This window comes from Zalophus californianus, chromosome 10 (assembly GCF_009762305.2).
Source record: "Zalophus californianus isolate mZalCal1 chromosome 10, mZalCal1.pri.v2, whole genome shotgun sequence".
NCBI classification, from domain to species: Eukaryota; Metazoa; Chordata; class Mammalia; order Carnivora; family Otariidae; genus Zalophus; species Zalophus californianus.
Window position 1 is genome coordinate 75,735,662 of NC_045604.1, and position 72,089 is coordinate 75,807,750.

General features: G+C 41.2%; 1 long non-coding RNA gene across 1 annotated transcript; it reads right to left on the bottom strand.

The window, feature by feature from the left end:
• Nucleotides 1-13,441: 13,441 nt before the first annotated feature.
• On the bottom strand, nt 13,442-47,440 carry LOC113931847. The gene is made up of 3 exons (XR_003522890.1): nt 47,328-47,440; nt 29,364-29,386; nt 13,442-13,755 (listed from the first exon to the last, which is right to left on the bottom strand). It is a non-coding gene; the product is annotated as an uncharacterized LOC113931847 (long non-coding RNA).
• Between the last annotated feature and the right edge of the window lie 24,649 nt (nt 47,441-72,089).

Genomic DNA, 72,089 nt, shown 5'->3' on the forward strand with positions numbered 1-72,089 from the left:
CCCTTCCCTCTAGAAATATAGACACTAAGTATTTAATAAAGGAGGCCAGAGAAATACTTCAGGATGGCAGTATGATAAAAACAAAAGACGTGGGCACTCGGAATGTCTGGAATCCTTCAAAAACGGGGAAGTGATAGGAACAGCACAGCCTGACTGTGGCAGAGTCTTTAGAAAGAAATGGGAATGAATAGGCCAGGTCTCAGAGAACCCTGATTGTCAGGGGAAGAGATTTGTAATTTTTTTAATTATTTTTTATTTTTAAAAGATTTTATTTATTCATTTCAGACAGAGAGATAGAGAGTGAGCACGAGCGGGGGGAGAGGCAGAGGGAGAGGGAGAAGCAGACTCCCCGCTGAGCAGATGTGGGATTTGATCCCAGGACCCGGAGATCATGACCTGAGCTGAAGGCAGACGTTTAACCGACTAAGCCACCCAGGGGCCCCAATTTGTATTTTATCACGGTAGAAATAGGAACAATGAAGTATGGGAGCAGAGGATGGGGTTTCCAAACACAAAAAAGCAGTGGTAGGAAGAATGCATCGAAAGGAAACATATACATTCCTTCCCGATTTCAGAAATTGTTTAAGATTGCTCACATGGGCTGGTAAAAGCCATAAGCCAGCAGGAATCGAGAGCATGGTGTGTGTGTGTGTGTGTGTGTGTGTGTGTGTGTGTGTGTACATAGACAAACATAGAGGTCAGAGAATGTGTGTCTATACACACACACACAAAGATACTATATAGCATATTATGAAATTGTCTTGATAATTGGTTGTTTCCATAGAGATCAAGAGGGCCTCACATTTCTTCCTCAATTAAGTTTTGTTTTTTTCAGTGAGTATTTAAAAATGATCAAAAGTGGGATGCTTTTCTTACTTCGATGTTGTGAGTGTCTGGAATAAGGCAAAAACTCATCTAAAGGAGACAGAGATGATCTATTAAACACACACAGAAGATACTAGTTGATAAAAATGTGTCTCTGTATGAAAACCAGCCTCGGAATATCCCCCTTTGAGGACTTCTGGTCCCCTTGAATCTGCTCTTGAATCTGCTTTGATTGCGGAATGATAAGAGAAATAATAATGAAGCATCTTCGTTACCATAGCCACCCCGCAGAGGCAAACTAACCCAGAAGTCCAGTAGCCTGATGACAAAAAGCACTTCTCACTCATGTTCTAGGTCCCACGTGGTCCGTGGGGAGCTTCCCTCTCCAGAAAGAAGGCTCACGGAGGCTCTACCATCTAGTGATGCCACCATATCACTGACGCTCCCAAGGCTGCCACAGCAGGAGAGGACAGAGCTTTAAGACCACACACCCACTCCTACCTGCCCCTACCGGCCTCTGCCTGGAAATGACCCACATCACCTGTGCTGGTAGCCCATTGGCCATAATGAGTGACGCGACCCCAGTCTACCTGCAGAGGCAGCTGGGAAACACAGAGGAGAGTGTGGGATAGACGTGGTGGTGATGGCTGTCTCTGCCAATCGGATACCACTATTCCTACTACTATTGAGAGAGTTAATATTAATTGAGTGCTTACTATGTGCCAGGCACTGTGCTTTACACATGCTATTTAATCTTCTTAAAACTCTTGAGCGCCAAGCAACTCTTTCCACTTAGCTGGCACCCCCAGTTAGATAATGGATCCCGCAAAGAAATGAGTAGGCTGGGATTGGGTCCCACAGTGTCTCGCTCCCAGGACAAGCATCTTGCAGCTCCACAACCCTGTCCCTACCTTCCTGCAGACCAATTTCCTGATGAAATAGTAGACAGCTGCAAACTTTGTACAAGACCCCAAGGTACAGTGCTCCATCCACTGCCACCCTCTCTTGGGAAGGAAGGAATCAGACTGTCCCCGCTGGCTGAGTCTTCTCCTCCACCTGGACATCCAGACCCTCAAGACGACAGCACTCGTGAACTCGGTGCCTTCAGCGCTCCACTGGGGTAACATGCATTATTTAGTAGCAGAGTATGAAAGCAGTGAAATGACCCTTGTAAACACAGTTAAAACGTTTTCCTTTCAAAAGGCCCTGCTTCTCTTTGTGGCGGTGGGATTTCAGCAGGCAGAAGTAGCTTTCTCTTTTTTTCCTTTGGTTCCAGATAAATCCTAATTTTGTTTGGCATGTGGTAAATATTTAGTTTTACTCTTCCAAGGCTAAGAGACATTTATACAAGCTTTTGGGATATTTGGAAATTGTCTTGATAACTGGCTATGTTTCCATAGAGATCAGGAGGGCTTCACGTTTCCTCTTCAATTAAGTTTTGTTTTGTTTTCAGTGAGTATTTAAAAATGATCAAAAGTGGGATGCATTTTTAACTTTGATGTTGTGAGTGTCTGGAATAAAGCAAAAACTCATCTAAAGGAGAGATTGTCAGGATGGTAGCATTCTTAGAATGCCACCTCTTCCCTCATTTACTGTTCATCCTAAAAATAACAACATTCGTTAAACAAATACAGCAAACAGTCGTGGAGGGCAGAGTGAGAACCTAAGTTATCCATCCGTTTTTGCTCCCCCCCAAAGATTGCTTGGGATGTGGGGGGAGGGGACAGATTGGAACAAGGGGCATTTTTCTTCTGTTTCGAAAACTTCGTGTGAACATCAACAAGGCTCAAATTAATATAAGAAAGTTTCTAGAATTGTACAGAAGCCAGAGGAACCATCAGATTACCTTCCATGCAGAAAGCATGCATATTATTTCAGGAAACCTTCAAGGCAGTGAGAGATCACAGGAAAAGGTACAGGTGCCGGGCTCAGACCGACATGAGTCTGTGAGGCTCTCCTGCTTACTTGCTGTGGGTCTTTGGACATGCCGGCTTCCCTCTCTGTGCCTCAGCTGCCTTCTCCAAACAATGAAGAGCTGGTGATCATCGAAGTCTCTCTCCTCCCTTTCTTCTTTCATTTATTTTCTCAACATGGGTCCTGTCTTGTTCCCGGTCCAGGCAATAACCATGAGAAGTAATCACAGAGGTTACATGGAGAGGAGTAAGCCCATGAACAAATGAACAATAAAGGAGATAATTCTGGATACTGACGGGTACTATGAAAAACCTAAAATAGGTTAACAGGATACTGGTGGGGGCAGGAGTTCCTGTGGATCTGACGGCTTGGAAAGGCCTCTAGGAAGATGCGATACGTCAGCCAAGATCTGGGAGGTGAGAGGGGCCAGAGGCGCAAGGATACGTAGGGAGGACCCGTGTGTGGCAAGAGAAGCACCAAGGGTCCTTGAGGTGGGCACCAGCTTGCCAGGCTGCTCGGCGGTGGCCATCTCTGATGTTCTCTCTTCTTCCTGCTCTCCAACGGGCATCTCACTTCAAGGTATCTGCAGCCCATGCAATTGTGGACTCTCTAGGGACAGTCCCCTCACCCCGGACACACCTCGGCACGCTCAGGGACAGTCCCCTCACCCCGGACACACCTCGGCATGCTCAGGGACAGTCCCCTCACCCCGGACACACCTCGGCACGCTCAGGGACAGTCCCCTCACCCCGGACACACCTCGGCACGCTCAGCTCTGTCCACTGTTGGAGCCCCGGGAGCAATCTGTGAGGGATGAGCGTGTTGTTTGGCTTCTCACTCGTTGGGAAGGTAGGGAACTCTCCTCAGGGGGGCAGGAATTTCTTTCCGCCAGCTCTTTGGGATGGGGCAGCCCTTACCTACCCCATGTGCTGTGGGCAATTTGTATCTAGGGCACCGGGAACAATGAATACTTGTTTCTCCAAAATGTTACTCCCTCGGGATATCAATGAAGGGGGCAGGAATCTGTGATACTTTAGTCTGAGCTCCTGAGCTGTATTTTGCTTTGCAGGCACCTGCAGCTTAGTGACCAGGTCACTGAACTTGGAAGTCCTGAGTTCAAACCCCAGGTCCAGTCACTGCCATCTGGGTGGCCCTGAGCAAGTCAATCAACTTCTCTGTGCCTCAGTTTCCTGCTCAAAATAGCGATAATCGATAAATAGTATCTATATCCTATACTCAATTTTTCAACCCTGTGAGACAGGAGACAGTAAGAGTAAAGTGCTTATCAGCACAGCGCTTGGCATATAGTAAGGACTCAGTAAATGGTAGCTATTGTTATCATTGTATTCATCCTAAGCAGTGTGGGTCCAAACTTTAATCTTTCCTTCCTTTCTTTTCCCCAGATTCCTTGGTAACTAACCACACTCTGTTATTAAAATGTCTTTGGCCATCACTCATTCCCGGGCCCTGTGTCCGACGTGGCGAATGCAGAAGCAATGGGGTCATGAAGTAAGATGCTTAGGTGTACAGCCTCTCTAGTTCCTATCTGAGGGTCCTTGAATCTTTCACTTAGAGGATTCTCTGAGCCTTAGTTCCTTCGTATACAAAGTGGGAGAGTGAAATCCGTGCCAAAGAATTTATGTGAAGCTTAATCCATGCATTTATTAATTCAGTCATATCCTCAGCACCTAGCACGTGCCTTACTCACAGCATTCAATAAACTATGAGTAGACCAACACCACCACCACCACCACAAACGAGCTCGTGATGTCTCGTAGTCTGGACATGGAATCTAGGAGTGGGGGTCAGGGGAAAAAAAGCTACTTTCTTTGTCCATGAACATGACATCCACCACTGCACACAGTGTTTCTATAAATTGGAAAAGTTGACATTGTTCCTCTTTTTTTGACCCTCGAAAGCACGTTATTTCTCCACGTCCATCCCTTCATTTATTGGACAAATATTTACTGAAGGCTGATCAGGTGCCAAACACTACTGAGATTGCAACAGTAAATGAAGAGAGATAGGAACCTTCAGTCCAGGGGAGGACCAAGATGTGAACCAAAGGGCAATATATCAATAAATACAAGGTGTGGGGTGAGTTTTTAAAGAAAGGTTTTGATCTATATTTCCTTAATGACTAATGATGTTGAGCATCTTTTCATGTGCTTACTGACCACTGGTCTATCTTCTTTGGAGAAATGTCTATCCAGGTCCTTTGCCCACTTTAAAATTAGGTTGTTCGTCTTTTTGTTGTTGAGTTTTAAGAGTTCTTTATATATTTGGGATACCGGATTTTTACCAGTTACAGGATTTGCAAATATTTTCTCCAATTCTGTGGACTGTCTTCCTACTCTCTTGATGGCGTCATTCGAAAGGAATGAATACTGATCCATGCTATAACATGGTCTTATAAAACCATATGCTAAGTGAAAGAAGCCAGACATAAAATCATATTATATGATTCCATCTCTATGGAAATATACGGGACAGGGAAATGCATAGGGAAAGCAGATTAGAGACTGGCAGGGACTGGAGGAGCGGACATGGAACATGGAATGACTCCTTCATGGACATGAGGCGTCCTTTTGGGGGCCTTAGATTCTGAAACTAGACAGGGGTGATGCTTGCACAGCATTACGAAGGTACTCCATGCCACTGAATGCTCACTTTAAAATGGTCAGAGGGGTAAATTTTATGTGATGCATATTTCACCGCAATAAAAATAGGATACCCAAGTCAAGCTGATTAAAAGGAGACCCAATTTACTGTGGTGTATGGAGGAGGGTGTCTTGGAGCAACACAACTTGAGCTGGTAGCTCACTGTAACCTTCCTAAGGGGTCTTGGAGGAAGAGCAAGAAGGCTTGGTGGAGATGGTTGCTGGTGGAGAAAGGAGGTTCTGTGTGGAAGGGACGTCATATGGGAAGACTCCACTCCCTGCCCTGCTTTGCCCTACACTGCAACGCACTGCTTGCAAGGCTCTAACCTTCTTGCTGGTGCAGCAACTTGCTGGTACAGGACAGGGGATGAAGACCCTACCCTAAGACCACTCCTCCAAAGATGATAATACAGGCAACAATAACCAAAAAAAAAAAAAAAAAAGAAAAAAAAATGGGGACACAAAAGTGTCATAATTTATATGGATAGTTTATAATCCATAATTTATATGGATAATATCCCCAGAATACTTTGGGGTTGTTATCCCCACTTTCAGCAATCAACTGATTTTATTTTTGTCCTTTGTCTTTATGAAATATTTCAAACACAGCAGAGAGCACAGAACAATGGATAGCAATCACCTCATCCAGCTTTAACAAATGCTTGTAATGCTAGCTAAAAAATGAGAAAGAAAGAAGAGAGATTCACTGACGCCAGGCAGCCCGGAATGGGGAAGAGGGCCTCAGGCAAGTTGTCACCTCGTCAGGCTTGCCCAGTTGTATGGACTTAAGCTGAAATGGGACTGCTATCAGAAGTCAGTATCCTTATCTGTGAAATGGGGATGTTTTCTTATCTAATCATCTCACATGGTAGTTGGTGTGTATGTATGGGGAGACAGACAAGGAGATCCCAAGAAACTTCCCTATATGGAAATCATAAAACAGTCTGCAAACAAAGGAGTCACTGAGGTTTACAAGGTATCGAATGCCCTCCTCCGCACTGCCCTTCTGCCATCAGAAAGCAAATCTGATAATCCACTTTATCCAGCATGTGTGCAGATCAGTATTTGTTAGATGCTTTAATGGTGATGATGGTCATTTGCTATGTAGAGACTCTACTGGACCCTTCCCAGTGGAATCCCAGTGTGAGAGGTAGAGCTCAATGATTTTATAATCCCACCCCCAAATTTCTTGAAGAAATAAAATGGATGATGGCTCGTGTCCCCAACTCCTGAGCCAGATTCCAACCAATCCTGTGACAAGGTTTCCATTTTACTAATGGCATGTGCCCCAGTGGATGCCCTCCATTGCCCCCAAAATATGCAATCACTTAATTGCCATAGCAATCCTATTATATTACCATTACACAAAGTCTAGTAGGGAAAGCTCAGAACATGTTATTAATACTGAAAGAGACAATTTACTGGATTTCACTAAATGCCATCACTTCCCAAAAAATGCATCAGAATCACTTGATCATGCACATCTTGCTTTAATGTCCCACTTGGGGGTTGGTGGGGAAGCCGCCACGTGTGGTCTGAGCTGCTTTCAGCCATCATGGCTTTGTGGCAACTGTGGGATGCAGAGTCTTGCCTACCTCCACCCCAATGTGGATGCTACAAGAGTATAAGCCATGTACTGTGTTGGGGTTCACTGAGCACGCTCCCTGTTTATCAGTCTTGGGTAGAGCTCTCATCCGCACACTTCAGTTTAAAGGAGCGGTGAATTCTCGAATGGTTTCTGCATTCTAGAGGCCATGTCAGGAAAACACAGGTATATCTCCAACTTTGAAAATTAAAATATCAAACCAACGGAAGGTAAACAGGGGGCACTGGTCTGAAGAGAGTGAAGATTAGTAAAAATGGATCAGACCAAATCCAGGTACAATCCCAGAAAGCCAGTGTTAAGCTCTGTGGGTCAGAACATAATCTTTATACATGAAAAACGTCCTTCATGTATAGAGATTATGTTCTGACCTGTGAATCTTCAATACTACTTGGCAATGACCCCACTTGTCTCCGTTTGGTGCCTGTTTTCCCACCACTATAAATTGGAGCAGCTGTAACAATAAATTGTTTTGAGAACAACACTGGTTTAAAAAAATATATATAGGGGCGCCTGGGTGGCTCAGTTGGTTAGGCGGCTGCCTTCGGCTCAGGTCATAATCCCAGGGTCCTGAGATCGAGCCCCGCATCGGGCTCCCTGCTTGGGGAGGAGCCTGCTTCTCCCTCTCCCTCTGCTTGCCTCTCTGCCTACTTGTTCTCTCTCTGTGTCTCTCTGCCAAATAAACAAAATCTTAAAATATATATATATATATATATAATACACACATATGTAATGTATAAAAATATACACACATATAAATACATACATATACAATGTGTGTGTGTATATATATATATATATATATATACATATATACACACACACACACACAACACACATATATACAGTCTTGCCCCCCACTCCTTCCTTCCCCTATACTCGCCATGTGGTTTAGATTATGCTGGGCAGGTCTGTCTTAAAGTGCCATAACACAGAGTTAAAAAGCCATTTAGATCACTTGCGATTAACCCTTTGCCTACAGAAAATGGCAGAGAACAGAACAGGAATATGAACAGCATCAGGACTCAGGGTGTTGACAACGCTCACAAGGGCAACAATGTCTCCAAGCAGAGTAAGAATTTGTACAAGCCTTTCTCTGATTTTTTGGAAAGCACAAAGAGGCTTCATATTTAATTTATAGCATTATCTAAGCTGCTCTGTGTGCATGTGAATTTCCCAGCATAATCCTGACTCTGGTAGTTTGGATTTTGCATTACGGAGGCAACAACTATTCCAGGATCTGAATTCTCATCCTGGAGAGCTAAATCCAGGAGCGAAAGTGTAGCAGCAATTTTGCAGTGCTGCTGGCATTTCCCTTGCCTATAAAACCAATTTTCACTGCACAAAACCCTCAGCACATTGCATCTGGGAAATGCAGTAGCTGCACATTAAGCTGTTATGAATAACTGCTGTTGGAATGGAATGAAATGGAAACAAATCTGCATTTTATTGGCACTCTTTCTGCAATCCCATGCCATCCAGACTGCAGTCAGGGTTTGGGTTGCACGTCGCAAAGAGGCGAGCTTAGCCGGCAAGCATTACGATACTTTGATTTTTAGCCACGCGATCATTTGAAACCGCGGCTGTTCTTCCCTGCCTCTGGCCACTGAGCATTATAATATAGATGGTTGACTTCTATGGAAGAAAATACAACCCATGCCAAGTTTAATTTGACTCAGGCACACATCTAACCCTCCCCTTCTAATTCAAAGGCAATGAACCTGGGGTTAGAGCTGTCAGGCTGGCCTCTGGGACTGTGAATATTCCTTTGCTTAAGGAGCCATGAGAGTTACACTGGCTGATTTCGGCATTTGGCTCATAACTGCCCAGCAATGCACCTTCATCGGAGGTAGGCGCTTTGACATAATCAGTGTTCACAGTATAAAGCTGTAACATTCCGGGGAAGAGGACTAGAATGATCCTAAACATTTGCCCCGCGATAGGGGAATGAGTCAGAAAATTATAACTACAGCCTAGACTTGTTATGCAGCCTTTCCAATGATAGTTGTAAAACCAAGTATTAAAAACAAAACGAGACATGGTAAATGGGGCCATCCATGTGCAAATATTAAGGTAATATTCATTTGTACCTTTTTCTCACCTTCTATCCACCCAGTTCTCTGTCATGTAGGATGCCAGGGCAATGCCATTTTGATTTTCCTTCTAGGACACACAAATACTGTGTTTCTTAGCCATGTTTTTGCAGCTAGGTAAAACCATGTGGTTAGTATTGGCCAAAGGAATATGAGCGGAAAGGGTGCAAGTTTCTTGGAAGTCTGGGGCACCAAATGTGCAGTGGGTCTGCTGAGCCCCCTTAATCCCATCCCTGTGGCTACAGAGCCCAAGGGTGAGGTAGCCAGAGCATCAAAGGGCTCTGGGACCCCACTTGGCTGCGTGGAGGAGAGCTGCTCAGGAGGGCCCCCTCCTCACTTCTGATTTATAGTAAAGAGGGAAAAAAATGTTTATGGAGCTACTGAGATGTGGGGTTGGGGTGTTTAAGTAGTGTTAACCTACTCTGAAGAATAGATTCAAATGTTTTGCCTTTTGCAATGTTGTGCACAAAGGTTCTGCCCTTTAAGATGGGAATAGTGACATTTTTAAAAAATCATACAGGGGAAGTTGAATTGTAAAGTGGAAGCAAAGTCCCCTGTTTAAAATCTGGATGATGGTTGCTAAGAATAAAACCAGCTACCTTTTATGGAATGCATGTCCCCATTCTAGGTACTTGGCATACAATTTTATGGAATCATCGTAACAAACCCACAAGAAGACATTGTTATCTCATTTTCACTACGGGGAAATTCACAATCTGATAAGTAAGGTCAAAGTCACACTAAATGTAGGAATTCCAGAATGTGAACTCAGATGTGTCCCAGGCCAAAGTCCATGCTTATCAGGACTGCCCCGCTGAGACACACGATACCTCTGCCTCTAGCCAGTAGGTACAGAGTAGCAGGTGCAGAAAGCATAACCACTGGATTGTCACACATTGAACCTTCTGTGTCCGAGGCCCTGTGAAAGGTATCATGAGAGAAGAAAACATTGTGTGGTCCTTAAATATTTTAAGGACTGGGGGGAAGTGATGGTAGGTTGCGGGGCACAGATAGGATTTCCCCTCCCTGGTTGCTTCTGCCTCTACCCGACCACTTTGTAGTTCTGGGCTAATGAGAAAGCTGTTAATTTTATTAACCATAGCCCAGAACTTTTGCTGGAAACTGGGTTGAGTTGCTGGGCTTTAGGGAAAGTTTATACCATAGCGACTGAGGGAGAGCTTCGTTTGTATTCCAGCCGTCCTACCTTATTAGCTGTGTGCACTTGGACTACGAGACTCGATCTCTCGGAGGCTGTTTCCCCATCTGTAGGATAGGGATGATGATAAAAATGGTAATAACTTCACAGGATTGTTGTAAAGCACATGGAACAGTGTCTGGCACAGAGTAAGTGCGTGTGTGCATGCATGTGTGCAAGTGTGTGTGTGTGTGTGCGTGCAAGTTTATATGCGCACGTCCCTGCATTCTGAGAGCACTGGGAATACTGAGCCAATGTCATCTCTTCATGCTTTTCCACCTTTCCCTAAACATACAGTTGGTGGGCTGACTTGTCAAGGTCATTCTTGATGACCTTGACGACTTAGCTCTCTTTCTGGCCTCTTTTTCTTTAGTATGTCTGAGCATATTGGCCTACAGACTCCACATCACAGGGAAGAATGGAGGAGTCTCCATTTAGACCTCAAGATCCAAACCAGCCTTTCCTGGGCTTCCAATATTGGGACTTTTAAGGCATAGGTTCAAAAATTACCTAAATGACTCTTGGAGCTTCCATCATGGAAGGCGGCTAAGATGCCCCCAGTGACGCCTACCTCCCAGTATGCATGTTCCTTACATAGAGCTCTCTCGCCCTCCTCCACCCCCGAAGTGTAGGCTGGACCTAAAGACTAGCTTCTGTTGAGTAGAACACAAGACAGTTGAATATCACCCCCAACATTAGATTACCAAGAGATTCCTCTCTGTCTTCCTCCCCTCTTGTCTCTCTCCTCCTCTGATAAGCCAACTGTCATGTTGTGAGCTGCCTTCTGGAGAGCCCACGTGGCAAGAAATGGAGGTGGCCTTCAACCAACAGCTGCAAAGAACTGGATCCTGTCAGTCATGGCATGTGAGTGGGACTAGAAGCTGATTCTTCCCCAGTCGAATCTTGAGATGAGACTCAGGCCCCCGGCCAGTGCTCTGACTGCAGTCCGCAGGAACTCAGAACACTCAGCTAAGCTAACCCGTAATTCCTGACCCACAGAACCTGGGAGATAATAAGTGTGTGTTGTTGAGAATCTACATTTTGAAGTAACTTGTCACACAGCAACAGATGACTCATACACCTTTTCTCCAATCATTAGAGGGTTCTCTTGAAGATTCAGAGAGGATAAGGCTTAGCAGGCCCATGCCGGCAGTGTTGAGAAATCTCTTAGGACCTGGCAAAAGACCATCACAGTAGCAACCAGATCCCAAACCTGCTTGGATATAATGAAATTTCTATAAGCATAGAAGCTCCCTGCTTGTCCTCAGCAGTTAGGGAGGGTAAGACCAGGTGGATGTGGAAATCAGTTAAATTCAGCCTAAATCAAGCGTAATGCACATTAAAATATTTACTTTGTATTTGTGTCATTTATGATGCATAGTTTTCTTTCATGAGGATGGTTACCTTTTTTCTGAGTGCTTGCTATGTACCAGCTTATTTTCACAGTATCTGGTTTAATTTTTACAAAATCCAGTATGGTATTATTGGTTTTCTCATTTTAGAGATGAGGATATGGAGCTGGGGGATGACAAGTCATTTGCTATTCAGCCAGTAACCAGTGGCGCTTGGATCAGACCCTAGGAATGTCGGATTTTTAAAGTCTATTCCCTTTTCTCTACTCCAAGCTACCCTGAGGGCAGAAAACATGTCTCCATTTATCTTTGCCTTCCCAACAGCATATGGTCCCTTCCCTGATACACAGTGGGTGTGAACATTAATAAAATATTTAACAAAGATTAGCAAAAAAAAAAAAAAAAATCCAAAAGTCTAACGTTACATCGCTATATGTAGGTCAATTTACTCCTGTGTGAAGAGAGGGACACTTTCATCTCTCACCTGAGGTACTGACACTGAGTTCACATTTTCTGGTTCTGTCCCCAGATTTTGTCCATTTTGGAGAAGAACATAATTGGGTCACATTGGCTATCTCTCCTCTAACATGCTTCAGTAAAAGAAAGAGATTTCAATTCTGAAGAGAGGTCTTCACAGGAAAAACAAAAAGCAAAGCCATAATTCCTGACCACCCTCCCATTAGCAACATACTGAATTCCAGCTCTTGTAATTCACCCATTCTTTCATTCATATATTCCTTCATTCCTTCTTTCCTTCCTTCATTTATCTCCCCAGAGCGTGTGCTCTGCCTGAACTCATCTCAGTACTTAGGTATGACAAAGAAATAGGAAACAGTCTCTGGTTATGACAAGCTCGGTCACCCTGAATGCATTTTGTTCTTTTATAGGACTTTCCCCAATACAGAATATTTGCTAATTATTAAAAATGATTATAAAACACAGAATCAAAACATGAAAAGAAGAATCTCTGTAAGCCCCCCACTTAAAGATTAATGACTCATTAACATTTGGTTGCCTTTCCTCCCAGACTTTTCTGTGCATATTTTATAAATACAGTATACTAATACATACTAACTTATGACTTTGTCTTTACTTAATATGCACTGTTTATATCGCTTCATTTTATTAAAATATTCTTCTACAGTGCCTTCCTTTGCCTGCAAAGTGTTCCATTCAATTACTCTATGATACTTTCTTAAACCATGTCTGAAAGGCATTTTTCTTAATGGTGTTATTGTTGTTCTTAAAAGAAAATACAGTAATGAGAAACTGATGTTGGCAAAGGTGTACGGAACTAACCTGCCCCCCAAATTTCACCTGATTTATTTCTTTACATTCGTTTCCCAAATTACTTTTGGGTAGCTTGACACATCTTTAATTTAAGTCCTAATTATTGTACATAATGCAGCTCACACCTGTGGTGATAATGCTTTTATTAGCATTAAAACTAAAGACATCAAAGAATCATATCAGGATAAAATGTCTATTTCTAATTTAATAGAATTGCAATTAAAGCAAATTTGATCTGAATGAAATCCCATCATAACTGAGGGTTTTTTTTTTTCCTGCACAGTGAGTGAAATTATTCTCCCCTAAATTGAAGATTAATAACATGCTTTTAATGTTAAATGTAGCAATTCAAGCATTAGGTTGCAATTCAAGTTCAACATCACTGAACATTTTATAAACTTCACATTTTAACATCTCCGGGAAGCGCTCGGAGGTAAATGCATTAGCGTTAAATGCATTAATGTTATTTTTCTTTATAAATGAGCTTATAACAGTGTTGTTACCTTCATTTGAATATTTTAATGAAGGGATAATATAGGGTGAGTGTTCCATTTTCACAAGGTAATTGTTTCTTCCCTGAGTGGCTAAACTTGGGCAGAAAGCAGAATTTATCTCATTGAAATTCTATTACGGCTGCATTGCTGTTGTTACTTGTCAGACTCTCTCATTACGTGGTAACTGGGGCTTTGTGTTAATACTCTCCTTTCCCATGGCGCCTAGTCTTCTGCCTTCCTGCCGTGTAATCCTGTCCTCCAGCAGGTCACAGCAGCAAACCTTCGGTATCTTGCTCCAAGGACGCGTTGGCTCAGCACTTTGAATTTACCTGGATGGAGAATTTAGATAAGTTCAGATCAGGTTGGTCATAAGTAAATCCAAATTTGCAGTAGAACCTGAAATGAGGGGCAGGTATGCAACCGTTTTCAAATTACTCAGAACTGGGACTGTGCCTTTGGTAGGTAAATTGCAAATATGGCCCCAATTTTCTCTCCTTCATAGAATGCACTCCATTTATGATGTAACTAACTTACCAGATTCTCCTCTCAAAAGATGGAAGTCTCTCTTTCTACTCCCTGAATCTGGGCTGGCTGTGTGATTGGCCTTGACCAAGAGAATATGGCAAAAGTGATGTCTTGCATGAATCCACTCTTGCTCTTGGACCCATGCCTCCACCATAAAAACAAGTGGAAGCCAGCCTACCAGGGGAAGATGAGGCCAAGGGGCTCCACCTGATAGAGAACTAACTCTCACAAGCAAAGCCATGCAGCCAAAGACTCATGAGGGAATCCCGCCAAGGTCAGAAGAACCACCCAACTGAGTCCAGCCTGCCTTGGCCATCTGCGGTTTTGAGCTAAAAATAAAGAGCTGTTATTTTAAGCCAATAAGTGTTGGGTGGGTTGTTACTCAGCAACCAATAGCTTATATAGTATCCTCTCTCCGCCAGAGTCTATCTGAGTGATCACGGACCAGCTACTAACCTCTCTGAGTTATGTTTTTCTCCATTGTAAGTGAAAACAACAAGACTACTCTAGAGGACTGTCTTCAATTACAGATAACTGACATAAACTATTTAGCTCGGTGCATGGCACAAAAGAGTGCTCAGAAGAAATGCTCCCTCTTATTGCTCCTGATGCTACTGCCGCTCATTTCCATAACATATACCAAACATTTCAGTTCATGGTTGAGAGCATGAGTTCTGGAGCTAGGCTGCCACCACTGGATTCCTGACTCAGTCAGCACCGTAACCTTGCGCAACCTTGAACAGGTCACTTGACTACTACATCTCAGTGACTTCATCTGTAAAATGGGAATAATAAAGTACCAACTTCACAGGATTGTTAGAATGATTAAATCAATTAAAAAAGATGAAGGGCTTAGAATCTAATGGCACATAGTAGTAAGTCAATATAATTAGTAAGTAGGTAGTAAGAATTAATTATTATTAATAATAAATAGATATGTAGCTTATAGCTCTCTCCATACATATGAGTGGAAAAATCCCTACCCATAATGTCTTCCTCTTTGGTCTTGATTTTGTCTTCGAGACCAAGAATATGAGGATTTTTCGAAAACGTGTATTACGGAAATTTGCAAATACATACACAAGGAAAATAGTATAATGAAACTAATCTACCTATCACTCAAATTCAATAATCAATATACAGCAACTTTTGTTCCTCTCCACCCTCATTCTCTAGATTTTATTGCAAATGCCAACTGTTAACATAATTTCATATGTAAATAATTATGTATATAATCTCCTTAAAAATAAATAACTCCATTCTATTTTCACACCTAAAAATTCACAAAAACTCCCAATATCATGAAAAATCCTGTTTGATCCGAAGGTTCCCCCTCTATATCCTCAATCTTTGTTTTTTTGATAAACAAGATAATTTTCATGCAGAATTTCTCAATTTGTATTTTACTGATTACATAAAACAGGTATTTTAACTTGTTTCTCTGTCTCCTGTGTGTCCTATAAATTCACATTTGGACTTAGAGGTTTGATATATTCATTCAATGTTTTCTTTTGGCCAAGAATACTTAATAAATGGCATTGTGTACTTAGAAGCACACGATGTCTGGTTCTATTTTTTTGTGATAATATGCCAATTACGATTACTGACTAGATCCACTAATTGACTCGACTGTGTCAATTGTGAGAGCTTTATTCTATTGTGCCTTCTTTGTTCACTTGAATATAACTAAATGAAATTTCCCTTCACATCTATTTGGTGACCCTGAGATAAAGCAAAGCACACTATAAACATTTACCTCCACCTTGTCTATTCTATGTTAACAATATATTCTAGAGAAAATTGCATGGCAACACAATGAGATATCGCTCATTCTTTTTTACAGCTGCATATAACTCCATCGTGTAGACACATGGATAATTCAGCTTCTCAGTGATGAACATTTGGGTTTGCTTCCAGTCTTCTAATACTGCAAATAATTCCATAATAAATACTGGGTTGAGGAGGGAGGAGCAAGATGGCAGAGGAGTAGGAGACCTAAATTTCGTCTGGTCCCAGGAATTCAGCTGGATAGGGCTCAAACCATTCTGAACACCTACGAACTCAACAGGAGATCGAAGAAAAGAAGAGCAGCAACTGTCTGAACAGAAAAGCGACCACTTTCTGGAAGGTAGGACATGCGGAGAAGTGAATCCGAGGCAATATTCGGGAAGACAGATGGCAGAGGAGGGGGCCTCCGTCAGCGGATACCAGCAAGTGATAGAGCCGCGGAGCACAAAATCAGAAATTTTAGAAGTTGTCTCTGCTGAGGGACATCGCTCCAGTGGCTAAGCGGGGTGGGGGGGGATCCCTTGCAGGACAGTGTGGTCTCAGGACCCTTGGGGTCGAAGAAAAAGCAGGGGTGGGACGCCTGGGTGGCTCAGTCATTAAGCATCTGCTTTCGGCTCAGGTAATGATCCTGGGGTCCCGGGATCGAGCCCCCCATCGGGTGGGCTCCCTGCTTGGCGGGAAGCCTGCTTCTCCCTCTCCCACTCCCCCTGCTATCTCTCTCTCTGTGTCAAATAAATAAATAAAATCTTTAAAAAAAAAAAAAAAAGAAAGACCAGGGGTGCCTGAGTGCGGCAGAGCTCCCAGGTATCAGAGCAGGGAAGCAGGCTGCAGAGACAGAGCCAAGGAGTGGGCTCTCAGCTTGGGTGATCCACAGCACAGTCAGGCCACTGCTCTTCCAGCAGGGACCCAACAAGCGGCAGATCCGGGGAGACTCCCCTTCCTCCCCCGGGGAGGAGCAGTGCAGGAGCGGATGGCAGGGATCTGCTGGGTTTGGAAACTCCACACGGGGTCGGGTGCCAGAGACAGAAACGCTAGGTAACAGGCGGGTGAGCACGGAGTGCGGCCGGAGCGGGAGTGACTGACTGCTTTTCTCTGGGAATGCACTAAGGAGTGGGGTCCCGAGTTCTCGGCTCCTCCGGGCGGAAACTGGGAGGCCGCCAACTTTACTCTCGTCCTCCAAGGCTGTACCGAGAGCTTGCAGGGAACAAAAGCTCCCGAGAGCAAACCCAAGCAGATATCTTAGCCTGGACCCGGAAAGGGCGGGGCAATTCCACCTCTGGCAAAGACATCTGGGAACCATGGCAACAGGACCCTCCCCCAGAAGATCAGCAAGAACAGCCGCCAAGACCAAGTTTACCGTTCAATGTCTCATTGACTCCAGCGCTAGGGGAATACTGCACATAGAATTCATGGCTTTTTTCCCCATGATTCTTTAATCTTTCAAAGTTATTTTTTTTTTGAATTTTTCTTTTTCCCTTTCTCAAACATCTTATCAATCCCTTTTTTTAAAAATCTTTATTTTTCATTTTTAGAGTCATATTCTATCTCTTCATAGTAGTTAGCCTTATTTTTGGTATATATATATAAGTTGTTCTCTCTTTAAAATTTTGGGATACAGTTTCTTCTAACAGATCAAAATACCCTAAATCTCTAGTGTATTGCTTTGTTCTAGTCTCCTGCCTGATCACATTTCTCTTTTTTTTTTTTTTAAATCCTCTTCTTTCTTTTTCCAACCAACTTATCCTATGAATTCCTTTTATAAAATCTTTTATAATTTTCATCTTTAGAGTCATATTGCATCCCTTCATCATATTTACCCTTATTTTTGTACATATATAAGCTTTTCTTTCTTTAAAATTTTGGGATGCATTTTCGCCCAACAGACCAAAATACGCCCCAAATCTAGTGTGTGGCACTGATCTATGCACTAGCCTGATCATATCTGATCATATTCTGTTGTTGTTTTTTTTCTTTTTTTTTCTTTTTTTTTTCCCTTTCTTTTCCCCAGGTTTAAGGTCTCTTCTAATTTGTTTAGTATATATTTTTCTGGGTTTGTTGTTACGCTGTTAGTATTTTGTTCTCTCATTCATCTCTTCTCCTCTTGACAAAAAGACAAGACGGAAAAAATCACCTCAAAAAAAAAGAACAAGAGGCAGGACAAACTGCCAGGGACCTAATTAATATGGACATTAGTAAGATGTCAGAACTAGAGTTCAGAACGATGATTTTAAAGATACTAGCTGGACTTGAAAAAAGCATGGAAGATATTAGAGAAACCCTTTCTGGAGAAATAACTAAAATCTAACCAAGTCAAAATCAAAAAGGCTATTAATGAGGTAAAATCAAAAGTGGAGGCTCTAACTGCTAGGATAAATGAGGCAGAAGAGAAACTAGTGATATAGAAAACCAAATGATGGAAAATAAAGAAGCTGAGAAAAAGAGATAAACAACTACTGGATCATGAGGGCAGAATTCGAGAGGTAAGTAATACCATAAGATGAAACAATATTAGAGTAATTGGGATCCCAGAAGAAGAGAGAGAGGGGCAGAAGGTATATTGGAGCAAATTATAGCAGAGAACTTCCCTAATTTGGGGAAGGAAACATGCATCAAAACCCAGGAGGCACAGAGAACCCCCCTCAAAATCAATAAAGATAGGTCAACACCCAACATCTAATAGTAAAACATACAAGTCCCAGAGACAAAGAGAAAATCCTGAAAGCAGCTTGGGAGGAGATCTGTAACCTACAATGGTAGAAACATTAGACTGGCAACAGACCTATCCACAGAGACCTGGCAGGCCAGAAAGGACTATGGCATGATATCTTCAGAGCACTAAACAAGAAAAATATGCAGCCAAGAATACTATATCCAGCTAGGCTGTCATTGAAAATAGAAGGAGAGATAAAAAGCTTCCAGGACAAACAAAAACTAAAGGAATTTGCAAACACGAAACCAACCCTACAAGAAATATTAAAAGGGGTCCTCTAAGCAAAGAGAGAGCCTAAAAGGAACATAGACCAGAAAGGAACACAGACAACATACACTGACAGTCACCTATCAGATTGGATAAAAGAACAATACCCATCGATATCCTGTCTGCAAGAGACTCATTTTAGACCAAAGACACCCCCAGATTGAAAGTGAGGGGGTGGAAAACCACTGACCATGCTAATGGACACCAAAAGAAAGCTGGGGTGGCAATCCTTGTATCAGACAAATTCGATTTTAAGTCGACTATAGTAAGAGTATAATAAGAGATGAGGAAGGACACTATATCCTACTTAAAGGGTCTATCCAACAAGAAGATTTAACAATTGTAAATATCTATGCCCCTAACATGGGAGCAGCCAATTATATAAGCCAATTAATAACAAAAGCAAAGAAACACATTGACAACAGTACAATAAACTGGGAGACTTTAACACCCCCCTGACTGAAATGGACAGATCATCTAAGCAAAGGATCAACAAAGAAATACTTTAAATGACACACTGGACCAAATGGACTTCACAGATATATTCAGAATATTCCATCCAAAAGCAACAGAATACACATTCTTCTCTAGTGCCCATGAACATTCTCCAGAAGAGATCACATCCTAGGTCACAAATCAGGTCTCAACCGGTACCAAAAGACTGGGATTATTCCCTGCATATTTTCAGACCACAATGCTTTGAAACTAGAACTCAATCAAAAGAGGAAAGTCAGGAAGAACTCAAATACACGGAGGCTAAAGAGCATCCTACTAAAGAATGGGTCAACCAGGAAATTAAAGAAGAATTAAAAAAATTCATGGAAACCAATGAAAATGAAAACACAACTGTTCAAAATCTTTGGGATGCAGCAAAGGCAGTCCTAAGAGGAAAGTATACAGCAATTCAAGCCCTTCTCAAGAAACAAGAAAGGTCTCAAATACACAAGCAAACCCTACAACTAAAGGAGCTGGAGAGAGAAGAGCAAATCAAGCCCAAACCCAGCAGGAGAAGAGAAATAATAAAGATCAGAGCAGAAATCAATGAAATAGAAACCAAAAGAACAGAACAGACCAACAAAACTAGGAGCTGGTTCTTTGAAAGAATTAACAAGATTGATAAACCCCTGGCCAGACTGATCAAAAAGAAAAGAGAAATGACCCAAATCAACAAAATCATGAATGAAAAAGGAGAGATCACAACCAACACCAAAGAAACACAAACAATTATAAGAACATATTGTGAGTAACTAGATGCCAGCAAATTAGACAATCTAGAAGAAATGGATGCATTCCTAGAGACGTATAAACTACCAAAACTGAAACAGGAAGAAATAGAAAACTTGAAAAGACCTATAACCACTAAGGAAACTTAAGCAGTAATAAAAATCTCCCAAAAAACAAGAGCCCAGGGCCAGATGGCTTTCCAGGGAAATTCTACCAAACATTTCAAGAAGAATTAATACCTATTCTTCTGAAACTGTGCCAAAAAATAGAAATGGAAGGAAAACTTCCAAACTTGTTTTATGAGGCCACCATTACCTTGATCCCCAAACCAAAGACCCCATCAAAAAGAATTACAGACCAATATCCTTGATGAACATGGATGCAAAAATTCTCACCAAAATACTAGCCAATAGGATCCAACAGTACATTAAAAGGATTATTCACCACGACCAAGTGGGATTTATCCCTGGGCTGCAAGGTTGGTTCAACATCCGCAAATCAGTCAGTGTGATACAATACATTAACAAAAGAAAGAACAAGAACCATATGATCCTCTCAATAGATGCAGAAAAAGCATTTGACAAAGCACAGCAGCCTTTCTTGATCAAAACTCTTCAGAGTATAGGGATAGAGGGTACCTACCTCAATATTATGAAAGCCATCTATGAAAAACCCACAGCAAATATCATTCTCAATGGGGAAAGACTGAGAGCTTTCCCCCTAAGGTCAGGAACACGGCAGGGATGTCCACTATCTCCACTGCTATTCAACAGAGTATTAGAAGTCCTAGCCACAGCAATCAGACAACAAAAAGAAATAAAAGGAATCCAAACCAGCAAAGAAGTGGTCAAACTCTCACTCTTTGGAGATGATACGATAGTTTATGTGGAAAATCCAAAAGACTCCACCCCAAAACTGCCAGAACTCATACAGGAATTCAGTCAAGGGGCAGGATATAAAAATCAATGCACAAAAATCAGTGACATTCCTATACACCAACAAGACAGAAGAGAGAGAATTAAAGGAGTTGATCCCATTTACAATTGCACCCAATACCCTAAGATACCTAGGAATAAATCCAACCAAAGAGGCAAAGGATCTGTACTCAGGAAACTATAAAATACTCATGAAAGAAGTTGAGGAAGACACAAAGAAATGGAAAAACGTTCCATGCTCATGGATTGGAAGAACAAACATTGTGAAGATGTCAATGCTACCTAGAGCAATCTACACATTCAATGCAATCCCCATCAAAATACCATCAACTCTCTTCATAGAAGTGGAACAAATAATCCTAAAATTTGTATGGAACCAGAAGAGACCCCGAACAGCCAGAGGAATATTGAAAAAGAAAAGCAAAGCTGGTGGCATAACATTCTGGACTTCAAGCTCTATTATAAAGCTGTCATCATCAAGACAGCACGGAACTGGCACAAAAACAGACACATAGATCAATGGAACAGAATCGAGAGCCCAGAAATGGACCCTCAACTCTATGGTCAACTCATCTTTGACAAAGCAGGAAAGAATGTCCAATGGAAAAAAGACAGTCTCTTCAACAAATGGTGTTGGGAAAATTGGATAGCCACATGCAGAAGAATGAAACTGGACCATTTCCTTACACCACACACAAAAACAGACTCCAAATGGTTGAAAGACCTAAATGTGAGACAGGAGTCCATCAAAATCCTAAAGGAGAACACAGGCAGCAACCTCTTCGATCTCAGCTGCGGCAACTTCTTCCTAGAAACATCGCCAAAGGCAAGGGAAGCAAGGGCAAAAATGAAACACTGGGACTTCATCAAGGTAAAAAGCTTTTGCACGGCAAAAGAAACAGTCCACAAAACCAAAAGACAACCGACAGAATGGGAGGAGATATTTGCAAATGACATATCAGATAAAGGGCTAGTATCCAAAATCTGTAAAGAACTTATCAAACTCAACACCCAAAGAACAAATGATCCAATCAAGAAATGGGCAGAAGACATGAACAGACAACTTTCCAAAGAAGACATCCAAATGGCCAACAGACACATGAAAAAGTGCTCAACATCGCTCGGTATCAGGGAAATCCAAATCAAAACCTCAATGAGATACCACCTCACACCAGTCAATATGGCTAAAATGAACAAGTCGGGAAATGACAGATGTTGGGTGGGATGCGGAGAAAGGGGAACCTTCCTACACTGTTGGTGGGAATGCAAGCTGGTGCAGCCACTCTTGAAAACAGTATGCAGGTTCCTCAAAAAATTGAAAATAGAGTTATCATATGACCGAGCAATCACACTACTGGGTATTTACCCCAAAGTTATAAATGTAGTGATCCAAAGGGGTATGTGCACCATGATGTTTATAGCAGCAATGTCCACAATAGCCAAACTATGGAAAGAGCCAAGATGTCCATTACAGATGAATGGATAAAGAAGATGTGCTCTCTCTCTCTCTACATATATATATATATATATATATATATATATATATATATATATATATATATAATGGAATATTATGCAGCCATCAAAAGGAACAAAATCTTGCCATTTGCAACAATGTGGATGGAACTGAAGGGTATTATGCAGAGCGAAATAAGTGAATCAGAGAAAGACATGTATCATACGATCTCACTGATATGAGGAATTCTTAATCTCAGGAAACAAACTGAGGGTTGCTGCCGTGCTGGGGGGTGGGAGGGATGGGGAGGCTGGGTGATAAACATTGGGGAGGGTATGTGCTATGGTGAGCGCTGTGAATTGTGTAAGACTGTTGAATCACAGACCTTTACCTCTGAAACAAGTAATACATTGTATGTTAAAAAAAAAAAAAGAAGAAGAAGATAGCAGGAAGGGAAAAATGAAGGGGGGGAATCAGAGGGGGAGACGAACCATGAGAGACGATGGACTCTGAGAAACAAACTGAGGGTTCTAGAGGGGAGGGGAATGGGGGGCTGTGTTAGCCCGGTGATGGGTATTAAGGAGGGCATGTTGTGCATGGAGCACTGGGTGTTATACACAAACAATGAATCATGGAACACTACATCAAAAACTAATGATGTAATGTATGGTGATTAACATAATAAAAAAACAAAAAAAACAGTGGGTTGAGCATAGAGGGTTTTGTGTGTGTGTGTGTGTGTGTGTGTGTGTGTGTAGGTATCAGGGTCCATTTTTATAGCTGGTAGCTTTGAGAGCCTTACTGGAGATAAAGAAGTTTGTAGGGGATAAATGCAGTTAGCTGTTTCTTCATGGTAAATAAAGGCAGAGAGGAGTATTATGACATTCATGGATTTCATCATTCCAGCTTCAACTCCTTTCCAAAATCTCCAAATCTCCTTGTTATGTCTATACAGTCATTTGCCCTTTGATGAAATTTCAGGAATCCAGATTGTAGGAGGGAAATGCAACTCAAGTCGCAAGGGAGTGAACCCACTTTGCCTCAGCCTCCCCTCTCACTGTCCCTCACTTATCTCTCTTCAACATGGATTCCAGGCTTCGTTTCTTCATTTAGAAGAGTCCACAGAAGAAAGCCAACAGCTCGTGCTGCCACCGAAAGTGTGTAGCAGACAAGGAATCCAGAGCAAGTGATGCATACCTGGAGGAGGTATGGCAGGGAGGGAGACAGGCACCTATGCAGAGACTGGTGATGGCTTTGGAACACAGTTCACAAATGTCATGGATCTCCTCCACAGGATTTTTCAGGGCTCCAAAGCCACGAGATTGTAGAACTGGAGGAAACTTCAACGTTTGGCAGCTCAGTTCAACCTCTCACCTAGTATTCATCTTCAAACACATGGATCCGCTCAATAAATACCTAAGCAAAAGGCAATCCCTACGAGGAGTCAAAACAAAGGTCCGGCTCTTCACTCGAGATTGCATTCCTGCACCCACGCCAGTCCGTCTTCAACAGATTTTTACCTGCATCAGCTGTAATCTCATCTTCAAGATTTATCTTACTCTTTTCCAAGGGTCCACCTACTCAACAGCCCAAATGGGTTTCCTGATAGGTGTATACACCTTAGGTTAGAATCCAAGCAGAAGAATGGAAAAACTGCCTCTATGCCAGCTCAAATGACTCTCCCTAATGAGCGGCCCGGAAAGAGTTTCAAGAGGATTGAACGTTGGTGAAGGATTTTGGTATGTGTGAGTTTACATGTGTGAAATTGTATTACAAAATAGCAGACAAAATAAGCCGAACGAGACTCTTGACAGCAAATGCTATTTTTCATATTATTTAATATTACTACTACTGATAATACTAACAGTTACCAGTTATTGAGTCTCTTGTGTTGACAAGAGTTGAACATGACATTCGTTCAAACAATTCTGCAAGGAAGCTAATACTGGTTCCATTTGACAGGTGAGGGAAGATTATGTAGAACTTGCCTGAATTTGGAGACGGAAATTAAGCCTGGTTCTCTCTGACTCAAGTCCATTTTACTCATTGTTCTATGACCCTCTAGTAACTTCATTTATGGATTTGAAATGTTCCTGAGTTGAATCCCACTCCTATTGCCCAGTTGACATTTAAGCAGTTAGCTTGGTAACCCTAAACCAGGCGAGAGGCTTCCATTTAACAGGGTTATATCTTACCCCAGCAACCAGAAAAAGTTACCGGCATATCTGAGAAGCACACCCAGAGGATCTGTGCTCCTCTCAGCATCCCCCTCTTCACCCCTGGACCACCAGGCAGTTCCCACATAAATCAAACCCAAGTTTGATTTAGTTACCATTTCAGTGGGTATCTGAAAAAGTAGGGAACATGGCCTACAATACACTCTTTGCAGCATTTTTATGCAAAAGGATTGCTCTTAATTAAATATCCTGCTCATGTTTTGATTTTTAATTTTCTCCTCTAACAACATAACGTGCCATTTAGAGCAAGGTTCGAATCAATATGACATTTTAGTACCTGTTAAATGTCTTGGCAGCTAAACTTCATTGTTATCAAATTACTTGTCACTTAACACACACGCTTCGACCTCGAATCAGGGAACAGCACAGGGGCGAGCTCCCCCACCCACATCCTTTCTCTCTTTTTTTGACGATGGTTAGCTGACCGGAGGTGCTGGCTGAGTCCCCTATGCCCTCCTCCCAACCCAATAGGGCCCTGTTCTATTTGCCACTCTATGTCTTTATTTTGCACAGTGAGAAAACACAGAAACGTCCTTTCTCTGCCACACAGCTTTGCTCCCTGATTTGCTGTTGTTTCTCAGTGGCACTTATCTACCTCATGGCTTACAACAAAGTGTGAAAATAATTTCCTTCCTCTACGGGCCATAGCCACCTGCTTTTCCTTATTGGATCTTGCTTTCTCTACTCTTTTCTCACCTGATAGTCATCTCAGGGTTCCTGCCAAAAACGTCTTCTACAGATCAAACTTTCTTTCTCCTTTCTCCCCCTGGCTTCTAAACACTTAAAATCAAACACCATACATAACAGAGATGAGTGAGGAAGCAAAGTTAGCAGCAACTCTGTTTACTGTGGCTTTTATCTTTAGGCTTTTTAAGATTCATTTTTTATTGGGATGCACCGTTGGAGTGGGATGCTGGATTGAGAATTTATACTGTCAGCAGAAGCTCACTTTTTGTCAGATGTCAGCCCTGACTCGTATTAGACAGCAGAAACTAAAGGATCTTGAGAAAAGAACTTCCCCCTCTCTGGACCTCCATGAATACCTATTTTAAGATGGGATTTGCATACTACCTGCATTTACAGTAAGAAGAGCAAGCAGTCAGCCACGATTTAAGAATGCTGTGCTTGATGCTCTCCAAGTTCCCTTCATCTACAAGTCTATGGATACTTTGTTTTTGTAAAGAGACATGCAAGATCCCAGCATAATACTCAAGACAACCAGCAAAAAAAAAAAAAAAAAGATAAGTAACACAGTCAATCAAACGATACATTGAGTAAAACTGTATGTTTCACAGGAATGAGAAAGACATTAGCTCTGCTACCGAGGAGAGCATCTTCAGCTGCAGAAGCTACTTGAGTTCCATGGACAGAGTAATCCCCCCTCCACTGAAAAGATGAGAGATACTTCAGCGAGGATGATGTATCAGAGTTACTAAAGTGGTAGGTGACAAGAGCTACAGTTTATTAGCCAATCTACCCATTGGCAAATCTCCTGACATCTCTGTATTCAACTTTTTCATTTACCAACTGGGGTAATGACAATAATAAGGACAATACCTACCACATGGGGCTATAAGAGGATTAAATAAACTTCTATATGCAACTACAGCTATTTTGGCTGTTACCATTACTATAGAAAAATATATTTCAGATGAGAAACAGGACAGACTCAAAACTATCTCACCCCTAATCCTCTATTTCATCTCACTGAAGTGCAGATACAAGCAGGACACACAGCTTTCCTTCTGCCCTTCGTCTGTGCCATTAAGATAGCTCTGAGTTGTAGAAGGATATGGTTTAACGACTGGATTTTTTTAAAATTTTGATTTATTATGTTATGTTAGTCACCATACTTAATGACTGGATTTGTCCCCCAATGTGACAACAGCTAGACAGACAGAGAACCCCACGGGAGCCATGGGGTTTTCAGCACTCTGAGACCCCTAATCTTATTTAATCAGATTTATTGATCATTAGTTTAAGATGTTTAAGTGTCAATGGGAGGTAAAATGCTTTATTCTATTCTGCTGAAGACTGAAATGTCTCCTTACCCCAGCAACCAGAAAAAGTATCGGCATATCTGAGAAGCACACCCAGAGGATCTGTGTTCTTCTCAGCATCCCCCTCTTCACCCCTGGACCCCCAGGCAGTTCTCACATAAATCAAACCCAAGGATGGCCACTCATTTCTTTATGTAAAAAAATTCAGTAAAAGGGGATTTTAGGACCATTCTAATATAACCTGTCTTATATAAAGTCAACTGAAGCTTCTTTCTCTTTTTTCCTAAATCAATTTTCTTTCCTTATCAGGAAACAAAATGAAAGGTCACCATCTTTTATTTCTGCAAACATTGTGTCTATGATGACACAGTGGTACAGACACTCCTGACCTCAAACACTCACATTAATTTATTTTTCACTGTGTTACGAGCCATAGCATACATAAGATGGTCCGTGTACCTTTGTTTTATCCTAAGATGGAGGTCTAAGACAATAAATGCCATGATTCTCACATTCTTAATTAAGATTTGACCTGATGGATGTATACAGAACTGGAGAATAAGCACTCTTTTCTGGCACATGTGAAACATTTACAACAAAGTAATCATGCACTGGCTATAAAGCAAGCACTGCCAAGTTGCAAATAATCGGTGTTACATGGAACCACATTTTTTTGGAATTTAATGTAATTAAAATAGGAATTTGTTACCAAAGTTAACTAAAATATAGATAAAGGAATTTTAAAAATTACTTTTAAACCGCCCATGTGCTACAGAAGAAAGCATACTGGTTATTCTCAAAATACTTGGAACTGCATTATAATTTAAGTACTAGATAGTAAGAGATGAAGGATGAAGATAAAGTGATATCCAGAGGGAAATACATAGTTTTGAATCCTTACATGTTAATGCCTATAAAATATATTTGTATAAATAAATGAGCTTTACACCTAACTTAGGAAGTTTCAAAAGAACCCACAGAATGAGCTCAAAGGAGTTAGGGAAAGAGGAGATAACAAACTTGAAGGCAGAAATTAAAGAAACAGAAAACAAAATTAGTGTCAAAAGGACCACAGGGACAAAAGTTGAGTCTTTAAGAAAGACTAATAAAATTGACAAAAGTCCTCCAAAATTGATTAAAAAGATGTCACAAATACATAATATTAGACATGGAAAGAGACATCACTACAGATGCAAGAGATGTTGATTTATTATGTTTGTGAAGAATGAGGTCACCACCGGGAAGGGAGGCGGGAGCAGGAGAATGCACTGTAGGCTCTTTTAGACTGTTTAAATGATTATAGCCTGTGTGCATTGCCCGTTACAAAGTAGAATTGAAGATTTCCTGGTGATGGGTATTAAAGAGGGCACGTTCTGCACGGAGCACTGGGTGTTACGCGCAAACAATGAATCATGGAACGCTACATCCAAAACTAATGATGTAATGTATGGTGACTAACGTAACAATAGAAAAAAATAAGAAAGGATTTCCCTAGACATAGATTTTATAAACAGCATTTGCAGAGTGATTTTCCCTTTACAAAGACTTAAATTTGGAGTGTTACAATCAATCCTCACAACTATCCTGTGAGATAGATTTCATGATTCCTATTTTGTGAGTGATGAAATTAAGGTTTAGAGAGAGCAATACACGTGGCTAAAAGTAAAAAATGAAGATTCATTTTTCCTATTCTTTAATATTCAACTGTGCAAAATTTTAAATATATGAAAAAGGTGGAGAAATTGTATAGGCCATTCCATGCACATACCACCTAGATTCTAAAATATTTTATCGTATTTTCTTTATCACATAATTAGAGGACAAATATTTGAGTTGAAATTGTGACCTTTAAATTCTATATCTTTCTACCACACACAAAGATTCACTATTACTAAGGCATTTGTGTGTGTCAAGTCAGACAGCTGTTTGCAAATGGTACTTTCAAATATAGAGCTTTGTCATCATCTTTTCAATGAACATATAGCTTCTTAAAGTGACTATCTTGAAAGTAACCAGTCTTTTCACTATTTCTCACCAGCATGTTGATCATCTGTAATGTTATTTTTTCTCCTCCCTCTCCTTTGTCCATCCTTGACACTTCTGATCGGCTTCCTCCTTTTCTCCTTCTCCCACTTATTCTGCATCTTTTTGCAGACATTACAGAAATTCCCTCTGCTTCTACCATTCTATAAGTCCAGGTGGGGCCAAGCAAGAAAGAACAGCAACATTGTAATGCCTTTGGGGGCTACTATTTAATCTCCCTCAGGATTCAGCCATGATTATATTCTTATGACATTATATCTAAATATTCTTGAAGAAAATGTAGACTATTTCTGCCCTGGCCTAAACAATGCTATGACAGTTAATTTTATGTGTCAGTTTGGGCTAGGTGAAGGGATGCCCAGACAGCTGGTAAAACATTATTTTTTGGTATGTCTGTGAGGTTGTTGCTAGAAGAGATTAACATTTGAATTCAAAGACTGAGTGAAGAAGACGGCTCTCATTAAGGTGGATAGGCATCATCCAATCCACTGAAGGCAAAAATCTAACAAAATGGTGGAGGAAGGGTAAGTTTGCTTTCTCCTTGAGCTTGGACATCCATCTTCTTCTACCATCAGACATTGATGCTCATGGTTCTCGAGCCTTCAGACCTGAGTGCAAACTCAATGGTTTTCTTGGAACCTCCAGCTTGCAGATGGTGGGCTGTGGGACTTCTCAGTCTGCATAACAGTATAAGTCAATCCTCATAATAAATAATTTTCTATATATCTTTATATGTAGAACCAAGAGCATACCTTGTTCTGTTTCTCTGGAGAACCTGGACAGAAACAAATACAGATATTATTTTATTGCTGTAACTGACCATAGTTTTCTTGTAGGTAGTGTTTTTTTAAGGTTCGCATATAATTTTTTATTAACATTAATCTTGTCTTTTTTTTTTTTTGAGAGAAAGAATGAGAGAGAGAGAGGTGCAGGGACAGAGGGAGTCTTAAGCAGGCTCCACACCCAGTGTGGAACCCAAAATGCAGGGTTTGATCTCATGGGATCATGACCTGAGCCGAAATCAAGAGTCGGATGCTTAACCAACTGAGCCACCCAGGCACCCCAGTCTTGTCTTTCATTAAGCATCTGCTGAATGTCTACTATGAGCTAGCCACTCTTGCAAGCATTAGGATCAGTGCTCTAACTTCAAATGAAAAACGGGGTTTAGGGCGCCTGGGTGGCTCAGTCGTTAAGCGTCTGCCTTCGGCTCAGGTCATGATCCCAGGGTCCTGGGATCGAGTCCCACATCAGGCTTCCTGCTCAGCAGGAGACCTGCTTCTCCCTCTCCCACTCCCCCTGCTTGTGTTCCTGCTCTCGCTATGTCTCTGTCAAATAAATAAATAAAATCTTAAAAAAAAAAAAAAACAGGGTTTAGTCCTCAAAGTGAACTGTCATCTGCTTGTATAAGGTAGGTATTAGCCACTTTTTCAGATGAGAAAAAAGTATCTCCAATAAGTCAAGAACAAGTCCAAGACAACCCACTAGGAGCAGTCACAGCAGAGATGGGACTCAGAGCTGACTAGCTCTAAAACCTGAGATGTCTCGACGACACACAAATGCTCTGTACGCCACCCTGAAAGTTCACTGTGGGGCTCATGTTCAAGCTACACATAGTTTGGAGCAAGGCCAGCTACCGTTACAGCCTTTCTTTGCATGGCCCTTGAACTCAGAATCCTCCCCGCCATGTTCAAAGAACTGCAAAATAGCAAAAGCAAAACCAATAAAAATAAAAGAGAATATGCAACAGACACGTATGTAGCCCTGCAAAACACAAACTGTTTACTCTCTGAGCCTTTATAGGAAAAGCTTGCCCACCCCTGACCTGCAGTGTCGGAAGAAATGCATGCATCTATCCTTGTGTTCCGCTTTGCTTTGTCTTAATAACATGGCTCATGGGCTTCAAAAATAGCCACCACCATCATCAATTATCCCACCCACTGTTCCATGAGTAAATAAATGCCCTCTCACAGCATTCCTGGGGAAGGTGGTTTCGCACCTAGTTATAATTCCTAACGAGAGAAGCTGATCCCGGGCAGTGTGGAGGCAGAGGGAAGCCTTGCTGTTCATTGACAGTGTCATCACCAGCTAATGGAATTGGTCTTTCTCCAGCTATCAGAATCTGTGTGGGAGGGGGCGGTTCAATGGAATCAGCACTTTCAGAGCCATCGACGACAACTGCATTGGAAAAATGCACCAAAGCTTTGGGCTCCGGCGGGCTATCGACTTAATATGGATTGAGTCGGGAAGAAAAAGCACCGCGTGCAGTTTGCCTGTCCCACCTTCTCATTAAAGTCTTGGCTTCAGGTAACTCAGTGGGCCTGTTCCTCCCCAGCTCCCAGCTGAATGAATCAGTCATGCGAGGGGTAATGGCACTTGGAAGGAACTGCCATAATTCAGCATGAAAACCCACTCTGATGACTATTTACGAAAATAAAGCCTGCCCAGGCCGACAGGCACTTGGCTTTTCCCCTCGCTGGCCACTCCCATCTCCGTCTTGGAGCAGGTGACCCACGCGGCGAGGTAACAAGCAGCTGCTCCCCACAAGCCTCCCCCCAGCCTGCCAGCCGCCCGATTATTTAATTACAGTGTTCTAGCTTCAGCACTTCGCCCTTACCTGGGACTGTAAGTGAAATGTGTCAGAAATAAAGAAATAAATTACAAGTTAAATCAATAGGAAAGAACCGCGCAAATTGGCATCCTGGTGGAGATCTGTTTATCCAAAGGCTTTCAAAGTCGTTTAGACCTTCAAGGGGGGGAAAAAAGACAAAAACAGGGTAAGTCAGAGAGGTTGGTAGGAACACGAGGGAGATGTCTGTCTGCAGACAGCCCGGCCTGTATCTGTCTTGGCTTCATGCAGAGACCCTGAGGTCAGCCCTCATGTTCTTCTCCAACGCGGGCGCCAAGACGTGGTTTCCTAAGTGGAAAATTTAAAAGTAATTTTTCACCTTGAGAGAGAGGTTTCCTTCTGTTTAATGCTTACTCAGGCAAGACAGCAAATCTCAGAGACAAACAAATTGGAGGCACTTCTGCCAAAACTCCACTCAGACAGAAAGGAAGATGGGAGAGGACACCTCTCCCACTTGGCTCGAGCCAGAAAGGAAGCCTGGTGTAAGGCTCTGAGAGCCCCCAATGTCCCTAAGACATTATGCTTATTATTTTTATAAATGTTGAGGGCGTGCATATGTAGCCATTCCCATGTGTGGGTTTCCCTCCACCATGCCAGCAAGCAATTCTCAGAAGCCGGGTGCCCTACAATTCAACTCAATTCTGATACCATCTACCCGGAGGCACTATCAGATCCCACAGGTGAAGGGCTCGGTCCTACGAAACTGTTCCCCCTGCCCCGACTTCAGATGCCAGTCACAAGTCCGGGTTGTCACCTGTGGTTTGGACTGACCAGACTGGAGGTTCCAACAATCCCCCTCCTTGGGTTTGATGAATTTGCTAGAGCGGCTCACAGCACTCAGAGACACATTTTACTTACTAGATTAATGGTTTGTTACAAAGCACGTAAATCAGGAACAGCCAGATGGTGAGATGTGTGGGGCAAGGTGTGGAGAAAGGACACACCACTCTCCCCAAATCTCCAAGTGTTCGCTAACCCAGAAGTACTCTGAACCTCGTCTTTTGGGTTTTTTAGGGAGGCTTCATTACACAGACATGCTTGATTAAATCATTGGTTGGTGGTGATCAATTCACTCCAGCCCCTCTCTCTCCGCTCACATGTCCAACCCTCACATGGCTGGGACTCCTGGCAAGCAGCTCCCACCTTGCTTTCCAGCGTCCCTTAATCAGCACAGCAGGTATGGTTGAGAGGATTTTGTCATGAATATCAAGACTCTTATCATTTAGGAAATTCCAAGGGTTTTAGGAGCTCTGTGCCAGAAATAGGATGAAGACCAAGTATATACTTCTTATTATAAGCCACAACATTATAGCTTGAATGTGTGACAGTGTTCCCAGACCTTCAAATTCTGCTGATGAGAAATGAGGGACTCGGGACGTAGACCCTGTATATCCCCCCATAAATAGTGTACTAGCCAGGAAATATTGATCTCTAAGAGAAAAAATAAAAAAAAGCAGACCTCGATTTAGCTGCAAGCAATGACAGCAACATCAACTAGGTTGGATGGAAGAACAGGGGTGTCTCTAACTTTACAGAGAGCGGGGTTCAGTTTCGCTAATTTCTCTCCCCTTCTCCTACTAGCAGGGGAGCTTGGCTATTCACCCTGCTGGGTCAACGTCTTCCCCTTTGAGCATTTGCTGGGGTGCCAGGGTGAATACTCCCCTCCAAGGTGTCTGTAAAGATTAAATGAGATCAAAGCTATAAAACACTTGGCATGAAGTGTAACCTACGGTAAGCCAGCCAATCCAGGTCTTACAGACTTTCCGTTAATTCTGGGCTCCCTAGACCTCTTGTCTCCCACTAGAGTAACCACCTGTCCTGGCTTGCCTGTGACCGAAGGGTTTCCTGGGACGTGGAAATTTACTGATAAATTTCCTCAATTTGGCCACAGTGTGGGTATCCCACAATGTGGGACTTCCAGTACTAAAGTTAGGACTGTCCCGGGCAAACAGGGCTGGTCAATCACCCTTCCACTAATGCATATGTCCTGGATTTTCCCCCTTTGTTATGGACCATCTCGTGCCACCATAAAGAAATAAAACTCTATCCTTTTCTCTTGATATGACAACAGTGGTAAAATTTCCATTTAGGAGAGCCACGCTTCTAAATAAAACCTGTTTTATAAAATCATTCAACCCCTCAGGGATCTTTTTCATAGATGCCTTTAAAGAACACCCAGGAGTTGTACACAGGCATGCCTTTCTCCTGAAGTGATATATCAAAAATGCTGTCACCTACTCCAAGTTTTGACATTACACAGATCAATACCAAATTAAAATCACGTGGTAGCCATAATAGCTGCATTTTTAGGGATTTTTTTTTTAATCACAAGAAACATTCACCAAGGGGAAATTTTGGAATATATTGTGAGCATTATATATTTAAGGGTCTTAGTATTTTTGTAGAAATCAAAGGTCAAAATTAAAAGTAAACAAAATTTTAAAAATTTAATCACTGTGTCTATCACTTGAAAAATATCACCACCAGCAGCGAATGGCATATAAAACTGTTATAACACTAAAGAGGAGGATACAAAGTCAAAGAGGAGGGAAAAGGGAAGGGGAGAGAGAGAACAGAGAGCGAGGAGAGATACCTGGGGACAAGAGAGGAGGAACTTAAAAATGAAAGGAAAGAATTGGCAAATGAGAAGACAAGAGAGCAGAAGAGATGGGGGAGAGAGACAGAAAGTCCCTTGGCTGCGCATTCTCCACAAAACGCTGGGGAGCAGCTTCTTGCATTAAGACAGTGTTTTCCTGTTCTTTTGTTTTTAAATTACATCGCATTCCCCTTACAGAAGTTGTAATTTAAATTCCTTGATGAGATGTGGGGGATGCCTTTATCCTTTCAGTGGAAACATCGTTTATGCCTAGGAGGAGTGTAGCAGGAAAACTGTTTAGAAAATGCTATTTTAAGAAGTCAAGATTTCAAAAATGGCCATTATATCTACATTTTGGAAATTGCTGAAATGTATAAAAAATCAGGTAAAATTATATTCTGCATTTGCAATCCCTAACTCTTAAAAGCTTTTAATAATACTTATGAAAAAAATCAATGACTGTATCCCTGGCTTTATTCCTGGAAGGTTGTTGTAATGCTTTGAGGCACAGCAACCATACTGTGACCATGAGGATGAGAACCATGTTCTAAGGATGCATAAAAGAAATTCAGAAGTAATCTTGGTCCTCATGATACTGGGAATATGCTATATTACTCCCAGACTACCCAAACCCAAACACCTTTTTACATGATAAAAATGAACTCTGTCTTCCACTTCTGAATGTGAGGGCATAAGAGGGATGAGTCTTCATCTCACACTGTATAGCAAAGTATAAGAAGGTTGGATATACATATAACATATGGTGTATGTATAATATATATATGTATATATATATCACAACTACAGAAAAAAATCTCACAATATATCCACATCGACATTACAACTATGTTCATACATTCAGGTATCAAACAATAGATTCCACAGGTCTGGGATACTAGAGCAAAGGGAAAAATATGAGCTAATCTCTAGCCCTCTGCATTCTCCATGGAAGGAATATCTAGATTATGTTCACAGGGAGAGGAAACCCAAAAGACTGAGGATATAGAGATCAATAAATATGTGGGGAGGCTGATGAGCCTGGAGATTGGAAGGAACAGTTTTGGGAAGAAGGAAGTTACGCTGTTGGTCGAAGGGTGTGAAGTTTCAGGTATTTATAATGTTACTAAGCTCTAGAGCTCTAATATACGGCATAGTGATGACAGTTAATGATACTGTATTATGCACATAAAATCTGTTGAGAGTCAAACTTAACAGTTCTCATCACACATGCAAAAAATGGTAACTATGCAAAGTTGTGAATATGTTAATAAGCTTGACTGTAGTGATCATTTCACAACATATATATATATCAAACATAAAATATATATTTTATAATATATAGCCATACATAATTTTATATCTAGTTTATAATTATTATTTATATTATATAATGTATAATTTCCAATTATATATTATAATGTATATAATTTACATTTTTCACACTTGATCTTAGCTAAAAGGCTGAAAAGCAATAATTTATAATTTTTATAAATATAATAAAAAATGAATAGCTATGGGGCGCATGGGTGGCTCAGTCGTTAAGCATCTGCCTTCGGCTCAGGTCACGATCCCAGGGTCCGGGGATCCAGCCCCGCATCAGTTATGACAAGAAGTCTATTCTAAAACTCTTTTTTTTTTCTGAAATTAAGTTGCTGGAAGTTTGTAACAAAATCTTTTCCTCCTCTTAAAATAAGGAGGAGGAGGAGGGAGTTATACTGAAAACGAATGCCTCAAATCTGCATAGGGGCCCCCTTTGAGCCTTTACTGAGCATGAAGCCACATATGCAGAGAAGTCACAAAAGGCTAAACAAAGAATGGAGGAATTTTAAGCAGAACAATTCCCAGACACCATATAGTATGGGGAGATGTTCAAGCTTTAATCGGAAAAAAAAAAAGTGTCTTTGGTGATTACCTGGGGCATTCAGTAAAGACTCTGGAAGGATCATGACTTAGTAATACAGCTGAAGTACCTCTGAATTTAAGATTTTCCAATACTTGCCCCAGAAAAGCTGGATCATGAAACAAGTCTCAACAAATTTAAAAAGACTTGAACCTATAGATTCAAATGATCATAACCCCAACCCTGGTGGGATTTATCATGGAAACTGACAAGCTAATTCTATAATTTATGTGGAAATTCAAAGGAACTAGAATAACCAAAGCAATTTTGGAAATTAAGAACAGAGCTGGAAGACTTACACTACTTGGACTTACTAATTAAGCTATAATAATCAAGGCAGTGAATTGAAATAAAAATAGAATAAAAACTGTCTTAAGGATGAGTATATAAGTTAATGGAACCAAAGAGAGCATCCATAAACATAGTGCATATCAATTGATTTTCAACAAATATCCTGAGGCAATTCAGCGTGGGAAAGGATAATAGTTTCAATAAATATTACTGGAACAACTGGAGATCCATTTGGAAAAAGATGAACTTCACACTATATAAAAATTAACTAAAAGTGGATCATACCCCAGAAGCCAAAAGCTAGCATTATAAACTTTGTAAAAGAACAGTTATGGCTTTGGGGTAGACAAGTTTGCTTAGGACATTAAAAGCCTGAACCATAAATGAGAAACAATGATAAATTGGATTTGATCAAAATTAAAATCTTTGTTCTTTAATAGCCAGTGCTAAGAGAACAAAAAAGCAATAAAACTGAGGGAATATATTTGAATTTATATATTTTTCATACTGACAAATATTGAAACTACTTAAATATATACATATATATCTTCATCAGATATATATATATATATATCCTTGATTGAAAAATATCCTTGACTGATATATATAGACAGAGAGAGTGCCAGTAATAACCCAATAAAACAGACAAAAATTTCAGGTACTTCACAGAAAAAGATTTAAAATGACCAATAAGCACATAAAAAATGATCAATATTATTAGCTGGCAGGGGAATGAAAAATCAAACCAAAGTAAGATATCATTCTTTACCAGTTAGAATGGCTAAAATTAAAAACACTGTTAACACCAGTTGCTGGCAAGGATATAGAGCAATTGGAAATCCCAGGGAATGTAAAATGATGTAATGCTTGGAAAACATCTTATAAAATTAAAGATAAACTTACTCTTATGTCCCATGAATTCCATTCTTAGAAATTCATCGAAAAGAAATGAAAACATATGTCCACACAGAGACCCAAATGTCAACATTCATAGCACCTTTATTTATAATACTCTAAAACTAGAAAAAATTCAGTGGTCCATCAACAGATGAATGGATAAACAAATTGTGGTATATCCATGTAATGGAATATTATACAGCTGTGAAAATGGAATGAACTCCAGGCAAATACAAACATATCAAAATATTATGCTGACACAAAAAGCTACAAACTAAATGAATCCATTTATATGAAACCCTAAAAAACACAAAACTCATCTCGACTGATAAAAAAGCAGATCTGTGGGGGCCTGGAAGTGAGGGAGGAACCAGAGAATTACAGAGAAAGGTCACAATTGGGATTTTTGTGGCATGAGAATTTCTAGATATTGTGGTGGTGGTGACTGATATGCTCATATTTGTCAAACTCATGAAATACATGCTTAAGATGGGTAAATTTTATATATGTAAATCTCATCTCTAAGTTGACTGAAAATGCTGTGGAGAATTATGACCCAACAGCAAGTGCGTAAATCAGAATATGAGACAATATATAATTTGAACTTATCATTTATAGTAAACACACCTACACACACAAAGTTAAGACTGAAAGGAAAGAATCCAGAATAAAAAATTTTTAAATTATTTTTCATGGGCAGAATTTCAACAATTTTATTTCCTGTTAATTTTATGTTTTCTTCCATAAATGGTGTTAGTTTCATAATTTGGGAAAGTAATAGAATGATTTTCCTAAACACGATCATGTCCTATATCTCATGGTCGGTGCTTACCTTTAGGTTCCTGGTAATACCCAGTTTAGGTCTTGGATGACCCTAGTCACTGATTAGACTGACCAATGTTAAAATCTCTCCCATTTCATTGTTTGTGGTGGTGTTTTCTTCTCTGGCTCAGTAATCATTGGTTTCCAATATCACTTCCCCAGAACAAAGGCTGTCACTGGAGTGCACACATGTCACCCGGAAGGGACTCAAAAACACAGATTGCTAGGACCTCCCTCCAAGTTTCTGACTCAGTAGGTCCAGAGCAAGGAGAGTCCAAGTCAAAAGTGTAGTTCATGGGTATCACAAATTATTGCCACATGAAAATAAATGCTAGGTATTCAGTTCCTACTGTGTTTCAAAAAATGGGGCTTTGCGTAAGTTTTCTCACTCAGTCCAGAGAGTCCTAAATCAAGAAGTGGTATCATCCTCATCACAGTCTCCAACAAGAGAAAGAAAAATAACGAAAACCCAAGTATACATAACTATGTAGCACTATGCTTGAAAAAGCAGACTTAATTCATAATCTGTAGGAGCTACAAAAGCAATTTAAAATAATTGAGTAAACAATTGGCTTTTTTTTTTAAGGAATGTTCTGAGCTCATTATCTTTTTCCTATTTATTACTCTCATTACACAAGAGTCACTTCATCAATGGCACTTGAGGCTAAGCTTTAAACACAAGAATAGTAAACATAGCCGGTGATTCCCAGGGTCCTCCTGGTTCCATCTTGAGCTCTCCCAACAAAACACTTGGCATTGACTTATAGTAACAATATGTATTAAGTGCGTGCTGTGCCCGAACACCGTTCTAAACACTTCACATATATTGATTCACTTAATCTTCATACCCACATTGTAGGGCAGGTGGAGTGATCCTTTCCTTGCCTCTGTTTTTACATTGCATTTCTTGACTCTCTCGGTTTGGTGAGCCAACACCTTATCTAACTGCCTGGCCTTGGGTTCAACATGTTGACTTGACCACACATTCTCTTTCCATTTTAGCATTCCACCTCCCGGGAAACACCACAGTGGGAGAATTTATAGCAGTGGAACTTTATATTTAATGGGGAAAAATGGGGCTTAGATGAGAAACTCTTAAGAGTAATTTTGAAAAGCATATAATACCCCATCTCTGAATCCCTTAAAATAGTGGGAAGACCTCGGAGACTGAGTTTCCTAACTTATACTGGATGGGAAGTTGGACATGATTTTATTTAAACATCAAAGAAACAGAAAGATGACACCCTCATATAATGGGGGGAGTTGGGGGCATGTCATTCCTGTCGCCAGGACAGGTGAAGGAATGTGGCACCTGACTTCTGCTATGAACCTCTGAGTTCAGGAATGTTGGACTTGGTTTTGGCATTCAGCAGTTTGGGTTGGAGGCAATTTTTTTTATTTTAGAATTTCTTCCAGCTTTTTCGAGGTTTTAGTGAAAAATAAAAATCATGTGTATTTAAAGTATATCCATCACCTAATGAAGTTACCGTGTGTGTATATGTGTGTATGTGTGTTTGTGTGTGCGTGTGTGTTGAGAACTCTTTTGAGATCCACTTTCTTAGCAAATTGCAGGTCTATAATGCGTCATAATTAGCTATAAATATCATGCTGTACATTAGGTCCCCAGGACTTAACCATCTTACAACTGAAAGTCTGTATCCTTTGACCCATATCTCCCCATTTCCCCAAGCCCCAGCCCCTTGCAACCATCATTCTGCCCTCAATCAACCGATCTCTTGCAGCCTTCTTGACTGGGTGAGTATAAAGCATAATTTTAGGTAAAAATTTCCTCACCTTTTTTTTTTGTTTATACAGATTGCCCCTGGCCCCTCTTATGGAAAGGGAGAGATGTGTAAAGATGATGGAGATCTATAGATACAAAGTGGTTTTGGGTACACATAGAAAGGGGACATCACTCTGGGACTGAGGGCTCAGAGAATGATTTCATTTCAGATCTCTCATCTGAAATGAGTCTGGAAGCATGAGACTAGATCAAAAGCAGAGGAGGCAAAAGGAACACCAGGCAGAGAACCACATGGACAAACACACAGGGGCAGGAAGCAGCAGAGTGCATTCTATGAGAGACCCGAAATTCCATTAGCCTGGCTGGGGGGTAAAATGTGCGGCAAGAGATGAGCTGCAGAGAGGGTGAGAGCCAGCTCCTGAAAAGCCTCACGTCCCTTCATCTTGACTACTTGGCTACAGGGGAGGATGAGAGCACTATCTTCCAAGCAAGCCCCTTCCTGACCATCTCTGGGGAGGTGTGTCTTACACAGCAGGTCTGTGTGTGCAGCCAGTATTTGAAAAGCTTTTCCTTCATGTTTCTTGATAAAGAAGGTTTTGCAACATCACTCACTACATTAAAATGCTTTCTTAGCTTCAGGGGACTGAAAGCATTTTTATTATGTTCCAACATTATTTATCCTTCCTGTACACAAGAGTGAAAAGCTGAAATCCAAAGAGAAAAATCCCTCTAATGTCTAAAACACAGCCGTGGTCCATTTGTCTGATACTGCAGAGGTTGAGAGATGACAAAATATGTCAGAGGGGGTTGTGCCTGCCCCCACCTTCCCAGGGTAGGTAGATGGGTGGAGACACATATGCAGGGCAATGTCCGTGACTCAATGCGGAGTCCTCACACTCACCCTGGAAACCTCATTTCAACAGAACACACCACAGACCAGCCTTCCTCTGTGAAGCCCCATCTATCAGGTCACATTGTCCACAAGGTGCTCCAAGGCCAGTCTTTGATCAGAAAGATAATCATCTCTCAAGTGTGACAATTAAACAGTATCAGTAGGCACTCACGCATTCCCAGGAAATACACAAATTCCTACTGAATGACAGAAATTAATTTTTCGCCAACATCTCCAAATGGCCTTATGACTGAAACAATCCAAATCAACTTAAGGTAACCTGAGCGAAATCAGCATTTTTTGGACAACTCAGGAGTTGCTCCTATGTATTTCCGAAAGGGTTAGATAGACATCACAGAGGTTTTGTTAACACCCCTCAGGTGGAGGAGAGTGGTTGCTTGCTCATCATCATCTATCCACACTAGAGTCAGCTCGAATTGACTTTACCATGATGGGGGCCAGCTGTATACATCTATCCCAGCTAGAAATGGTTGAGCAGGAGCTATCTTCCACCTGGTCCCCAGATTCCAGGTTACTCTGTGTTTCGCTGATGCCTTGGTGGGTCAGCCATGCGTCTCCCCGGTCTTCCCACTCTTGTCCCGAGAGCAGGCTTGGTAGATTTCTCTCAGGCTTTCCACCTCCCGCACCCGCCCTGGTGCTGTCCCACTCTCCTGAGGACAAATTAAGCCACCACAGCCACCTCTGTGTGAGACCAGATGCCTCCTTGGATTTCACAAGAAATAAAGCACAGGTTCCCTAGAGCCTTGGATCCCCTCCCCTCGCTGGGACTTTTTCCTTCTACAAAAGGGTGTGTTGACTTCAGGAAGGGGACAGGGTACGGGGTCTTCCTGTGAGACTCAGCAGCCTCTAGCTGTAATTTGCTTTGCTTCTTCCTCTTCTGGAATCTTAGCCACTGCACATGGAGATAATTTCCCGCCTCAGTTCCTAGCATATAATCATGTGTACCTACAGTTTGTATTTCTTCCTTCACTTACTCATTCATCTATTCTCCACTCCCATTTCTTCCTCCATCAGCAACCACCAAATGTGGTTATGGTGTGTCTTTTGATTTGTAGGTTTCCTTGCAAAATGTATATGACCATTTTGTGCATGTGCATTTTAATTTATACAAATACTTTGGTCGTTGACTTAATTTGTCCTTTTTTTTTCCACTGAGCAAAAATCCTTGGACTTCCTTCCCATCTCTCATTTTGTCAGTCTTGGGAAATCTAATTTAGCTCAGGCAGTAGAAAATAAACTGGACAAAGCCTTGACATTTAATTCTAAGAGGCTTAGAATGAAGTTTCAATATTCTCTATGATCTCCCTCTCCTTGAGTAGTGGAGAACCAAGGGACAGGAACAGAAATAAGGGACAAAAAAAATTAATTTCAGAAAACAAAATCCCAGAAGTTAAAACTATAAAGAACTATTTTACCCCACGTGACTATTGGACAATCACACAGAGTCCAGCCTCTTCTAGGTGTTTTTTTATACCAGAGCACCAAAACATTTTCCTTGCTTGCATAGACCACCTTTCATACCATGATGTAGTACTGATGTAGTTTACTCTGATGCAAGGCTTTCCACCAGGGGACGCCCTGCAACCTAATCAACTGGAGCAGGCACATTCCCAGTTCTTGCCAGCCACACATTTGCAGACCATCTCTTGAGTCACTGCCTCAAAGGGAATGTAAATTAACACCTGTGTGTTGATTTTCACTAATCTTGCTCTCATCTGATGTCCAAGTTGGGTGAATTCTTGCCTATACTCCTAAGTGCAAATAATAATAAAACCACTGCATTAAAACAAAACCAAAGACTCTGGAATAAGACAGATCTAGTTCCTAAACTGGGCTCTGCACCTTACTCACAGTCATTTCTGCTCCCCACGCTCATTTCCTCAAAAGCAAACTACAGATAATTAACAGGGCTATAGTGAGGGGTAGATGAAATAATGTATATAAAACGCTAACACTTTACCTAGCACACAGTGAGCACGAGTGTTAACGCTTACTATTTCCTACATTATTCAATGACCTTTGTTTTACCCACTTCATTGGTATGTAACTCATCTCGAGAGCGACTGGGAAATGTAATAGGATGAGAATCCAGTGTGTTGTGTGACATTTTTTCCACGGAAGGAGAAAAATGGCCTCCTTCTAAGGAAGGGCCTTCACCTACAGAACAGCTTTAAAATACTGTGCCAGGCACTGCAAGCAATTCTAACACATGAAGTCTGAGATGTCAAGAAAACCTTGGCAGGGCTATTTCTCTGGGGGCCCTAGAGGATTCGAACAGGTGCACAGTCTTGACCTTACACAGCAACGGCACTATTTTTCTCAAGCATGAAGCATGACTGCACACTTCGTATAAGACCTGGAGGCCATGGCCCCAGGAAATTGGAAGCTTGGAAAATAAGCGCTCAAAAGGCGAAATGCTTCATCTGGTTATTAGAGGAAGAGAGAAAAATGTTTGCCAGGAGTAGGGCCTCCAATATCCATGTGGATATGCTGAATGCACCCACCACGGTGTCCTTGGCTTGTTGTTCGAACTGAATCACCCTGTGGGAATGGAGACCAGGGTAGGAGCTTCCTATCCTTCATCACAGAGTTCCGCTGATTGTGATAGGGGCACACGTGAGGCACAGGTTTTAGCAGTTTCTCCCCGGATTATTAAAAAAAAGTGTATTCAAACAGAAACAAGGGAATCATAAAGAAATGTAACAGTCTTCCATAATCCTATCACCAAGAGACAGTAACCGATCAACTCCTGCTGTGGGCTTTCTCCGTCTTCCTCCATCTTCAAACAACCTCATCCAGAGATATTTCTACACCATAAATATTACCTTCTTAAATTATATAGGGCAATGACTCCTAGTAAATTTACTGAGTTGCAGGACCATCACCATAATCCAGTTCTAGAGCATTTTGATCACCCCCACTTAGATCCTTCATGCCCATTTAGAGTTAATCTCTGTTTCCTTCCCAACCCCAGGTAACCACTGATTTCTGTCCCACCTTTAGAGATCTGCCTTTTCGGAGGAATTTCTTAGAAACAGACTCCTGCAACATGTGGCATTCTGTGTCTGCCCTCTTTCACTTAGCAACATGTTATGAAGGTTCATCCACGATGTAGCATGAATCAGTACTTCACTCCTTTTCATGGCTGAGTAATACTCCAGTGTGGAAACAGCACATTTTCTTTCTCCGTTCATGTCCACCCACTGGTGGACATTCAGATTGTTCTGCACTTGGGGGTTACTATAAATTGTGCCTCTAAGAACACTCATATGCTGGTCCTATGTTTTGAACCTTCCAGAGGAAACACCACGGCATGGGATTGCTGGGTCATCTGACAAACACCTTTCACTTTTTAAGACACTGTTATGCCAAGTGGCTGCATCACTTTCCATCCTCAACGGCAACGTAAGGTTCTCACCTCACCTCCTTGCCAACTGCTTATTGTCTGCCTTTTGGATGACACCCCTTCCAGGGGGCGTGGAATCTTTGTTCCTCTGCATGACTTGATTTAATCGAAGGACTCATTAGGATGTAAGCCTCAGAAATCCTTCCCTACCTTATCACATAAGCCAATAGGTCATGTTTTTCTGCTCGTCCACAGTTTTGCTTTCTCTTTACTCAGTTTTTCCCGCTCTTCTCTCCATCAACATACTCAGTGCGTGAATACATATTGTGGGTGTCATGGTTTAAAGTATTCTGACTCAACCTGGTACAGCAATTGCTGCACAGGTGGGATGTTCTCCCTTCTTATGCCCACGCAGGTCTTGCTAATCATTTCTGCTGGGTGCACGCAAGACCTCAGAATCCTTTTCAGCACAGAGTTCCAAGCGGCTGTTATCCACCAATTAGCAATGACACAAAGGGTGGACTCAATTTATCATGCTTAATATAGAACGTTCTGTACATGGCTTTTTCATTAAATTTATATCATAAGTATGCTAAATATTCTTCATAAAAATAACTTTAATGGTCTGTAATATTCCATCATATAAATAGAGTATAATTTATTTAACCATTCACGTATTTTGAATATGTAATATCTCACTGGTTTATTTCCATTATAAATAATGCTGCAGTGAATATATTATATATTTATATATCTTCAAAGTGGAATTATTGGATCAAAGAGTAAAAAGGTTTTTGAATCTCTCAATGCATCACGAGGGTGTTCTCAGAGAATAATGTTAGTTTTTGCCCCATTTTTATAAGGGATGGAGATCCAGGCTGGTAATAGCTCAGACTTCTCCTGAGATCCTGGAAAGACTGTAGAGTTTTCTTAAGTTCTTATTTAGCCCTTAGAATTGATGTGACCGTCCCTGGAAGTTCTTCCTTGGTTTATCAGGGAAATAAACCTGTTTTGGTTTTTCTATTCAAAATGGCAAGGATATTATTTCTTCCTTATTTACTTGTTCTTTGCTAAATTCCTATCCCTAAAAATACCCTTCAAAAGATGGTAAAAGAGCTCAAATTCCAGGATCTGTTGAGTGTGCTCTTAGGAGGATGCACACAGGGAACTGGATACAGTGGGTAGAGCTGGCTTCTTCCTTGGGGAAGAGAGACTGGGCTTGGCCCGGTGTCCTGCCTCCCCAAGAGGATTCCAGCATGGAAACAAACAGAAAAGAAGCTGCTACACACAACTTTGAGGACACAGGCCACCCCAGAGGGGTGAGATGGCTCCCCCTGACACAACGCTGCATGCTCTGGTTTTACTTCCGGCTTCCAGGAATGATGGCCAGTTCTGAGTCAAGTCCCAGTTGCTCTGGGTCCCCTGCATCAAGGGCTGTGTATGTCACCTCTCCCTGGGGTCTGAACAAGACCATTACAGATCATCCAGGGGCATACTTGTGGGCAGTATGTTTCCATCAGATGCTTTCCCCTAAAATCCTCCTCCTCCGTTTAGTAATACACCTCTAGCTCTCTCTCCCTTGGCCTCTCTTAAAAGAGTTCAAGCAAACCCATGTAGCAAAATGTCTGTTACAAGAAGTGTCATTGTTATTCTCCACTCTTGAAGGCAGGATGATGGCAAACTTAATGTAGCCATGATTTAGAGTTTACCTAGTCAACCGAGGTTAGGGCAGAAAGCAAGTGCCAGGAGGCTAGGGTGCTGCACTACTGATTACTATACCCTCAAAACGTAGCAGATGTTCTAGAAAGATTGTTGAGTGAATGGGACAATGTATGTAAAGATTCTTAGTAGGCTTAACACAAGCAAAAGCATACCGTTGATATAATTTCACTCCACCAGAAAGGAGCACTGATGTCCTCTAAGAGACATGTGCAAGAATGTCTGCCATCACTTAAAAGATCTGAAACTATTCATAATCCTAATTTTCCTCAACCATAGAATGGGGTCAGTACATTGTGATACATTTTTTAAAAATAGGATGATACACAGCAATACAAATAGAACTAATCACAACAAGAAAATATCACCATGGAGATAATATTGAATAAAAGAAGTCAGACACAAAAATGTATAGGTTGCACTTTCCCACCTGGATGAAGTTCAAAGACAGGCAGACATGGTATAGTTGTCTACACTGTGGAACTGACCCTCCCATGCAGCAGGAAGTTTGCATGTAACTGCTGAACGCCACCCCCCCCCCCCAAAATGAACAACTAACAACCTATGATTGACCAGGAACCTTACGGAGAACATAAGCAGTTGATTGACACATATGTTGTTATATATATTACATACCAGATTCTTACAATAAAGCAAACTAGAGAAGAGAATATGTTATTAAGAAAACCATAAGGAAGAGAAAATACAGTGATGGGACTGTACTGTATTTATCCAAAAAATACCCGCATAGATGTGGACCCACGCAATTCAAACCCATGCAGCTCAAGGGCAACTCTATTTGGTGATAGAGATCAGAAGAGTAACCTTGGGGCTGGCAGGGGGGAGATACTGACTGGTATGCAGCAAGAATCAATAGCTGAACCTGTCCCATATGTTGATTTGAGTGTTATTTCTATGGAAGCATACCTACATATGAACTTGATTTACATATCCTGCCGTATGTAAGTTCTATTTCAATTTTTTAAAAGTGTGCTTCCTAGTACGGCATCCCAGCTTTTCCTGACCTGACTCCTACCTCCCTCGGGGCTCGTATTTTGCTAAGCATATAAGCATATTTCGCTACTTATTGCTAACCAGTAAGTCCCTGAATACACACCACGTATTGCCTCACTATCAGGATTTTGCATGTTCTATTTCTTTCTCGCTACTCCTTTAAGCCTGAAAAACTGCTCTATAATCTTCAAATACCATTTTAAATGTCATTACTTTTCAGGATAATCTCTTTGTCACCTTTCCCCCAAGACTGCATTAGCCAGGTGCGCCTCTTTTCACCTTCTCAGCGGAGTATTTACTCTTACCCCAAGCTGAATCAAAACTGCGTGTTCTAGTCTGTCTCTCCTACTAGATTCTGAAGTCACAAGGGCAGGGACCCTCTGCTGAGTCCCAGCTTACAGTACCTTGCCAGGCACTGAGCAGGGCCACAGTCAGTGCACGTTGGACTGAATTCTGAATCTCTCCTCTGGCAACGAGATGTAGCATCAAGAGCCCGGATTTTTCTCCTCCCAAGAGTGTTGGGTGTTTGTAGGGCTCTTGCTAATGCCACACTGACATGTTCTTTGCAAAGGGCCTGTTGGAAAATTAGATCAGGTGGCTTCCCCACTGTAACATATGACACTTTTCTAATTAGGGCAATGTTTAATTTACTGTCTCATGGCTTTTTGAATAAATATAAATTGTCATACTAAAGTGACAGGTGTAAAACCCAGGATGGCTGTGTTAGAGAGGTTAATCTGCTGTTAATCAAATCAGTTCTGCTTGACTTTCTCCCGGGGAGTGAGAGATAATGGTCCTGTTTAACTGGAGATTAGCCAGCTTTTGGCTGGAAATCCCTCTGGGCTCACCTGAGCCTCTTTGTGTCTGTTCAGAATGAAGATATTCAAATGTGCCAATAATTAAAGTTAGGACCTTCTCTCTCCTTTGGCATCCCATGAAGTGAGGACATTTTCCATTGGGCCTTTCCATTTACCAGAAGAATTTTCCTCTTAATCCAATGAGTTCTGGAATATTCTAGAATATTACTACCCTCCCCCACAAAATTCTGAATTCCTGCCAGCAGTAGAGTTGGAGTTGTCCATTCCTATTGCTGCTCACCACAGCAAAACTGGGGTACTTGGGGCATGATAGGGAGGTGATCTTGTCCTCGATGTGGCCCATGAAAGTATCTCTGGCTAAGGAGAGGTTCTAGGCAGAAGCCAATGAAATTGCTGGCACCAGGAATTATGAGATTGGGACACACAAGCAGAATTGATTTGGGGTCTAGGAGACCAAGTAGGGATTCTCCTTAACCTTTGTGAGGACCCCATCATGGCTTTCGTACTGTAAGAACACCCATGCTTTATAACCTCAGGGATCTGCAGCCTTAAGAGCACTGGGCTTCTTAAAGGTGTCAGAGCAAACATCAACACTATGATTGGCTCCAGCCCAAGCATGAGGCAACCATGCTTGGGGGCTTTGCAGGCAACCAGGCAAAACAGATACGAATGAGAAGGGCTGCCCTATTCTGAGCTTCCCAGAAATATCTTACGAAGATTTTGGAGAGAGTGAGGGCTTCATTTTGCAGATAGTGGAGAAGCAAACAAAATATGAATCACTATTCATTTGAACAGCCCAATAAAGGAAGGTAATGTAATGAATGGCATGACTAAGACTGAAGGGTACAGAATCGGAGTGCTGGGTGTGAATGCTAGTTTACTATACAAGTTATGTAGCTATGAGCAAGTCACTGAAGCACTCTGAGTCTCATTAGTCTCACATGTAAAATGGGGCTGTTTTGAATACATAATATGCACAATGTGCTTAAAACTGTGCCTGGCTATAAAGTCACTAAATAAGCCTTAGTCTTCACCATTATAATCTCCATCATTATCATGAATTCATCATCATCACCATGATCACCATCATCATCACTGCTATCAACATCACCCCCAGCATCACTACCATCATCGTCAGTATTAATACCCATAGAATGATGAGGACTGAGGAAATTTAAATTACATTGGTATTATCACCTCCACTTTATAGATGAGGAAAGCATTGACCAGAAGCTTGCCTGAACCACAGAGATGAAGACTGGAGCTAGAATCTGAGCTCAGTTTTTTCATGTGCTAAAACCCAATGTTCTTTCCAAAGAGAGGGTTGGTTGATACAGAGCAAAGAGCATCTGAAAGAGGACAACAGTGAATAATGTAAATTATATGTCCCCATTAATTTAAGATATGGCATTATTACACAGTTGGTGGGTTTCAAAAGAAAGAACATGTTCCTAATTACTTGAATTTTGAGATTTACTTTTTTATGTCCCACCTATAGATTAATGATGTAATAAGAACAGACATATTCTTACATCTTTCCAGCTAACACTGCATTGTTAATCTCCCTGGTGACCCTGAATTGTCTCTGGATTTTCGGAGAGGCGAAACAATGTATCCACTTATTCTCCCATAACTCAGCCTGAACGTAAAACAAATAACTGGGTTGACACATCTGAAGTGGTGTGTCGTGGGCAAAACAAGGAAGCAAGACCGTCCTGCTCTTCTATTTATGGACTATAAACCCTTTACGGTGGCATTGATGAAGGGTTTATAGTCAGTACACAAGCTGGTTACACCATAAATTGTAATGTTATATGATAAACTGGGACTTTATAGCAGTAGTAGATATCAAAGAAAAAAATGAGTTGGAGTCTGAAAGGATCTATCATTGAAGATACTTGCTTCGAGTTTAAATATTCAAGCTTGTTTTTGTCTTCATTTCGTTCAAGCACTGGATAATTCATGTTCTTCTGGGTGGGGATTTATAGGTTTACCTAGAGATCAACTCTGTTAAAAAGAGAGAGAGAAAGAGAGAGAGAGAAAGAGAGAGAAGGTGCCCTGAATGGTGAACAGCATAGTCATGATGTGGATAATAGAAGGGAAACACTGAATTATTCAAGCATCTGGGTTTTCTATTTTTATACTGGCAGATGACAGGTAAGGCTCCCCCCCGCCCAGTTTGGTGCCTGCTAATATGCCACTGTTATAAGACATCTCCGTTACTATATCGAGAAACAGAAAATATTTACAAGGGAAACGTGTTGAACATAAGTTAATTGGCTCTAGTTTACATTAAAGCTAAAAGCGGTAAAATGTCAACAAATGTTAATTTCCCGGCCTCTCTAATGGGCACATACTCCTTCAGTTCCCAATTCTGTCCTTATTCATTACCGAACCGAAATTGCTAATATTTACTTATTACTTATTTATATTTTCATTTGAAAGTAAAAATAAGCTCATTTGCCATAATAACAGCTTAATATTTCCAGCGCTAAGAAACTGTCTTTTTAAGGATTTCTATTAATGGCCTCTCAAAGAAGAAATCAGAGAGTTTTCACTTTTTGCATAAGGAGTCTGAGGAAAGTATCATTAACTTAGAACATGATCATCATTCACTGCGGGGCTTACTTGGTGCTCTGGAAAATAAGGTGCCCTGAATTCACAGAGAAAAGGAATGGCTTGTTACTGGCTGAGGGCTAAAAGCAACCTGCCAAGGAGAGCTTAGAACATCCATCCCAGAGTCTGGGAGTTCAGCCTCCCCTCGAGTTGGCAAGCCTGAGACTATTTGGGGTTGACCTGCTGGAACGTCCCAAGTAACGTGGCCAGAGGTGGAAGGAATGGTTGTCGTCAGTAGATGCTCTTGAACAGATTATCAGAGACTGAATTCTTACCGATTACTTGTGCCTGGATTCTTAGAGGCCCTGAGAGGGATGTTTCCTACACGCTCCCAATTTTCTCAAAGACCTTCCACAGACTGGAAGCTGGAAATCATCCTCCTTGGCCTTGGCCCCATCCCTTGACTTCCCTACCAACAAGCAGCTTTGGCCAAAAGCTTATGCTTGTCCACAGTGATCCTCCCAACCCAACCAGTGCTAGAACAACCAAACCCCCCAGTTTCTCTGAGACCGAGGGACTTCCTAGGGCAGGAGACTTGCGATTTTAAATGCAGAAAATTTCCAACAAATCATGATGTGTTGGTCAGATGCTATTTGCGACCCTGAATTCCCAGGAGTGCCTGGGATACAGAATTCCAGTTGGTGGCTGTAGGAATCTGCGTGAAGCTCAGAGCGGGTGATGAGGAAGGTGCACAGCTATCTGCGTGGAGGTGAGGCCACGGGTGGGGGGTGAATACCTAGCTGGTGGGGTCCGGGGCAGGGAAGGAAAATCAGGTCTGCCTTGTACAACAATTCTGATTGACTGGAAACAGCTGGCTGGAGTTACGTGTTGGGGAGTATCCTGGAGCTACCTAACAAAAGAAACGTGAATGATAAATTCACAGACTGGGGAAATGGTAGCAGCAAGTGCATCACTTACTACCCAGATGTGGATGAGAGAGAGAGAGAGACTACTGACCAAGAAGTGGATGTAATGAATATATAACATTGATTTAAAATGAACTTTAAAAATAAAAACTAGAAGCAGTCAGAGCCAGTGCAGAAAAATGAGAACGCACATGACTTTGCTATAGACGATGCTATGTCCTTTTTTCTCTGCATAAATATATTCTAAACAAATAACACTGTTTGTGCTGTTTGTCAACCTATTTCTTTTGTTTGTCTTGTTTTCTGCAGAAGACAATATTCTTGAATAATATCTCTGTCATTAAATACCATTCTGCAGTTTTATTGCAGATCGCTGTGGAGTGTATTATTACACAGAACATGCCCCAAAATGGCTTAAAAGCTCTCCCATCGTTAGACATCTGAGCGCTAATGTTCACCCATTTTTGACCTATAAACATGGCAGTTTCGTATGATTCAACCTAATGACACATTTGCTCCTACCCCAATCTAATAAAACCCTTACTGTACGAATAATGGCCGTGTGCACTCTGGGGGCTAGGGTTTGCACACTTCCCTGGTGATGGCTTTAGGAGAAATTCCAGAAAGTGAATTTGCAAATTCTAAAGATAAACTTTAATCCTAAGGGCAACATCACCTTTTAGCCCTGGAAGGATCCTGCAAGTTTGGCCAGCACTGATTGTAGAAAAGGGAAGAGCTGTCCCCGAGGCTTTGGTAACTTGTTCAGAGCTGGGGAAAGGGACAAAGCACCAGGGACAACTCCTTCCAAAGTCACCCCTTATAACCAAAGTGCAGTCCTGCCACGCCGCCCAGTGCCAGACCTGAAGGTATGAAAGCACCTGATCTTGCCAATGATGCAGATCGGACGAAGTCAAGGATGAGCACTTGTGTGCACAGCATTTGGAGGATGAAGCTGAGTAGGAAGGGCATGGTTGGATCACTCTGTGATGCAGAATCAGAATGAGGTACTTCCAACTGCAAACAGCTATTCACATTCTCCATCAATTTATTACTTCACTTATATTTATTACTTAAGTTAGAGCACAGAGTGCTTAACAAAGTTTTTACGCTGTTTTACTGTTTTCATTTAAATAAATGCACTCGAAAATATAATTTTATATCAATACCCCCAAATCCACGATTTTTCTCAAGTATATTTAAACATGATTAGGTTAAGGTGATCCATGGGCCAACAAAAACCATCCTATTTATCAACAGGACATGGCATGGCAAACTCTACATACAAAGATATTTTGAGGTCACTTTTCATTCTCCTACTTTTGAAGAAAAGTAAAATCTGATGAACATTTTTTTTTTTTTTTAACAAAACTGCATACTGCAGATACTTAGAACTGAATAGTAATTACAATAACTGCCTTGGAGTTTCCAGCTTGAAGAACTTGTGCTGCCCAAGGGTGAAGCGTTATTAATAATTGTGCCTTGCTTTGCTACAGAACTCTTTAGACTCTGCAGACAACCTACACATTGCTTACTTCCTTTCATTCTCAGGCAAGCAGATGTGGGTTGGCAAACTGGCCGGGCGCACACAGAGAGGGCAGGGCGAGAGCAGAGAGAAGCAGACCACTCCAGACCCGCAGGCGGAGGGGTTAATAAGCAAAGGGACTTAACTCGGGAGTTTTGTTCTCGGCGCTGCAAGACCAGTGAATCTCTGCACCTGCTGCCAGAACGCTAAGAGTTTCTAGAAAGACCCTACGGGGTTCTGTCATATCTAAGGTGGGGATAGTCTCCACCACACCTCACTCTCCAGGCTGCTTCCTTGGACCGGCTCCCACTGTGGGGCAGTGAGCAGAGCCCACATTTCCCCACCGCCTGGGGTCCAGCACCCAGGTCACCGGGGTCGTGCCCCCTGGATGACCTCCTGCGTCACTTTCCCTGGAAGCGCACCTCTCAGCGGCCAGATCCGGCTTTGCAGAGGGCCACTGAGGCCTCCAGCTTCTCCTCCTGCTCCCCCACCCCGTGTGTCAGCCCGGAGCCGCCAGGCCTTAGCTCACCCAGCCCTCCCGCGAGCTAACAGGAGCTCCAGCCTGCCAGGAGCCCCCTGGGCAGTGAGCCCCAGGAGAGGCCAGCCCGCCGGCAGCCCGCGCCTCCCTCCCCGGCGCAGTTCCAGAAGCGCGCACCGCCCAGAGGCCTTCCCGGCGTCCCGGGTCCCCCAGCGCCGATGGTGGGCCTCCCCCGTCCCTTACAGAGGTTAGGGCGGACTCGGGATTTCCCGCTTTGCTGCTTCCCGGCACCGGTCCCTCATCTCCTAGCTGCCCCGCCACTCGGCTCACAAACCACCCCGGACGCAGGACCAGGGAGCCTGAGAGAGGGGGACCGCCGAGCGCGTGCAGGCCGCAGGGTTCCCGAGCAAGGGGACTCACCCAGGAGGCTTGTCCCGGACATCGCACCCGCTGTCGGGATCCTCAAGAGTCTACAGAGAGGCCTTCACGGGGCTCGGCCAGGTCTGCGGGGCGGACGGTCTCCACCACATCTGACTGAGGCTGGTCTCGACCGCACCTGAGTCTCCCCAGGCCCGGGGCTTGCATCGACGCCGCCCACCGTGGGAACGGCCCGTGGAGTGTGCATTCCTGAAGGTTCAGAATGAGGAGCCGCCCATTACGGGGCCAGCCAGGGCCACGCCCTCTCGGTGACCCATTCCAACAGTAACTAGTGTTAGCTGCGTTTTACAGACGAGAACCCTGAGGCCATGGATGCTTAACAGCTTGTCTCTGTTCGTCCAGAAGACTCCTTGAGGATCTAAGATGGTAAGTCATGTTTCTTTATCATAGTATTGTGTATAAACCTTACTAAGGATCAGTGGGAGAATCAAGTGGTTTATTATTTAGGCCGGTCTTCATTCTTGTCTTGTAAGTAGGAATGTGTTGTATCTGCCTTCTATTGCTCTCGATTTATATCACTCATAGGACACTCGGTGGACTTGTCTGGGTGACATTTTTCTTTTCAAGCCAGTGGTTCTGGATGTGTGTTGGAATAACTTGGGGTGCTTTTAAAATACACTGACTCTTTAGTTCATCCCCAGAGATGCTAATTTAATTGATTGGGATAGTGCCTAAAAATTGGTGTGTAGAAACCACAGACACCCCAAGCGACTCCAAGGTGTCTCCTGGTTTGAGAACCACAGCCTTATCAGCACTGACATTACCCAGGGTCTTGTTAGAAAGTCAGAATCCCAGGTTCCTCTGACCCTTGGCGGTCAGAATGTGCGTGAGGACAAGGTTCTGGTAGTATTTGTATGTGCATTACTGTTTGAGAAGCCCTTCATTGCAAGGGCGGGATTGCATTGTTGCATTTTTACTGGTGATGTGGTTTATCTCTTCAAGTATTCCACCTGGGGTTGACAAGTGAACGGACCCTGAGAAAAACCAATTAATGGGTGAATCAGTATATCAGTCTTACCATTTAGGACTGAAGAAGCATATATGAACTTCCTTAGCTCATCCAAAAGATCTGAGTGTCATGATTCGGCATTCCAACACAGCATATAATTTTAAGTAGGCTGGAGCTGTGGTAAACTTTTTCTTTAATATGAACCTGGGTTGGGGCCCTAGATGGTATTCATCTTTGTAGTAATGGAAAGAGGCCTGGGAATTATACAGCCTCCCTTCTAGCTGCGTGATTTTGGTGACTTAATCTCCATGAGCTCAACTGCTCTCATGAGAATAAAATAAATTTATACACACGAATTGACTAATGCATGATGGGAGCCACATGAGTGGTAGATCTTGGGAAAACATGTTCAATATCCACAGAATTTCTTTCTCTCATCCTTAAAATGTGGAGAGAGGTTGGTAGAGATTGGGAAAACACAGTTTTAGAAATGTATTTAGCAGGATGCCTGGCCCTTGGAAAAGGCTCAATAAATGTTTATCTTCATCATTATCATCATCATTACTTCCTTCCATTTATGGCATCTGTATTTAGATTGGTCTTGATTTAGCAATTTTGACCTAAAAAAAAAAAACGCAGAGGAATTTGAAAGCCTTATTACTTGTCAACTTTTCTGCCTTCCCTTCGCTTTTCTCTCCATCTGTAGAGTTATCCTTCCTTTGTGTCCTTCTGTCTGGTGTACCTGCAAAACCTCACCTTCATTTATTCAGATATCACATCATTATTGTGTTCTTAATGATCCTCTTTCCCAATTTCTGGCATCAGGAAAGTAGAAGGTTTTGACGTGGTAAATAACTTGGTGATCTGCCAAGATTTTAATCACCAGAAAGAAACCAGCAGTGATCAGGGGTGCTAGGAAAGTGCCTGAAAAGCACATGAAACTGACTTGATCCCGCTTAGTCACAAAAAATGGAGGTGGGGGGCAAGGTGTGGAAATTCACCTTTAGAGATGAAAGGTGACGAAGATTCCACCCCCTCCCTGCGACTCCCCAGCTCCAAGCAGCTGCCTAACCACATGAGGTTACGTTTCTTAACGTGCATCCCTCCAGAGTGACTATTCCTCAACTTTCTATCTATGGCTTTTTTTTTAATAGACATTTCCAAAAGAACAAATGAGCCAGCCGCTTCCCTACCCTCTCCTGACCCCACCCCAAGTTGGAGAATCACTCGGCAGCACCTCTCTCCTGCACAGAATTACCCAATTATCTTCTAAATTATAAAAGGCAAATCTTCACCAACTGTTCATGGCAGGGCCAGGATGCATAGTGTTGCAAAACCGTAGCAAAAAAAAAAAAAAAATGTAAACAAAAGATTCCCAGGGAACAGGGGGGCAAGCTGTCCACATATGCCAATCCCAGTGGCTTCAATCAAAGGCAGAATTGCTTTCCCAATAAATGAAGCCAGTGCAACTAATAAACTCAGGCGCTAATTGCTGGCTGCAGATGTATTAATTGAAGCAAATGTGATGCTGGCAACCATTAATTATCTAATGAGGCCAGCCGTCTTTTGATGGGGGGGTGCTGATTAAATATTAAAGGGTGGCATATGGAATGTGCCAGGAACAAAAGATTTCAATCTGAAAAAAAAAAGAACGAAGAAAAAAGTGATTCTTTCTTCCCTTTTTTTTTTTTTTTTTTTAAGACAAGAGCCATCCCTGTGTAAGAGAAAGGTAATTAAAGTCCCATTGCTAGCAAAAGTCTCAAAGTGAGTTCGGGGAAATCTGACTTCTGAGCACAGATGAAAAGGTTTCACTTTAAAAGATGGTGACAAAACATTCCCATGTAAAAGCAGTTGCCTTTGTTTAACCCTTAGAGCTTGGGTGGATATCTGCTGTTTGAGCTATTTCTTCTGCTTTTCCTTGGGGGAAGTGTGCTTCCTGGCTGATTCAAACCAGGAGGCACGTGGATGGGTGCACCTCCCCCCTCCAACCCCATGGAAGCTGTTCCAAGCGTGGTCTTTAAGCATCTCTTGTCGTCTCCTCTCAGGCTTGCATATTAAACCACATCTGGAGTCACTCTTTGCAGGACAGGAGCAATACACCTGGCACCTCGCTAGCTAACCACTTGACACGTGTGATCTCATTTCACCCACAAAACAGGTTGTAAGACAGGTATTCTCCCATTTTCAAAGCAAGACGTTTTGAGGCTTAAAGGGGGTAAAGTGACTTGCTCAAGGTCTCGTGGCTGGTTAAGGAGCAGACCTGAGATTCAAATCTGGGATATATATTTGAATGGCTTAGCTTGTAACCATTGTACCATCTGCCCCCCCACCCCTCCAGGAAGGACAGTTTAATGGCCAAGTGGTACATGAATCGTTGCTCCTGTGACATCTTCCAGTAGAGAAGCAGGGAGCAGATTTAAGTGGTTTTCTGATTGTCCCTTGGGAAGGTGATCGTCCAATTTTCAAGAATGTTTGAAAGAATGAAATATAGTGATGTCTTCTGTGTAGCTGTCTCTGACCCCAGGAGCATTTGGGGTACCAGATGACCAGTTTTCTGGGTCTGAGGTACTTCCTGGGTGGACAAGCCAGGACAGTCCTGGGCAAACGGGGATGGATGGCTAAGTAACCTTAGTAGATATAGATAAAAGTTTTTCCAGGTCCTCTTCATTTAAAACCCAGGTTACCTTTGGGTGAAATGTTTAGCAGATTTCAATCAAACTTGTATTCAAGAGAGACATCATTCAGAGTCAGGGACATAGTAGAAACATGCTACGTGGCAGTACTGGGGTTATGATCCCACATTTGCCTCCGTCAGCTGGTCAGTCACTGGCTGTTCAGGACTCAGTTTCCCACCAAGAAATTGAAATGATTGATGAAGTGCTCAATCTGTACATTTTCTTGCAACTTTAAATTTCTTTGAGTCCAGAGGGGAAAAAGAATATTCACATCAGTGTCATTAATGACAGTAACCAGCATTCATAGAGCTTTATTTACAGTTTGTAGTTATCTTGCATTGTCTAACTGTACTTTATAACCTTGAGATAACAGGCAAGCTTTTGGGTATTACTTTGAGAAAAGTAGCACTCAGTGATCTGGAGTTAGAGAAAAGTCATTAGAGCGAACTTCATTAAAAATAAATCAAGGTCCCAAATTAAAACCATAGACATTTCTCTCTTGCCCATTTCAGTTATCAAAGTTGCCTATCTTGTGTAATTTAATGGAGGCAAGATTTTATATGTATAACATATATAATCTATGTTATAAAATTTTAGATTATATATCTGTTAGAGTATTTTTTAAAAAAACCTTAAAATTGACTATTGCTTCTTTGTAAGGGAGAGAAGACCCCTTATTTTGTTCAGATCAGTTCTTTTCTCTTCCCCAGATCTGTAGCCCAGCACCCCCTAATGTGTATTCCATAGCCTAGAGTTTCAGTGAGTTGCTACAGAAAAAAAAAAGAAGAAAGAAAAAAAAAAAGTTCCCTACAAGCTACAGATACATTCAACAACTTGGATGAATCTCAAAACATCATGATAAATAAAAGAACAGATTCATTTTCAAACAGACAAAACTAATCTGTGCTGAGAAAAAATGCAAGTGATTATTATTGCTGGCATGGTGGTGGAAAAAAAAAATTTAAAAAGTGGTTTTCTCTGAGTGGGTGGGAGTAGGGATTCACTGCGAAGGGGGCCTTGGGGAACTCTCTGGGGTGATAAACTTAGATTATATAGATCTATGTGCATTTGTAAAAATTCTTGTAAAATTTAAAAAATGTAAATTAAAAAACTTAATTTAAATTTGACCATACTTTAAAAATCCTTACACTGTGTGCATTTTGCTTTTATGTAATGTTGACCTCAGTAAGAAATAGAATCACAGAATATGTCGAAGTCTTATTAGTAATACATGCGTTGAGGGGCACCTGGGTGGCTCAGTCATTAAGCGTCTGCCTTTGGCTCAGGTCATGATCCTGGGGTCCTGGGATTGAGCCCCGCATTTGGCTCCCTGCTCAGCAGGAAACCTGCTTCTCCCTCTCCCACTCCCCCTGCTTGTGTTCCCTCTCTCACTGTCTCTCTCTGTCAAATAAATAAATAAAATCTTTAAAAAAAACAATACACGTGTTGAAGGGTTTATGTTTGAAGAGTACTGGTGTGGTGCAGTGTACTTTAAAATGCCTCCAAATATAAGAGGAATCAATGAATGAATAAAAGGATAAATAGATAAATGGATGAATAGATAATAGGTGAATGGATTAATGATGAATAAGGGACAATAAGTAGATGGATGATGAACAAATAAACCAGAGTTGTAATTGTAGCATCTGGGCAATGAGTACATGGGTATTCACTGTATAATTGTTTCAACTTTTCTGTTTGTTTGCAAATTTTCATAATAAAACGTTGGGTAAAAATAATCAGATCATAGTCTTAAAGAAGGTTCTATATTTAGGAAATGCTGCTTGCTATTTATCTCTCCCATCTTCCCCTTGGGGGTGTTTAGAGCTCAGAAACATATTAGAGACTTTAAGTCTTGTAGTTAAAATAAAACAAGTAAACTTTATTTATCCTAATAATTCCTAGAAATAGTTGGTCATGAAACTTGGTTTTATTTCAATTTTTTTGTTTGTATGGGTGGTATGGTGGATCTGTGGTTCTTCACTACACTTCGGGGCATATTCCACTGTCAGGTTGCAACATTAACACATAGGATCAGGTATCACATGAGAACGATCACTCTTTAGAATGTGTCAAGTCATGGTTAAGATATGAAGTTTATTAGAATCGGAGTTATTTCCAAATTGGGCAGAGGTGTTTCATATTTTGAGCCAGAGTTTGCATACCTGTAAGTTGTGGTAAATAGCCCACTGCTTACAGGAATGTGGTGAGAAGTAAATGAGGTAATTACGGAACGTGGTTACCTATAAGGAAGAGCAGATGATGTCCATAACATCCCCTATGACTGTTGCAAACATCCAGGCATTGAGTAGGATAAACAAAGATAAATCCATACCAAGACACACAGTAGTGAAAAAAATCAAATATTTAGGAGTGCCTGGGTGGTACAGTCAGTTGAGCATCCAACTCTTGGTTTCTGCTCAGGTCATGATCTCAGGGTCATGAGATTGAGCCCCTCGTTGGGCTCTGCAGTCAGCCAGGAGTCTGCTTGAGATTCTCTTTCCTCTGCCCCTCCTGCTTGTGCGCTCTCTCTCTCTCTAAAAATAAATAAATCTTCAAAAATAATCAAATATTCAAAGGAAATAATTTAACCCCTTGCAAGGAAAGGACAGTTACATTACTTATAAGTAAAAATACATAGACTGAGGCCCAACTTATCCACCTCAATGAGAGCCAGAAGAAAACGGCCTGCAGACTTCTATGAGAAAGTTAGAAACTACCCACATGCCCACCCACAGTGGAATGAGTGAATAAATTGTGGCATATTCACACAATGGAATAATACACAGTAATGAGAAAAAATGATCAACAGCTATCTACAACAATGTGAAAGGAAGAAGCAGACACAAAACAATACTTTATTATTTTATTGGCATAAACTAAACTATGCGGTTAGAAATAAAAATCTCGGTTATCATTGTGCTATGGTGGGAGATAAGTGGAATGGGTGATAGTGACTGACAGAAATAATTAAGATGGTTTTGGGTATTAGGAATATATATTTTTTAAGATTATGTATTTTAGAAAAAGCGCTCTTGTGTGTGGTGGGGAGGGGCAGAGGGAGAGACTCTCAAGCAGACTCCCCGCCGAGCGTGGAGCCCAACGTGGAGCTCCATTCCACCAACCTGAGATCATGACCTGAGCCGAAATCAAGAGTCGGATGCTTAACCGAGTGAGTCACCCAGGCGCCCCAGGAATATTGTTTCTTGATCTAAACTTTATACTCCCAAATAGTTGCACTTCTCTAGCTATAAAGCTCCAATATAAAATTAAAAGACTTGGAGACAGAGCCAAAAGCCTTAAAGTGCTAACATTTGGAACTCTTAAAGGATAAAAAAGACTCAGACATTTTTAAACCAGTCACAGAATGACAAGTACTGCATGATTCCATCTCTATTCCACTAGAGTAGTCAAATTCATTGAGACAGAACATAGAATGGTGATTACCAATGAAATCTTTAGACCTAAGGATTTTGAAATTGTAATTCCCCTGGGAAGAGAATTCTTCTTCTCAGAGGAGAAACTAATCACAGAAACAGAAGACGACTAACTGAACTAAAGAAAAACATGAACTATCAGACCCAAGGGGCTCACGGTATCCCAGACAGGCTACACACATTTATAGGATTCTAGTCAACCCTAGTGAAATATCCAAATCTCAAAGACAAAAATAATTTTTACATACTTTTTGATAAAAAGAATAATAGAAACATAGGACAGAGAGTTTGACAGTTCCTGATATCTTGTCTCCCACACTTAGTAGCCTATGAAGCTGTGGCTAAAAGGACAATGGTGAAAGTATTTTATATCTCACCAAAGTATAACTGTTGCTCAACAGCAGAAGAATCACCTATTCGAAGAAGTTAGCTGATGAAGTACTTTAACTAGAAGAAAATGAGATAAAAACAAGTATCTCCAGATAGGAAAAGACAAAGTATTCCACACACAGAGATGAACAATGTAATATTATGATTATGACTAATGGGTGGATGACACCATAACTAGGAAGTATAATCTGTGCTTTGTAACAGAAATATGTACTTTTGATAATCTGAAAAATTTGATAATACTCAGGAATTAAATTTCCAAATGGCCTAAACAAAATGTCAGAGTTGAGTGTGTCAGGGGGTCTGGGTAAAGGATTTTCAAGGCCTTGGAAGGGGACAGTTCATGGCCAAGGAGTACAGGTAGCAGCAGGGTAGGGCATATGGTTTATTATTGGCATCTGGGATGGTGTGGTAGGACACAGGTTTCGATATGGTTGTTTAGAAGAGAAAAGCTAACGGGATGGCACTTGAAAGCAGCCATTCCAAATGATTGAGAAAGATACAAAGGCAAACGTCGATTGTAATATTTTGTATCAAGGTTGGTTGTCATCCAAACATTAGAATGTTGATGTTGGCAAAAATGCAAGTGCATAGCGGGCGTGTGGCAATGTGCGGTGGCAGCACCTTGCTTTCTGTGGAGAGGAAGCACAGGAGGAAAACACACAAGGACAAAGAGAGGATCTCTGTGTTGAGAGCTCTAGTGAGTGGACCTCGGAACACAAATTGCATTTTCAGAGAGGGAAGTTGCAAACATAACCCCTGGGCATTTAGCAGACACTGTGAAATAAAAACCCAACAGCCCACAGCTGCAAATCCTTTCCGTGGGACCAAGGTGCTCAGAGGTTTTACTGCCAAGGAAGAAAGTGTCAGATTCTAGAAAGCATGTCACCCCCAAACCTGATTTGCCTTAACTGTAAGGACAATCCTTTCCCCAGCTCTCATTTTATTTCTTGATAATCCCCCCTCTTTATTATAATCTTCTTAATATCCATCTGTTACCCTTTAGGCAGAGGCTTCTTAAATTCAAACATCATGCTATTTTTATCATAGAAGAATATGTAAAGCAATAGAAAATAGTTTAATGGATTTTGGAGCCTGTGGCCCTCTTTAGCATCATTTCCATAACGAAATCCAGTTATGGGCATCCATGTTGCTACAGCTGACTGTTCACGGGAAATGAGCAGTGAACATTTCCTTCAGGTCAGATATCCCAGCAAAGCAGAGTGTAAGGTACCCACCTGTGACAATCTGTGATCCCTGAAATTTGCGCTGGAGGATTATGTTACTGTTTTATTTATTTATTTAATATTATTTATTTATTATTTATATTTATTTATTTATTTAATAAATATATTTATTATGTTACTTGCTGTTTGATCCGGTGAAACTCCATGGCATGGGGGACATAGGTTGCATGCCTGGGATCTGTGAAATGGAAAATGGAAGGTGGTTTCTTTCCTTTTTTTTCTTTTTAAAGATTTATTTATTTATGAGAGAAGAAAGCGAAAATAGAAGGGACAGAGGGAGAGAATCTCAAGCAGACTCCCTGGTGAGTGTGGAGTCTGAGGCGGGACTCGATCTTACGACTCATGAATCACGACCTGAGCCAAAATCACAGGTCAGCCACCTCACCGACTGAGTCACCCAGGCACCCCAGAAAGGTCGTTTTCATAGAACAAGGTCTGGGAAGGAGAATTCTCTTCCCAGGGGAATTACAATTTCAAAATCCTTGGGTCTAAAGATTTCATTGGTAATCACCATTCTATGTTCTGTCTCAATGAATTTGACTACTCTAGTGGAATAGAGATGGAATCATGCAGTACTTGTCATTCTGTGACTGGTTTATTTCACTTAGCATGATGTCCCCAATGTTTAGCCATGTTGTAGCATGTAACAGCATTTCCTTCCTTTTTAAGGCTAATGAATATTCTATTGAATATATATATTGCATTTTTTTTAATCCGTTTACCTACTAATGGACAAAAACCTGGGTTGTTTCCTCCTTCTGTCATGAATAATGTGCTATGAATATGGGTGTACAGATATCTCTTCGAGACCCTGCTTTCAATTCTTTGGGGTGTATACCTAGAAGTAGGTTTGCTAGATCGAATAGAAATTCTATGTTTGATTTTTTGAGGAACCACCATATTGTTTTTTAGCTGTAATTAGGCACCACCAGGATATAGGGATGAATCAGCCATGAGCCCTCCAGATCATGGATTAGTTGGGGAGGCTCTTGAATATAAACATGTGAGGACAGTGCATTGGAATAAAAGAGACAATGAAGGACTGGCTAAGAGACCTTGGAAGCACCAAAGAGGGTGTGCTTAGTTCTTCTCAGAGGAAGGGAGGCTTTCAAAGGGTGGTGGCATTTGAAGTCAATCTTGAGTGTGGTGTTCGCTAAAGATGGAGGCTTTTATCCCAGAGAAAAGATGCCTGGGGATTCATCACTGTTGCCTCCAAGTCTCTCAAGAGTTATTATGTAGAAGACTGAGCAGATGTCTTCTGTGGATCCCGATATGGAAGGGAGACAGACCTCAGATCAATGGTAGAATGAGATTGCCAAAAATTAGAGCTGTCCAGAACTAGTACGGACTGTCAGAAGGTAGAGAGTTCCACATCATGTTCCCAATGACAGCCTGTCAGGGCATGGCGGGATAGATGCATTCAGCATCTCGGGTACAACTGATGATTTCTAAGACCTCTTATGACTTGTGGATTCGATTATTCTAACACTGAAGCATCTCTTAAGATTCAAGCTTATTCTCGTAGTTTCCCTTAAATTAGCTCTTACATTACCTCTTATAGATATATACCCATGCATACATATACTATGTATAGACACATATATTATATGCAAGATATATTACATATTATAATAAGATATAATAATACGTCTATGATATATCAGAAGGCATTTTCTGTATGACCTATAGTAATCATAACTATTATTAATAGTTTACTTTGTGCCAAGTACTATTCTATGAGTGTTATATTTTATTTCATTCAACCTTCGTATTAACCCTATGCATTGCATACTGTCATTAGACCCACTTCAGAGACCTGAAACCTGTAGCAGAGAAGCTGAGGAACATGTCCAAGTTCGTATCGTTGACTGAAATGGCATTTGAACTTTGACCCCATAGGCTGGACTCTGTGCTAAGCCCTATGTTATATAGTCTCTCTTGGTGGAGCTGTTTTTTAATAATGGTTACCATATGCCATTATTTCATTAATTCTCTCCAATGAGAGAGAATCTCCAATCCTAGGAAGCATATATTAAAATATCCTCATTTTTTAAAATAATTTTTTATTGTTATGTTAATCACCATACATTACATCATTAGTTTTTGATGTAGTGTTCCATGATTCATTGTTTGTGCATAACACCCAGTGCCCCACGCAGAATGTGCCCTCTTTAATACCCATCACCAGGCTAACCCATCCCCCACCCCCCTCCCCTCTAGAACCCTCAGTTTGTTTTTCAGAGTCTATCGTCTCTAATGGTTCATCTCCCCCTCCGACTTACTCCCCTTCATTCTTCCCCTATCTTCTTCTTTTTTTTTTTTCTTAACATATATTGCATTATTTGTTTCTTAAAATACCCTCATTGAACAAGAGAGGAAATGGAAACCCAGAGTGGTCGACTGGTAGGTATATGTGATATACCTACCAGTATAGGAATTAAGCCAGGAAAGAAGGCAGCTCTGTTGGCTGCCTAAAACCATTTGCTGATATTAACCCTCCACTCCAGAGTCCGATCAGGAACCCTAGCATCCTAGGAATCGGAAGGGCATCTTGTTTTCTATTATCTCGCAAGATCAGATGACAAAACAGAAAAGGGCATACAATAACTTGGGTCAGATGTTTACTCTTTACCCTTCCTCCCCCTCCCTACTCCACCCTGCCAAGAGAAACATGTTCTTTGGAAGTTTTTTGTTTTTGTTTTTTGAGTAGGTGAATTGTAATTTCACTCCTTTTTTTTTTTCTTTTCCCCCTCCTAACGCACCACACAAAAGACATTGTAGAGGGCTTGGTCATAAAATGGAATTGTTTTATTTTTAACGTTTATTGCTGGAGAGGACCAAGTTGAAAATCAAACACATGGGTCTCACAACTTTAATCACGAGGAAACTTGCTAATAGATTTTTTTTAACTTTAATTTTAACAACTTAACAACTTGGTGATTTAATTGACTTTTTAAACACAACGTAGGCCAGCCTGTGGGACTTTCTGCTGCCATACTTAATTGTGGCAAATAGCCTAAGAAGTGGCAAGAAAAACAGATGACACACCTTTATGGTGAAAGGGGCACCATCTGTCATTACCAGCTAGGATTTTTTGTCACAATCCATCCCTAGGAAGTGTAACTCAAAAGACTTCCAAACGGCTCTCTGTTGGATTTTCCTTGGGACCTGGAACCATGGCATCACAACAACCATGAGGGGGAAATAATACTACAATTCCGTAGTAAGAGAATTTATTCCTCTCAAGTGCCACAGAGGGCCTGCATCTTCTTCTAATTAATTAATTAATTCAACAAATGCAGATTACATGCTTGCTGTCAGAATAATTTTAAGTCAGAAACAGACAATATCCATGCTTCCAAAGGACTTGAAGTCAAGAGGGAGAAGACACGCCTTCACCCGGTAAACACAACATGCACTTGCTCCCACCCACTGAGCAGGATTATTAACCATGCTCTCTGCCAGGGGATTGACTCGTGTTATTATCACACTGAATCCAAGTAGATTTTTTTTATTGGCCCATCATCTAGAAAGGAAGGAGACAGGAGTTATATCAATTCCTTGAGGTCCCAGAACTCATTTACCTGGCTGATAGTTAAACCTAGGTTTACTCATTCAAAGACACTCAAGTCAGGGTTTCCCAAATTGGAACTCTGCCTGTCACATTTACCTCTTACGCTCTGTCCAGGTATCACCCAAACCAGTATTTATTTATTTGTATCTTTGTTTTTTCTTAATGAAAGGTAGCCCCATTTCAGCAGCAAGGTCTGTGGCATTAATGGTTTGATTTTAACCAAGATCACGTGGTGAGTGCATGACTGGTCCATTATGCAAATGGCCTCCTCAAAAATTCATTCCTTTTTTTTTAATTTTTATGTATTATTTTACTTTTTTTAAAGATTTTATTTATTTTTTTATTTTTTTCTTTAAATTTTATTGTTATGTTAATCACCATACATGATATCATTAGTTTTTGATGTAGTGTTCTATGATTCATTGTTTCTGCATAACACTCAGTGCTCCACACAGAACGTGCCCTCTTTAATACCCATCACCAGGCTAACCCATCCCTCCACCCCCCTCCCCTCTAGAACCCTCAGTTTGTTTTTCAGAGTCCATTGTCTCTCATGATTCGTCTCCCCCTACGATTTCCCCGTTTCATCCTTCCCTTCCTGCTATCTTCTTTTTTTTTTCTTAACGTATATTACATTATTTGTTTCAGAGGTACATATTTGATATTCAACAGTCTTGCACAACTCACAGCGCTCACCATAGCACATACCCTCCCCAATGTCTATCACCCAGCTACCCCATCCCTCCCACCCCCACTCTAGCAACCCTCAGTTTGTTTACTGAGATTAAGAATTCCTCATATCAATGAGGTTATATGATACGTGTCTTTCTCTGATTGACTTATTTCACTCAGCATAACACCCTCCAGTTCCATCCACATCATCGCAAATGGCAAGATCTCATTCCTTTTGATGGCTGCATAATATTCCATTGTGTATATATACCACCTCTTCTCTATCCATTCCTCTGTCGACGGACATCTTGGCGCTTTCCACAGTTTGGCTATTGTGGACATTGCTGCCATAAACATTGGGGTGCACATATACCTTCAGATCACTACATTTGTATCTTTGCGGTAAATACCCAGTAGTGCAATTGCTGGATTGTATGGTAGCTCTATTTTCAACTTTTTGAGGAACCTCCATACTGTTTTCCAGAGTCGCTGCACCAGCTTGCATTCCCACCAACAGTGTAGGAGGGTTCCCCTTTCTCCGCATCCCCGCCAACATCTGTCATTTCCTGACTTGTTAATTTTAGCCACTCTGACTGGTGTGAGGTGGTATCTCATTGAGGTTTTGATTTGGATTTACCTGATGCCGAGCGATGTTGAGCGCTTTTTCATGTGTCTGTTGGCCATTTAGATGTCTTCTTTGGAAAATTGTTCATGTCTTCTGCCCATTTCTTGATTGGATCATTTGTTCTTTCGGTGTTGAGTTTGATAAGTTTTTTAGAGATTCTGGATACTAGCCCTTTATCTCATATGTCATTTGCAAATATCTTCTCCCATTCTGCTGGTTGTCTTTTGGTTTTGTGGACTGTTTCTTTTGCTGTGAAAAAGCGTTTTATCTTGATGAAGTCCCAGTGATTCATTTTTGCCCTTGCTTCCCTTGCCTTTGGCGATGTTTCTAGGAAGAAGTTGCTGCAGCTGAGGTCGAAGAGGTTGCTGCTTGTGTTCTCCTTTAGGATTTGGATGGACTCCTGTCTCACGTTTAGGTCTTTCAACCATTTGGAGTCTATTTTTGTGTGTGGTGTAAGGAAATGGTCCAGTTTCATTCTTCTGCATGTGGCTGTCCAATGTTCCCAACACCATTTGTTGAAGAGACTGTCTTTTTTCCATTGGACATTCTTTCCTGCTTTGTCAAAGATGAGTTGACCATAGAGTTGAGGGTCCATTTCTGGGCTGTTTTGTTCCATTGATCTATGTGTCTGTTTTTGTGCCAGTACCATACTGTCTTGATGATCACAGCTTTGTAATAGAGCTGGAAGTCTGGACTTGTGATGCCACCAGATTTGCTTTTCTTTTTCAACATTCCTCTGGCTGTTCGGGGTCTTTTCTGGTTCCATACAAATTTTAGGATTATTCTATTTCTTTGAAAAAAGTGGATGGTATTTTGATGGGGATTACATTGAATGTGTAGATCGCTCTAGGTAGCATTGACATCTTCACAATGTTTGTGCTTCCAATCCATGAGCATGGAACGTTTTTCCATTTCTTTACATCTTCCTCAATTTCGTTCATGAGTATTTTATAGTTTTCTGAGTACAGATCCTTTGCCTCTTTGGTTAGATTTATCCCTAGGTATCTTATGGTTTTGGGTGCAATTATAAATGGGATCGACTCCTTCATTTCTCTCTCTTCTGTCTTGTTGTTGGTATATAGGAATACCACTGATTTCTGTGCATTGATTTTCTATCCTGCCACTTTACTGAATTCCTGTATGAGTTCTAGCAATTTTGGGGTGGAGTCTTTTGGGTTTTCCACATAAAGTATCATATCATCTGCAAAGAGTGAGAGTTTGACTTCCTCTTGGCTGATTTGGATGCCTTTGATTTCTTTTTGTTGTCTGATTGCTGTGGCTAGGACTTCTAACACTCTCTTGAATAGCAGTGGTGATAGTGGACATCCCTGCCATGTTCCTGACCTTAGGGGGAAAACTATCAGTTTTTCCCCGTGAGAATGATACTCGCTGTAGGTTTTTCATAGATGGCTTTTATGATATTGAGGGTACGTACCCTCTATCCCTATACTCTGAAGAGTTTTGATCAAGAAAGGATGCCGTACTCTGTCAAATGCTTTTTCTGCATCTATTGAGAGGATCATATGATTCTTGTTCTTTCTTTTGTTAATGTATGGTATCACGTTGATTGATTTGCAGATTTTGAACCAACCTTGCGGCCCAGGGATAAATCCCACTTGGTCGTGGTGAATAACCCTTTTAATGTACTGTTGGATCCTATTGGCTAGTATTTTGGTGAGAATTTTTGCATCCATGTTCATCAAGGATATTGGTCTGTAATTCTTTTTGATGGGATTTGTCTGGTTTGGGGATTAAGGTAATGGTGGCCTCATAAAACGAGTTTGGAAGTTTTCCTTCCATTTCTATTTTTTGGAACAGTTTCAGGAAAATAGGTATTAATTCTTCTTTAAATGTTTGGTAGAATTCCCCTGGCAAGCAGTCTGGCCCTTTTGTTTGTTGGGAGATTTTTTATGACTGCTTCAATTTCCTTAGTGGTTATAGGTCTGTTCAGGTTTTCTATTTCTTCCTGGTTCAATTTTGGTAGTTGATAGATCTCTAGGAATGCATCCATTTCTTCCAGGTTATCTAATTTGCTGGCATAGAGTTGCTCATAATATGTTCTTATGATTGTTTGTATTTCTTTGGTGTTGGTTGTGATCTCTCCTCTTTCATTCATGATTTTGTTGATTTGGGTCATTTCTCTTTTCTTTTTGATCAGTCTGGCCAGGGGTTTATCAATCTTGTTAATTCTTTCAAAGAACCAGCTCCTAGTTTCGTTGATTTGTTCTACTCTTCTTTTGGTTTCTAGTTCATTGATTTCTGCTCTGATCTTTATTATTTCTCTTCTCCTGCTGGGTTTAGGCTTTATTTGCTGTTCTTTCTCTAGCTCCTTTAGGTGTAGGGTTAGGTTGTGTATTTGAGACCTTTCTTGTTTCTTGAGAGAGGCTTGTATTGCTATATACTTTCCTCTCAGGACTGCCTTTGCTGCATCCCAAAGATTTTGAACAGTTGTGTTTTCATTTTCATTGGTTTCCATGAATTTTTTAAATTCTTCTTTAATTTCCTGGTTGACCCATTCATTCTTTAGTAGGATGCTCTTTAGCCTCCATGTATTTGAGTTCTTTCCGACTTTCCTCTTGTGATTGAGTTCTAGTTTCAAAGCATTGTGGTCTGAAAATATGCAGGGAATAATCCCAGTCTTTTGGTACTGGTTGAGACCTGATTTGTGACCTAGGATGTGATCAATTCTGGAGAATATTCCATGGGCACTAGAGAAGAATGTGTATTCCGTTGCTTTGGGATGGGATGTTCTCAGTATGTCTGTGAAGTCCATTTGGTCCAGTGTGTCATTTAAAGTCTTTATTTCCTAGTTGATCTTTTGCTTAGATGATCTGTCCATTTCAGTCAGGGGGGTGTTAAAGTCCCCCACTATTATTGTATTGTTGTCAATGTGTTTCTCTGCTTTTGTTATTAATTGCCTTATATAATTGGCTGCTCCCATGTTCGGGGCATAGATATTTACAATTGTTAGATCTTCTTGTTGGATAGACCCTTTAAGTAGGATATAGTGTCCTTCCTCATCTCTTATTACAGTCTTTGGTTTAAAATCTAATTTGTTTGATATAAGGATTGCCACCCCAGCCTTCTTTTGGTGTCCATTAGCATGGTAAATGGTTTTCCACCCCCTCACTTTCAATCTGGGGGTGTCTTTGGGTCTAAAATGAGTCTCTTGCAGACAGCATATCAATGGGTCTTGTTTTTTAATCCAATCTGATAGCCTGTGTCTTTTGATTGGGACATTTAGCCCATTTACATTCAGGGTAACTATTGAAAGATATGAATTTAGTGCCATTGTATTATCTGTAAGGTGACGGTCACTGTATATTGTCTGTGTTCCTTTCTGGTCTTTGCTGCTTTTAGGCTCTCTCTCTGCTTAGAGGACCCCTTTCAATATTTCTTGGAGGGCTGGTTTTGTGTTTGCAAATTCCTTTAGTTTTTGTTTGTCCTGGAAGCTTTTTAACTCTCCTTCTGTTTTCAATGACAGCCTAACTGGATATAGTATTCTTGGCTGCATATTTTTCTCGTTTAGTGCTCTGAAGATATCATGCCATAGTCCTTTCTGGCCTGCCAGGTCTCTGTGGATAGGTCTGTTGCCAATCTAATGTTTCTACCATTATAGGTTACAGATCTCTTCTCCTGAGCTGCTTTCACGATTTTCTCTTTTTCTCTGAGACTCGTAAGTTTTACTATTAGATGTCGCGGTGTTGACCTATTTTTATTGATTTTGAGAGGGGTTCTCTGTGCCTCCTGGATTTTGATGCCTGTTTCCTTCCCAACATTAGGGAAGTTCTCTGCTATAATTTGCTTCAATATACCTTCTGCCCCTCTCTCTCTTTGTTCTTCTTCTTGGATCCCAATTATTCTAATGTTGTTTCGTCTTATCGTATCGCTTATCTCTCAAATTGTGCCCTCGTGATCCAGTAGTTGTTTATCTCTCTTTTTCTCACCCTCTTTATTTTCCATCATTTGGTCTTCTATATTGCTGATTCTCTCTTCTGCCTCATTTATCCTAGCAGTTAGTGCCCCCATTTTTTATTGCACCTCATTAATAGCCTTTTGATTTCGACTTCGTTAGATTTTAGTTCTTTTATTTCTCCAGAAAGGGTTTCTCTAATAACTGCCATACTTTCTTCAAGCCCAGCTAGTGTCTTTAAAATCATGATTCTGAACTCTAGGTCCGACATGGCACTAATATCCGTATTGTGTAGGTCCCTGGCAGACGGTACTACCTCTTGTTCTTTTTGTTGAGATGATTTTTTTCATCTTGTCATTTTGTCCAGAGGAGAATAGATGAATGAGAGAACAAAATGCTAACAGGTTAACAACGTCCCCAGAAAACATACTCTAAACAAATCAGAAAAGACCTGAAACCATGGGAAAAGAAAGGGAAAGAAAGAAAAAAGAAAGAGAAAAGAAAAGAAAAAGATAAAAACAAACAAAAACAGAACAAAAAAAAAACCAGAATATGATCAAATATGATCAGGCTGGTGTATAGATCAGTGCCACACACTAGATTTTGGGTGTATTTTGGTCTGTTAGAAGAAAGTGCCTCCTAAAATTTTAAAGAAAAAAAAGCTTATATGTGTATAAAATAAGGGTTGATATGATGAAGGGATGGAATATGACTGAAAAGATGAAAATTATAAAAAATTTTAAAAAAGGAATTGATAAGGTGTTTGAAAAAATAAAGAAGTGGATTTAAAAAAAATGAAAGAAAGAACAAAAAAGGGGAGAGAATGTGATCAGGCAGGAGATTGGAACAAAGCCATACACTATAGATTTAGGGTATACTTTGATATGTCAGAAGAAACTGTATCTCAAAATTTTAAAGAGAACAACTTATATATATATGCCAAAAATAAAGGTAAGTACTATGAAGGGATAGAATATGACTCTAGAAATGAAAAATAAATTTTTTTTTTAAAAATGGGATTGATAAGATGGTTGAAAAAGGGAAAAAGAAAAATTCAAAAAAAAAGTTAAAAAAAATTAACTTTGATGAACTAACGAATCATGGTAAAAAAAGCCATGAATTCTATGTGCAGTATTCCCCTAGCGCTGGAGTTCTCCCGTTCTCCTTGATCGGTAAACTTGGTCTTGGCTTGCTGGCTGTTCGTGCTGATCTTCTGGGGGAGGGGCCTGTTGCCGTGGTTCCCAAATGTCTTTGCCGGAGGTGGAATTGCCCTGCCCTTGTCGGTCCGGGCTAAGGAATCTGCTCGGGTTTGCTCTCCGGAACTTTTGTTCCCTGCAAGCTCTCGGTACACCTTTGGAGAACGAGAGTGGAAGTGGTGGCCTCCCAATCT